The sequence below is a fragment of the Aplysia californica genome, unplaced genomic scaffold (genome assembly GCF_000002075.1).
Source record: "Aplysia californica isolate F4 #8 unplaced genomic scaffold, AplCal3.0 scaffold00063, whole genome shotgun sequence".
Lineage (NCBI taxonomy): Eukaryota > Metazoa > Mollusca > Gastropoda > Aplysiida > Aplysiidae > Aplysia > Aplysia californica.
This window is the reverse complement of record NW_004797333.1, coordinates 1642717-1705345: the sequence shown is the minus strand read 5'-3', so window position 1 is coordinate 1705345 and position 62629 is coordinate 1642717. Positions and strand designations below refer to the sequence as shown.

Below are 62629 nucleotides of genomic sequence, written 5' to 3'. Positions count from 1 at the left end.
GCACGCGCGCACACACACACACACACACACACACACACATTGTGTATGTGCACACCCATACACACATACTCTTACACCTCTTCTCTTCCACACACATGTATACGCAACATTCAATATCCGTAAACAGCTCACACGTCTATTATTGCTCTTTTTCTCCAGGTTCTAGGCATTGACAGATCGTACATTGGTGGGCTCGGGTTTGGACTGACAGCTTGCAACCCTGCAACAGTGACAGAAGCCAGTCTGCCCGATGACTCGGACCTGTTGCTAGACAGGCTGGAGTACTGGGTTGTCAACAAAGACGTCTGCCGCAACCCGGAAGAAGGCGATGAATTAAGCTTTTTTATATCAGAGGAAGGTCAGTCCTGCTCACTCTGTCATTTTTGTTATGATGTTTGGATGGGGTGGATCAATAAAGGTTTGAGATGGGAGTTTTATAGAAGTGAAAGGATGTATTTCGGCATTTTTGTTTTAGTATAGAAGAGGTACACAGAGGGGCAGAGTGCAAAAGGAAAAAGCTGGGTTTTTATATTTTGATAATTCAGAAACCAAGTTCGTACGTTAAGTGCTGATTTCATATAAAAGGAAGTATTTATTTGCACTGATGCGATTTCACCACACAAAGGGCTGTGTACTGGCTGGTAAAAATATAACATTGTTTGCTGTCAGAGTGCAGTGCCCACTCTTTTTGTCTGGACCTTGCAGGTTCACCTGAAGGATCTTTACAGAAACCCAAAGCTCACATGGGAAATTTGGTGGTAGAATGGAGAAGAATCGGTTACCTCTGCCTGACACACTACCATATCATTTAACTCTGCTTGAATGGAAAAGGTTGGCCTATCTGGACACCATTATAAGTTACTTAATGCTCGAGATTGTATGAAACACTAAAGATGTGTCAATGTTCAAAGGGAATTCCTTTCTAAGAACAGGCTTTCATGCTGGCGAAAGAAAGAGATTTTTAGGCATACATCGGCCCTTCTGTACATACAGCGTTGCAGTCTGAAGAGTCACTTACACTAATTGTTGACAACTTGCTCCCCAGGTGAAGTTCGCTATGCCAGGAACAACCACAGTCCAGTTACGCTGATGCATGTCGACAGAACCCTGCCCCTGTGGGCATTTTTTGATGTCTATGGCAACATACAGAAGATCAAGGTCGTGGGTACGTACAGCTTGTCTTTACTAGATTTTCATTCAAAATATGTTTTCTCTCTGAAATGTTACATTCCTTTGGCTTTAATGTGCTTTAGAGTATGGAGTGGGGTAAGACATTGAAGGAAGTAATAGTTCATATTTCCTATGTTATTTGCACTATGTTGTCCACATAAAGTGAAATGTTTCGAGACAGAGTTCGCAATGATTTCTGTATAGAGATTCATTATGTTTATGCTGTCTTTTTAGTTTCACTTTTCGCCTTTCCCCAGCCTTTTCCTTAAATTTGAGACTAGTTGGGTTTTTTTTTCACTTACCTTTTCACCTGACCTTTGAAATAGCAACTTCAGAAAATTTTAGTCCATCTTCAGATACACATATTTTATATGAAGTCATATGTTCAAGTTATGGGACTGAACTGTAATATACTTTGAAAGTAATTTCATGATTTGCTAGCAACTTCATTCTTTAATGACTTCATTCTTATGAAATTGTGTTCTTATGTTGTCATGCTCTGACTTTGATCTCATCTTTTCCACCCCGTGCAGGCACAACAAGGGCTGCAGTCCAAGGTCGTCTGGCCAGATCTCAGTCCCTGACGGGGTACAACAACCTGCCTCCAGGCACAAGTGGCTCGGCCCCGACGTGCTCCTCTGCCGGACTGTCTGTGGCGATGCCCCCACACGGCACAGGTGCACCCCCCAGCTCTCTCCCTGCCCACATCCTCAGAAGCAATAGCGTTCCCGTCTCATGTCATCCCTCCCCGCAGGACTCGGGTGATGGCCGTCGATTCCCTTCGCAGCCCACTTCATTACCCAGCACCCCGCTGTCTCCCTCGACTCAGGCTGAGGAGGGGGCGGCCGACTGTAAAGTGTGCTGGGAGCGCTCTATCAACTGTGTGCTCTACACTTGTGGCCACATGTGTTTGTGTTTTGACTGCGCTGTTCACATCCGCAGCGAGAAGGGACTATGCCCTATCTGCCGACAAGAAATTGTGGATGTCATCAAGATCTACCGCTCATAGCACCAGGGCTTGCTTCGTCTTTTGTGGTTAACAGTTGTTTTTTTTTCGGCTTTTCTTTTTTTGGGAATTTTCAACATTGCTTTCGCCAACTGCATTTTTGGAAATTATGGGATTCAAATTTTCTTTGCAAAGTAAAGGACAGCTGCTATGTGACAACTGGTTTTTAAAAATTCAGCTTTGAAATTTTTAGTTTTTGATTAATGATTTATGTTCAGAGGAAATGGTTGCTGTTGCTGATACTGTGCAGATGTGTTACAATGCATGTGAACTGCTTTGTAAATTAATCTGAAGAGTTCTAATTTGAGGGAAGTGCTTTTTTGTCTAATTGCATCTTGGTTTGCATGTAAATGAAAGCAATATTAACTGCATTATGCTTGATTGAAGTCTGTGAGAATTTTTATGAAGACAATTGAAAGCCCTTTATGTACCTTCCTCTTCTTTTGCTCCTTCTTCTACTTCTCCTTCTCTTTCTCCTTCTCCTTCTTCTTCTTTTTCTTCTTTTTCTTCTTCTCCCTCTTTTTCTTCTTCTTCTTCTTCTTTTTTTTTTTAAATTTGCCCAGATGACGGCTGGAAGGACTTAAATCTTTTCTATTTTTAAACTGTCAAGGGATCTTTAACATATGAAACTTTTACACGAGACCTTTGAAGTTGTTTGTACTTATCACAGAGGACTAGCTAGGTGATCTAGGATCAGGGGGTGTAGAAAACTTGAGGAAAAAACCCTATGCTGATGGGGATGGAACTCATGACCTCTGGGATGACACGCAAACACTATACCTGCTGAGCAACTGAACCCCCTCTCTTCTCCTTCAATCTTATTCTGCCTTTTTAGATCTTTTTTTTCCTTCTGTTCTGGATGAAGGGTTAGCGTAGGTGGCCTTGTGGTTAGGCTACCGGACTCGAGGTTATGGGTTCGGGAGGTCGAGCTGCGGGCCGTCGTTGTGTCCTAGGGAAAGTCACTTAACGTGAATTTTTCTCACTTTACCCAGGTGGGAATGGGTACCCGGCCATAGACAGCTAAAGATCTTGTCAGTTTGTTAGTGTTTTAGCGCCTATAAATATGAAATGGCTGCGTGCACTGTATGCTTCCAAGGAAGTTGAGGTTGTTTCAGAATGCTCTCAGGTCTGCTGGGATAATAGTATAGATTGTGAAGTGCATAGAGCTTGTTGTTGAGCAGGGGTTTGCGCTATACAAATGCTATCTATTATCATTATTCTTTGACCTGCAATGCAACAGATTGCTGCATATGTGGCTGTGTCTCCTGTCTGAGCTGATAGTCCCTTGCCTTTCTGTTGATGATGGTCACAAGCTGTTTTCGACAGTACTTTACTTTTTTTTCCCCTCTTTTTTTGTTTCTGACCTGACCACTTTAGATTTTGGTGCCGATTGATTTTGAATTTTGCCCAGGTCTGGCTTTTTCATCTTCAACTGTCTCCTGTGGATATTCTCATTTGACCTTTGAGTTTTTAGGTTTTGTTTTGCCTGTGTTCAGGACGGCTCTGTGTTTGCTCCTGCCTGCCTTAGGGTCAGAATTGTGAAAGGATTTCAAAAATATTAGTTTCATTATGTCCTCACTAACTTGGACTTGATCCTGATACTTTATATGAATGGGAAACACCTTTTCTTCTAGTGAACTGAAAATTGGGTAAATGGTTTAGGGATATTCTGGTCTCCCTTACTTTTACTTTTATATAAAGTTGAAGCCAGTAGCACTGATGTTTGGATTCACTCTTTTGGCCTGCTGTTGTATCTGTGACAAACTTTGGCAGTCACAGCCCCTCAGTCCTCTCAGTCAACTGAAGTTCCAGTGATGTCATTGTTCTTGAGACTGTTGTTTGTTGCCCAGCTGAGTATTTAGATGAATGATATGTGTTGTCTTCCTCAGATTCTGTTACCATTGTTCTTTACTACTAAGAGTCAGTATTTTTGTCATTTTGAATTACAGAAGAAAATAGTTCATTCTCAGACAGTATGCCAGCCTTTTTCTTTTTAAGCATCTCATGAATGTTATGGAATAGATGACTTAATGATAACATGCAGCAGCATCCTAGCTTAAAAGAGACCACTGATCAGCATTTCTCAGTCAACATCAGCGTCTGTTTGTCACATTCATGCATGTATTTTTTTAATGTGTTGTTTTTGACATTCTTTGTTTTCAGACTAAATATTTTCCATGTCATTTTTACTTTTCAGTTGAAAATGTTCAGTGTCTTATGCCAGCTACCTTTAGTTGCTGCATAAAGAAAATGAAAGATGAGGGGAGAGCTTGTCGGGGCCAGGTTCAGAGTCATGACGTGACCATGGCTGTTAAGCAAGACATCTATCCCTGTTTTGTTTTGAACCTGTCGTGTGTTAAGACTTTTCTAGTTCCAGTTTCTATGTGCCAACAGGGGTAGCACAGTTATTTTGTGCACTTGATCAACATTCGAAATTTCGAGGTTCGAGGTTAGCTGAGGTCCAAGTTTTATCTTTCCTCCTGGAATATGTCTCTTCATTTCTTTGATATATCAGAGGAATCAAGCTTTCTGCCAGCAAAACACAGTAATGCTTTGTTTTTTTTAGCAGAGTGTTCTACTTCCTCACGTAAAACAGAGAAAGAACAGGTTCCTCTGTCCCCTATACAGTCAAAAAAGTTGTGCTTTTCTAGAGATTCCTGAAGGTCTGGAAATGGAGAATGTTTCAGACTTTTGTCTCTTGTATGACAGCTTATGTGCATATTTTTAAATGGTATATATCAACATCTCTTTTAACTAACAATTCTATTCAGGCAGTCTGACTACATCAAAATTGAGTCCAAAGTCATTGTTACCATATGTGACCAGTTATTCTTTACTCAAGAGTCCATGTGTTTTCCTGATTTAACAAGCACAAATGCCCAGTGATTTGATAATCTAAGCTCGCAGCACTGTTGTATTGATTCTGACTGATATTTCCTTGTACATAGCGTGTGGTTCGTTATTGATTTCAATAGTGGCAAATGTGCAAAGTAAAGCAATGAGTGTACTGTGAGTGTGAAGTATGGAAGGCCTTTGTCACAAACCACCGGACTCTTATTCTACTGGACAGGATACCTTGTGCTCAAACTCCGTTCAAATCTTGAAGACACAGGCTTTGTGTTGATGACTGAGAGAATTCCCAGGTGGTTTTGTTTTCTTTTGGGCTCAATGCTAGGATACTTCTGAGGAAATGGAGATATGTTGACATTCGTTTTGCCGGTGTTTTGGCTAAGACAGAAATCAGATGAAGGTGGGTTGTGACACAGGGTCTTTTATATGAGATGTATTTGTGTCAAGTCAGGGTTTTGTGGGCACTCCTATAAAATGACCAAAGCATGTAGAATTATGTGATCAACTTAGACTGTTCAGTGCTTGCTAATTTCATGACGCCATCATCCCTATTCCTTGTTTCTGGAAAATTCACAAGTGTATGTATGTATCTACTATTCTTGTGTGTGATGTGAACACTTAGCGTATCGTCACAAGTGAGTTGTTTTGGTTGAGATAATGTGCTGTACAAAGACTGTGTGTTCCCAGCTTTCCTTGTAATTGATTCTCTGCCGTGTAGAAAGAGTCCACAATCCTTGTTCTTGCCTTGCACTGTGGTTCTGAACACTGGGTTTGTTTTTTTTTGGTCAGGGTCAGAGTGCAAGCTTTGAGCATTCAATTGATAATGTGCACCAGTGTATTTATTTTTTGTTTTGTGGAGAAAGACAGTGTTTCTCATGTTGATATTACAAAATAAATGAATGAAGAAGTTTTTCTTTTTGTTTTCCATGTTACTCAAAGTTGCTTTTTTTACTTAATGAACTTTATCTCTGTGATGCACTTCATCAAATGGACATGGATGACTGGTATGTCTGAAGCATATTATGGTGTCACATTTACGTATTGGGAGGGGGAGGGGGGCTTGGAGAGTTCTGATTTGTCACAATGAAGTTGTCTGTAATGCTGTATATTGTACAAGGGGAATATGTATATATAACGCATCATTGCTTTTTCAAAATTAAACCATTAATGAGTTGTTTGCATCATGTCACATTGCAGTGAAACTGGAAATAACAGGGTGTTGCAAAACAAACAGTTCTTCATCCCACGACTCTTTAACATTGAGTGTGGAGTTCAATTACTTGTGAACTTTGCTCCTCCGCTGTTTCTTCTAACTGAAAATAGCATTGATATTCTATGATGGAAGACTCTGTTTTCAGGGGCGATGAAATTATTGTCGGCTAGTTCTGTTTGATTTGAAACACCCTATGACTGAATTGCTATGAAGAGTACATTTGCAATGTACGTAATAGTTTAATTTATAGAGACTTTTACCAAGTGTAACATCCTGTAGTTTGCTGTAGTCAAACTGGTAATGTCATTCCCAGCTGTTGTCTTGTATGGTCTACATTATCATCAGAGGACAGGTGGCCGACTCTGGCATATATGGATGTGGCTAAATCTTGCTCTCTCTGCAACTGCATGTGTACTTGACAGTTCCTTTAGTCATCTCTCACTTTTGTTCTCCTTTCAGCACCTTTTGGTATTAGTGTGCGTGCGTATGTGTGTGTGTTGTGTATGCGTGTGTGTGTGCTTGTATTGTGCGTGTGTATTTGTGTCTTTGTGGTTGTATGTCTGTGTATGTTTGTCGGTGTCCACAAGGCAGAGCTTTTTTCCTCTGTGGACACTATGTGTGCCTGCCTGTGTGTATGTTCATGTATGCTTGTGTGTGTGTGGTTCATGTTAAAAGAAGGTGCATTAGGTCTTAAAGTTAATGTGGATGATAAGGATATTTCCATCACTATATTTTCTGGCACATGTCAGCCTTTGGTAGCTACATATGATGTGTGTACTATGTTTCCTTTTGTTAAAGCTTGCATGTATTTAGTCTGAGAAATGACTTTTTCTGTCTCGTTCTCTGTCTGTCTGTTTGTATGTGTCTCTATCTCTCTCTTTCTCTCTCATTCACTGTCCGTCTCTCTGTGTTATATACATACATATGTGTGGTATCATGGTGAATTTATGCGCTCGTCAAAATGATAAAATCGAAGGAACTGACTTTTGGATAATTTTTATCAATGAAAATTTTTTTTATGGCCCCACACTTTTAGTCCATATTTAAAAAGACTATTCAGTGTGGATTTTGCTGAAAATCATTGGTTAAAGGCACAAAAGATGTGAATGTGCTGTTTCCAAAGACTCTCAAGCTTTTGACATCTCCAAACATTGGCAGCCATCATCTTGCTAATTTTATCTCTGACACCTGGTGACCTCCTTTTCCTTCAATTGCAAATATCTCGACTTCCTTTCGAGATGGATCTATTTTTGTTTTCACCGAAAGCAGGACAAGTAAACAAGCTTGAAGGTTATTTCATTTAAACCTTCTGCTCAAAAATTGACGAGTGCCTGATCACACCTTGTCGTCACACGCGCTCACACACACACACACACACAATACATGTACACACCCACACACACACAATATGCACTCACACAATACACATACACACACACAATACATGTACACACACACACAATACATGTACACACACACACACACAATATACATGTACACACACACACACACACAATACATGTACACACACAATATGTATACACACACACACAATATACATACACACTCACACAATACATGTACACACACACACACTATACATATACACACACACACGCAATACATGTACACACACACACTATACATGTACACACACACACACAATACATGTACACACACACACAATACATGTACAAACACACAATATACATGTACACACACACACACAATACATGTACACACACACAATATACATACACACACAATACATGTTCACACCCACACACACACTCACAATATCTGTACATGTACACACACAATACATGTACTCACCCACGCACACACACACACACACACACTCACAATACATGTACACACACAATACATGTACTCACACACGCACACACAATACATGTACACACACACACAATACACGCACACACACACACCCACGCGTGTGCGCACGTTAGACAATATGAACATCCCTTTGTCTATTTCTTTCTGTCTGTCTATGGTTCTACACCACCCTCCCCTCTCTCTTTTTTCCTCTCTCAGTTCACAGACTTTAGATATGTACATATTTTGATATGGATGGTGTCGACGAATCGAACAATAAAGTAATAATGATTATGTCTTGTGTTAAGGTTATTCATACAATAGCACGTACATACTCACATGCAGATGCACAAACACATAAGTTCATATACACACACACACATGCTCATTCTTTCCCCCCCCCCCCCCCCCTTCTTCTCTCTGTCTCTTCATCTTTCACTCTCTCTCTCTCTCTCTCTCTTACTCCATCTTCTCTCTCTAGCCCTCTCTCTCACCCCCTCCCTTCCCCCACCCTCTCTCTCTTTCTGTCTCTTTCTCAGGAAGACTTTCACGAATGGGCGTGAACACACACACATACACTCACTTTCTCTCTCTCACTCACACACACACACACACATACACTCTCTGTGAACTACGAACGCTAGGAATGACCACTTAAACACCTGCTCGCCTTTTTCATTCCTTCCTCTCTGTTGTTCTTTCTCTCATTCTCTCTCCCTCTCCCCTTTCTCTTTCTTTCTGTCTCTCTCTTTCTGTCTCTCTCTTTTGCACCCCTCATTTCCCCCCCCCCCCCCCCACACACACACACGTACACACACACACACACTAAATTCGCCTCTTTCTATGCTCCCTCCTCTACATGTACTTTATACATGTACCATTACTCGCATGCTTTGGCAAAGTGGAAACGTGGATGGTTGGTGGGTGCTCTGGAGTGATTTGATCCTTTCCAGTTAAACATCTATCATCTTTATCTTTATATAGTATATTATTTTCTAGTAACACATCTAATCTTTGGCACTTATATTGCCTATTTGGTACGCAGTATTGCTGCAAGTGCCGTAAAACTTATTGTATTAAAAAAAAGCGCATGTCTTTTATCTGAAGTCATTTCTGTTTTTAAATTAATAAGATGAATATTTGGACGGAGGGATTTTCTTTTATTCAGAACACAACATTTTATGTTCCTGTGGTACATTATATTGTAAAGCGCTCAGAGCCTGTGTACTTTAATCTGGGTTGAGCGCTATATAAACGTCATTTATTATTACTATCTTGCTGATGCTTTGAAGTTACCGTGCAACAAGACAATCGTCTATTTGAGTCAAAATAAGTGGAAAACTTCAAACCTACCTGTATGTCTATTCAAAAGACACATGACCTGTCGGGTCAATACTGGATGGTTTGTGGGTGCTGGAGCAGTTTGCTCCTTCTTTTCTATCAAACCCCAATCGTACCTATCTCTTCTCCTTTTTATATGTTGTGTTATTCTCTTGTAACACCAGTATTCTTCAATACTTTATAAGTGGGTGGTTGGGGGTGTGCCACAGGTAGGTCCTACTTCTTTACTTTCCCTGTGTTGTTTCTGTCGGTCTTACTGTTTTCCAGCTTACCATTATTGTGTCGATGTCTTTCTCTTTATTCAAACCACACGCAAACTTGACACTTTTTGGCCCATTTCAACTAATTGTATTGCAATGCCTAAAAAACCCGAAACTTCTTACTAAAACAAAACAACAAAAAAACCAAAACATTTCGACCTACCGCGACCAGTATTACCACAGCACAGTATTGGCAAGATAAATGGCCTGTCTGATCAAGGCTCAAGTCGACGATATTTCAGTCTGAGAGGGAAGATTCTGCTTGAAATCTTTTTCACTTGAACTCACTACTATCTTTCTCTCCACACCCACTCTCACCCCGGTCTCTCTCTCTCTCCCTCTCTGGTAATTATCTTAGTTTTACAGCGCTGGCAACTGCATAAGGTCATATGGGCGTGCCGCTTACATTAAGTTTTCAGTTTGGTAAGAATTAATTTTGAATTTTGCCCCTGTGGCGGCCGAAGCCTACTCTTATCTATTTTAGGACCACTAGGTGATCTTTAACTTGCGCATCTTACACACACATGACCTCCGAGATTTTTTTGCCTTTATTTGATAAGGCTAGGTGTTAGATCTTACCTACCCTAAAATCAGGGATGTGGCTGAAAGACAGTACAGTTCTAACCACAGACAACTGTGAGGGATCGATAGAGTCAATTGCATTCACTTTTGTTTGTTTTTGTTTTAGTAGAGGTTTTATGGCGCTCGCAACTGCATAAGGTCATATGAGCGCCAGAAGATTAGAGGTTTTACAAGGGAGTAACAAACACAAAAAAGAAGGAGGGGACATAAAGACAATAGATGTTTGATAGGAAAGAAGGAGCAAACCACACCAGAGCACCCGCCAACCACCAACGCATTCACTTTGTTAAAAGTGATACGTAAGACTTTTAAGAACTGAACTCTTTTAAATAATATTCTTTTAAAACTACATACTGTATATCATGTATGGATACATGAAGTAATTTTTACCACAAGAACAACACTTCGTTTTAGTAAGTGTGTTTTACGGCTCTTGCAACACAATAAGGTCATATATAAGTGCCGACGATTAGAGGTGTTACAAAAGAGTAACAAACACAAAAAAGAAAAAGGGGAGATAAAGACGATAGATGTTTGATAGGAAAGAAGAAGCAAAACCCACAAACAACACTTATACAGCTTGCAACCATGAGACAATAATTTTTTGGTCCAGTTTTAGAAGAGATTTATGGCACGTGGAACACAAATAGGTCCTATATAAATAAGTGCTGAAGATTAGAGGTGTTTCTACTGGAGAAAAGAAGTAAGAGAGACAAGTACGATAGATGTTGACTGGATAATACTGGATAGTAGGAACACCACACCACAGCACCAGTCAACCACCCACAGACACAACAATAATTTGTACGTTAATATCAGAAAGGCAAGAAAAGGTAAAATTGATGTCTGATAAGAAATTTAATTCCACTTACACTGTGTCGGGAGAAGGGGCAGATGGCACAAAGAGAAATGTGAAGCAGTGTGGTGAAATCAGGCGCTCTTCAAAATAATGAAATTGAAGAAACTGGCATTATTCTGCCAATTTGGCAATTTTTTATCGAAAATTTCATTTTTGGCTCAACACTATTAGGTCTATATCCATTTAAGAACCCATGTTTAGCTGAAAAATTAAAGCACAAAAAATGTAAATTGTCAGATTCCACGGATTCTCAGGTTACGTAAATACAATTTTGGCAGCCCTTTTCTCGTTAATTTTGCCTCTGAAACCAAGTAACTCCCACCTCCTTCAATCGCAGATTCGTCGACTTGTATTCAAGATAAATGGATATTTTTTAAAATCAAAAGCAAGGCAAATGTTCAAGCTTTAAGGTGATACCAATAACTATACATGCCCAAAAATTGATGAGCGCCTGATTTCACTGCGTTGTGACACAAATAGATTCAGGTAAAAAGAGGGTATCCAAACTGGAAGCCAGAGAAAAAAATCAGCACTTGACCTACATACCACATGGATTTTCAATTAATTTCATTTATTCAAATCCTTTTATGGTATTTAAAAAACACAGAGAATATAAAGCAAATTATATAGGGAATATTTATGCTATTGTGATCAGAGAAAAAAAAAAGAAGCATAAAGAAAAAAATAGAAAGTGCAAATAATCATGAAAAATAGCATTGAAAAATCTCATACAATCAGCTTTCACCGACTTGCAGTATAAGCAAACAAGAGGAAGAAATGAGGAAACAAAAAAAATTATACATCACTAGTGTAATTATTGTTATAAAACTGTCAATAGCCTTTTGTCAACTACAGCTCACTACTTAATACTTAAGCAGTAAAAGAACGTTGCAATACAAAAAAGCAAACACACGTTAAAGAGGATGAAAAATCACATCTAAACCTGTAAAGGAAAAGGGCAAGAAAGGAATCAACATTTTTATCTACAACAAAAAGAAGGAATTTAAGTCTCTTTAATTGTAGAGAATTTCTGCTTCAAATTATAACATACAGACCTTAAACTCAAAGGAGTATGGTCTAGATCTATACATATTCTAAAAATATCAATCAGTGAACTTCATGTAAACAACTACTGTTCTTCAGCAGATTTAAAGTTTGCATTGTACTGTGCTGGCAATGTTTAATCCTGTTAAGACAAAATTCTCTGAATAAGTAAAATAAATTCATTCATTTTTCCTATGTGCTTTGAGCAATTCAGTGAGTAGTGGTGCACTTATCTGAATCACATATTCAAAATAATGGCGTAATGGAAGTATGACAGGTTCCAAAGGATATAAGAGCCAGGTCAAATTTTAATCAACATCGAATAATACAGTTTTCAGGAAAAAGTCGTAAAGGCAGTGTACAACATACAAAGTGGTCATCATCAAATAGCTAAATAAGTTCCGAGTTTGGAATCTCTAGAAATAGAATACTTGTGTTTATTAAGATATATGATTTCTAGGAAAAAGCAAACAATTCAGAGCTGAGAGCAAAATGCGATGACATCATGAAAACAGATTCTCTCACCGCCAAGATTTTCTACAGCTTTCAATTTTCCTTTGTATCAGACAATAAGCTTAAAGCAGGACCCACTTATGATCTCAAACACTGTTTCTTTTAATAGTAGTTATTCAAGTGAAAATGATTTACAATTTGATCTTCTACTTGCAATAATTTGACTCCAATTTAAACACGAGGCACTGAACATTGTAACAGCCTCACTTGGGCAAGACAAGCACATTTCCTTTTTCATGAGTTCTTTTGTGGTTTTGAATAATTAAATTATTGGAGGTAGACATACAAATTTGCTAAGATCAGCTTTGAACAAAACTGAAGAACCCTCAAGGCTAGAGTTCCCCCAACCCTAAAAAAACCCAACCCAACCCACTAACCCCAACTTATTAGACAAAAGACAAAAGTCTCGTTGATAATAGAGGAGAGATTCCAAATCACATTTCATAAATAAAGAAGAGGATAAAAAGAATAAACCTGGTGGACGGAAGAGAATCGGAGTAAGATGAAATAAGAAGGTGCAGTAAATAGTTTTTGCCCCCTATTATACAAGTTGAATAATCAAGGATAAGAATTGGATAAGACAACATTCCCATATGTGAATCGTCACATACTCTTTCAATGTAGAGGGCCTCAGAATTATACCAGTTCAAAATGAGACAAGATCTATATCCAGAGGGGGAAAAAAGTTACATTAAATATATAAATGAAGAATTCAGTCAAAGGATTTATATGATCTCATTTGGTTTGACCTAAAAATTTCATCAAAATCAAAATTGACTCATCAGTTTTCATAGAGGCAAAGTATTACGTATCAACCACCACACTAGGACTTCAGTCCCAAAAATCCTTAAACAGGGGATGAAATACATCATTAGAAAGAGTACAGCAAATGTTTTTTTTGTGTGTGAGAGAGTCTCCAAGTTCTAATAAAAAGTGTTTGTGTGAGTAAGAATCTCTTTGACTCGAGTTCAGCAACTTTTATCAAATGCAAAGTTTACTTTACTTTGCAATGCTACTGGTAATTTTGTACCAAGAAAAGACAACAAAACATTACCACTATTGTAGTTTCTTTAACTACAGAAAATAGAATGAAGACTCACACAACTTGGAAACTGCAGCATGTAGACTTGTTGAAATCTGATATTATGTAAATATAGACGCTTGCGCTTTTAAGCGACAATAATAAATTTTGTCTGATCGAACCCTCAAAACTGCAGTCTGTGTCTTGAGGGGGGGAAAAGCAAAGGGAAATGATCATGCTAGTAATTGAAATTATATATGTGTATACAGTACTGTATATAAAGTTTGCAAAAGAGAATCATGTACATGTGTGTTCTTGAAGAGATATATATATATATATACGATCGAGACATTATTTCTTCTGTCCTAAACATACATTGAAAAGACTGTTCCCTTTGCCCACAATATCCTGAGAACCTATAATTTGATAAAAAAAAATTATACACACATAAATGTATATAATATATACCAATATGTAAATTTTCTTGGAAATTCACTTTTAAACAGTTGCAAAATAAAAACTTTGTTTTATATATATATATATATATACAAGACACTTTAAGAATGTGTGCATAATATAAAGCAGAGAAAGAGAGAGAGAGATAGAGAGTGACAGAGAGAGACAGACTGACTTTCATACTTGAAAGTTATACACAAAATGATTCCAAAGAACATGTATATATAAAAAATATATCACATATGACAAGATGATGATGTCGAAACTTGTTAAGTTCATTCAGATCATTCAAACTAAAAGTAAAAGGGAAATATATACCAACAAGATTATTTACACAACATTTACTTATAATTGAAAAGCAAAAAAAAACAAACAAAAACAAACCTCACACTGAGCCAAATAATATAATACAGTCAGACCTGTCCAAGACGAAATCACAAATGAGCCAGGAAAAAATTTTGTTAGGTCTCAAAATATTTTCTCTGTTGTGGACTAGGGAACGAAGGGGTGGGAGCATCCAGAGGGTCAGCCTGTACACGATGGGAACAAGGGTCACCTGTCCACTTGGCAGGCAGTGGTGACAAAATCAAATTCTCCAAAGTGATATTCTCTGTTTTTCAAAATAAAATGCCACCAGTGCTTGCATCTCATAGGACCACTGATCAATAAAAAAAACAAATAAAAAAAAAAAGAAACCATTGCACGCCTCCTTTCTTTTCACCCGTAACCCCACTCATCGATGCAAGTAATAAGCACAATCAACCAATGCTACTCTGACCTTGGATTTAACAACTATTCAAGGAACTTTTTTCTCTACAAACGATCAGGGTGGCAAACAGCTGTTTAAAATTTATTTCATACCTCTCGCTACAGAGAAGAGTTTCCGTGCTGGAGCGCCACTTGGGCACTTTCACAAGCAGTGGTGAGATTCACACACACCACCCTGACCATTCGCACCACTTACATGGATGGGGTAACAGCTATCCCTAAACTCACTTCCATGCCAGTTGGTGTGGCATAAAGCAAATAGAACAAAACTTGGGGAAGTTTTGTCTCAAATCCTGGCTGAGCTGATAAAGCAATTTCCGTCTTGGACAAGTCAAAACCCTTCGAGGGGAAGGAATATCTGTTTCTATTTCTGGGTTGAGCAAGTTTCTGTCTTAGGCAGGTGTATTATGGTATAGAGGAATCGACTGAAGGGGGAGTGGGGAGATTCCGTTATGACATGTTTCGTTAAGGCAGGTTCGACTGTACTTCATCAGGAGAGCACTTTTCTGTTCTGGATACTCAGAAATTAAAAGATCTTGAAAACACCAGGAAGGGCCAAGGCTGGGGGCATGAAAAGAAGTATAGTTCTTTATCAATTACAGCTGTTCATGTCCAGCATGAATTTTTCGAGATCAATAGAACGGTTTGTCATTGAAGAGAGTAAAAGAGATTGTATGTACTATAAAGTATCAGTTATAGCAGTCCATGACCAGAACCAATTTCTTGAGATCAATAAAGTATGGTACTGTTGAGGAATCTTTATCCTTTCCCTGTGCCTTACCAAACATTTTTCTTCTGTTCTTGGCGGCTCTCCTTAAAAGGTTCTTCTCTTTTTTTTTTAAATTTGGACGTGAATAGGTATGAAGAAAGACTGGACACTCAATAGTAAAGGCCCTTCCCAAGATATGTTCACCAAAAACCCCCCCCCCAATCCTAAATAGTCCTGCAATGTTCATGAATACATTTTATACACACAAGATAAAAAGTAAACAAAAAGAAACCAGCTACACATCAACCCAGAGGCCAAAAGTACCTTTCCTATAAGAGTGTTGACGTATCTAGAAAGATCTTAGTACCAGTGCCATTAGATCAGACGAATTTTCTGTAAGAAGAGGTGTCATAACATTAAAAGAAAAGACATGGAAATCTCCATCCCAGCCAAAACAAACAATAATAACAATAAAAGAAACTCAAGGCTACATGAAGAGAAACAGTAAGACTATTTCTCAGGGTTCAAATTCAATCTTTCATCATAGTAGAGCAAAACAAAAATCTTGGTGCAGTTGCCCCGAATATCAATATTCTCTATCTGCCTCAACGAAGATTAAGTTTTTGCTTGCACTAATTAATAACTATCCTAAAAAGTCCACCAAATAAAACTACAGCTCTGAAAGCAACAAATATATTGTTCATCTTCACTTTTATGACGCAAATTCCTGAAATGAGAATTGCACTAAACTTAATCTAGTTCTGAAGTAGTAAGCAGAAATACAAAATATATGTGAGGCAGCATGGTGAAATCAGGCACTCGGCAAAATAATGAAAGAAAAGGAAATGGCATTTTTCCGTAGATCTGTGAATTTTTATCGAATTTATGTTTTTTGGCTCAACACCTTTTATGCCCTTTAAAGAGCACATTTCTGTGTGGATTGTACTGAAAAATGTTGATTAAAGGCGTAAAAGATGTACATTTTTGTTTCCACAGACTCTCAAGCTAAGGAAATAAACTCAACTTTGGCGGCCATATTGTCACTAATTTGACCTCTGAAACCAGGTGGCCCCCACCTCCTCAATCGCCAATTCCTTGACTTGTATCCAAGATAAATGGATATTTTGTTCATTAAAAGCAAGGCAAATGGACAGACTTTAAGAGGATACCAATAACTCCATATGCCCCAAAATTGACGAGCGCCTGATTCTACCGCATTGGGATACATATGAAACAGCAATTGAGCAACAAAATAATTTCAGCTACTGAAACCTCTATTGGAATGTCATGTAGAAAATTAAAAAACGATTTTACTGTAAAAGACATCTCATGTTTTTACGACTATCAGATCAGGTCACCCGTAGATAGGTCGATTTTTTAAATAATACTGTGCTTCAGGACCAGACCCAAGAAATCAAAATATTTAATACCGGTATTACTTAAAAACCATAAAAGAAAAACGAATAGAGCTATGCAATATATGCAGACAGCATTTCTGGAGCTAACTGAATCAAACTAAACAAAAAGAGGAAACAACAAACTAACTTATTACAGATTTCTTTTAAAAAGCAAAATGTTGCTTACATCTCCATTAACACACAAGATTCAGCTGATGAACATAGCCGCAGCTTCAAGTACATTTTTCTCACTATTCTGATTCTTAAAATCTACTTTAAAAAGTGGTAAAAGTGTGTGTGGCAGGCGGTTTACTCTTTAACTTAACCCTTACATAAAAGACAGTTTCAGTAAAATGGTGAAAAAAGGCTGTCTCTAGAAACAGGCCAAAAAATTCAGAAACAATTAGAACCTTACTAAACAGCATTTTTGTTTGGCCTACACTATAAAATCTTTAAAAGTCATAAGTGAATTGAGGGTAAAAAAAAACAACCCCCCCCCCCCCTCCAAATAATAAAAACAACCAACCTTGTGACCAGCTTCAAAGACAACTGATGAACTTTCCTATAAAACTAAATGGCGTAGTTTTCATATAATACCGTGAACAAACAGACAAAAAAATCTCATCTTAAAACAAAAAATCCCACCCAATAAATTCAACAGCTGAAACTAGCAAATGCAACATTTGGAAAATTGTGGAACATCAACAACTCTGACTTGTCAGAAACACCTCGCGACTCATCGCTAGCGAATGCCAAGCACGACATGACGTCACGTCACGCATAAGGAGACATAGGCTAAGAGCTCATTCCGTCTTTTGCCTGGGACTTCACACTCGGCTTGGGATTACAAAACAGGACATCTAAGCTAAATCTCCAGCATCAAGTTTACTTCTTTCAACCCCCTCTTCACGAGAAATTTTTTTTAAGTCATCAATATTTCAGTGCTGTGGGAAACAAATTAAACAAACAAACAAAAAAAAAGGGGGGGGGGGGGGGGGAAGATGTCAGCTCACATAATTTGTATTCTCCAATGACATGTGCACAAGTTAATATTGATCCACTGTAAATTCTGAACAGCCATGGACAAGTACAGGGAATACTAGAATAATATACAAGCAACATTCTGCCTTTCATCCTACATTTCTTTAAACGCATTATATCTGAGAAGTAACAAATGATAGAAGCATCACTCTACAGAGTTTAATTACATTCAACACAACATTTAAACATTACTTCTTCAAGAATTTCAATTGACAACCATACAGAAATGACACACGGAGTACATAACAAAGCTGCATAGTTTAAGAAGGAAGAGAAACTTCAGAAACAATCATTTTTCCTCTCCATAACATTTGAGAGGTATCATTTCCTTGCCTCTCGCTGTGATACAGGATACAAAAGCTGCATATTCCAACAGAACATATAATGAAAATATTCATGTGAAATGCACAAGTAATTTCTGTTCATGGTCTTTCTACAGAGCATGATAGTTTTAACAAGTTCAAAATGTGCAAGTAAACAAATAACAATCAATAAGGCATTGCAATAAGGGCTTACCTATAAAGTTCAAATAAATTATACTTCTGCAGCAGCTGCAATTTTCTTCCTTCATAGTACAGGGGAAGCCAACTCTTTATTCCCAGAGCACAGCTGATGTTACACACATAATTTATGCTGGTAAGATTTTCTTCTGTTTTGGGGAACATTGAGTTCAGATATTTCCAGGATAGGGCTGCTCTTCTTTGACTTTCAACAGTCAATCAGCCTAAACAATTGCAATGTTTATGGAAGAGCTTTAGTTTTCCATCCTTATCTGAGCAAATTAAGGTCCTGATCAAAAGCTGCCCAAGGACTAGGCGTGCGACCCCTCTCCTCCCCATCTTAATTTATTCATCAACGTAAACCAGAATGTCGTTCATTTTGAAATTTGAAAACATATTGTCACTGCATGGCTAAACCAACTTCAAATTATCCAGTCACTGAGGGTGAGGAAGCAAAAAATATCCTCAAAGCACAACTTGTTCTCAGCAGAATTATGTTACAAATAATGTAAGTGTTTTGTGAACCCCAACTGACACAGTTCAGATAATTTACAGAGCAGTCTGCTTCAATCTGGACTGTCAGGACCTACTCAAACAGAGCCAGACACAGCATCCAGTCAAACAGATTGAGAACTGATTTCCCAACGGAGGAATTGAGCTCCGTCTTCTCCATGCAACGGCGAAGAGATTAACCATTACACAACATATGCCTGTCGTTCCTTTGGGTTGATAATATGACATCCAGAAAGAACGTATCCAGAGCATGCTCTTTCCATTTCAGATTGGGTATTGAAAGTACCCTCTTTTTGTCTCCCATGATAAGTTTCCAGCAGTCATTGAATACTGATTCAGCAGTTGCAACAAAGAAGACTTCACTGGCAATGACCATCAAATCAATCTTTCAGATATTTTAACAACAAAATGTATGTTTTAGTGCTTACAGAACATAAAGCTTTGAAATATAAACAAGAGTAATAGAATATAACATCTCATGTCATAGAGCTCTCATCACATCTAACCGGCCACAACAAACACGTTACAAAATGCCTTATTGGATATGGTGTAACACCAAATACCATTCTACCAATCAGGCTGTTTTCCTCTATCAACACAAGACAAAAGAACTGCATGAATATTTGCAAAGTACTAATTTGCTCATACCAGAAAGATAACCTGCATGATGTGATTCAGTCTCTTCCCTTGAGACTTATATCGTGGTTCTTCATCCCTGCAATCTAGATCAAGAATAGAGTGATGCCACTCCAAAGATAACTAGAGAAAAAGACGGAACCTTATGTATCTGAAAAGGTATTACAATAAGATAACTATCATCTAACATCAGAAAACTATCTATGCCGTATTATAACATTATTTTGATCCACATTTTGGGAGTACATTTTCTTCTTAAAGACCAGACTCCAATGTAATAGGAACTCATTAAACTTTTCAAACTTCCCCCAATCTGACAGTAATTTGCGTGGCTGAGCTTGAAAGAAACCGCCCTCATCCAAATTTCAGCCACTTAAAGTCTGATGCATGACAGACTACTGCCATCATCAGCATATCAATTATTTCAACAGAAAATCTCTTGATCATAAACGATTCGTATGCTGAGGAGAGTTCTGCCTCTGCTCTATTTCTGCATCCAAATTTTTCTGTAGTATCTCGTTAAAGTGTGAGAAGATTTCCAGCAAAGTCTCCTTGTTACTGACAACACAGCCACGAATCAGCCACTGTCGACCACTAAATGTTGTATCTGCTTCTAGAAACTGTGACACCTGTGTAGAATATAGGTAAAATATGAAAAACACATTCTCAGTGAAAAACTAAAGAAAATCAGTATAACATTGTTAAATTCTACAATAAAATAAAAAAAATTGAAGAGCAACGGAGTAATGAAGCCGTCAACAAATGAATACCTTAGATTCTGACACCCAGGTAAGCCCGGCTTATGGTTCCCACTATGGGTAATTAGCCTGGATCTTGTGCATTTGGCATAGGGGGACATAGTTTAGTCAGGACACCCAAGTAAGCAACTTCCAGGAGGCTTAGACCCCCCCCCCCAAAAAAAAAAATTTTTTTTAAAGAAAAAAAGAATCTGTACAGGTTTGCAAGCTTCAAAGCCAATTAAAACTGATAGAATATTACTCACTAACAAGATAAAAGATTCCACATCATAAACAAAATCAGAACTCAAATTCTAGGCATGACATAAACCAACACTGCCTTGATCTCCCAAATCAAAGATAGATCAGAACAATCAGGAAAAAGTACTCACCTCCTCAACACTGCGGGCATTTTCTTTATCTTGTCCAGTGAGAATAACAAGCAATGGAAGAGACTTGAGTTGTTGATGCTTGACTGCGTTGTGCAATTCAGTCTTGGCAGTCTGCAGTTTTCCTTCCTCTGAGCTGCTGTCTATTACGAAGATAATACCTTGAAAAGTCTGGAAGTATCTTTCCCAATATGGTCGAACTTTGTCGCCCCCTATAAAAAAAAGATAAACATTACATAATTTCTTTCTTTTCTGTTGTAATAATTCATATACACAAACATTCAACATTTGTGAGGCATCGTAGTAAAATCAAGTGCTTGTCAAAATGAGGAAATCCAAGAAACGGGCACTCTTTCGCCACTTTGGCAATTTTTATCAAATTTTCGTTTAGTGGCTCAACGCCTTTTTTGTCCGTTAAACAAACATTCCACGTGAATTTTTACTGAAAAACATTGATCAAAGGCACATAAAATATATGTAAATTTTCAGTTTTTCAAGGCCTCTCAAGCTACTGAAGTTACTAAACTTTGGCAGCTATTTTCTCATTCACTTTACCTCTGAAACCAGGTGACCCCCACCTTCTTCAATAAATATCTCGACTTCTATTTAGATAATCTAGATGGGTATTTTTTTTCCCATCAAAAGCAAGGCAAATGAACAAGCTTTCAGATTAAACCAATAGCTCCACATGCCCAAAAATGAATGAGCGCCTGATTCCACCATGTCGTTACACATTTGTTTCATTCTCTTTCTGTTGAAATAATTCTAATACACAAATGTTAAAAAAATTTTTATAAAAAGAAAAGTGCCACAAAAAAAATAAGTAAATAAAAAACATGCGAAATGAAAAAGGAACATCAACATACCACCAAGTTCTTTCACATCCAAGATGCAGTCCTCAAACAAAATGGCCTTAATGCTGAATCCTGTAAGAGACAAAGAAAATAATACAGGAGCCACTGTTTTATGCAAACTTCCCAAAACAGAAAAAGAAAATTGAACTTGTTCTTCTAAATACCCATACACTCATTCGAAATAATTGACAAAAATCTGCATTTCCTGCCAACACGACTGTTGCTTAAAAGGACTTCAGTGGCTCTGTCATTTGGGATATTTCGATAATTTTCATATATATCTATTCCAAATGCTATTATTAGTATACCAAATATATACATGTATGTACATTCACAGGATACATCGAGTGATAGAAGAAAGTGCTTTGTGAAAAATATGATTCTACTTCAAAACTTTCTGGAAAACACAAAGCCCTTTCTGGTGTATGACTTGCAAGAAACTTATCCAGGGTGTTTGCTTTCTGCTCACTCATGAACGTATTTGAGGTAGCCAAAAGCGCCCCAAAAAAATGTTGATGTTTGAAATAAAAATATTGAGAAAAACAATCTAAAAATGTTTTTTAGTAACTTCGAAATGTTGACACTGCTTTGAAAATTATTTTTTTTTAATTAACATATTTATCAAAAAGAATTGAAAATTAACCCCCCCCCCCCCCCCCCCTAAAAAAAAAAGCAATTAAAGAAGTAGAAAAAACACCTTTCCAATAGAGTTGATAAACTTTAACTTCTCAAAACTGTAAACAATGCAACAATCCTGTCTATATTTCTAGGGATTCTGCTATTTCCATTTGGTAAAATCTTTTTATTATTGCATTATATTTATAAAACTATTCATAATCATGTATCTGCCAGTGAAGTAAGTTGTCCATAGGAAACAAATTGTTAAGCTAAAATTCATGATAGAGGCAATTTTTCTTACTAAGTAACACGCTGGACCCTATTTAAATCCATCAGGCTTAGTATTCCTATTAACCTAAAACAGTCGGTCTGTAAATTAAGAAAGTGGCTTTCACAAGCTATTTTCACTTTAAAATATCTTTCGCCAGCATGCTCTAAATTTAAAAGCACACAGACTTCCCTTTGCTTCCATTGTTTATTCTGAAATGAAAGCAGATGGGACATTGGGACCACTGAAAAAGATATGTATGGAGCATGCAGGAGTGGCCTGCACCCATAGTGAGGACACCATGAGCTGTTTGTTGCTCTCTTACACTTGTATGCTGCCCACAGATGTAGCCTCTACATACAAAAAACCCCATTCCCACCTTCATGTAAACCATAACCTGTCACAACATTTGGATGGAGAAATTCTCTGTTTGATCAACTTACTGCCATTTAGATCTAATCCAAATCATTTTCTACAATAGCACTATACAAAGAGGAGAACATTCACAACATTCTCAGACTTTGGTTTTGTATACAGTAGGCCTACATGATCTTTCTTTCTTGTCAATTCTCTCTATTTCTCTTTTTTCTAATCATAACGACAATCCCTGCCTCAGAACAAACATCCACACAGCCACTTGAAACACTTAAGGACAACATATTAAGGCGACACACAACTGATTAAAAAATATGCGCTATTCTGAATGTAAACCATTTGATGATTTGAAATCTTAAGGATATTTCCTGAATAAATGTTTGTCTCTGGTGAATTTACGTACCTCTATATCTCTTGATTTGAAATGATTTGACTTAGCTTGATTCGACTTAGCTTGATTCAGCTGTTTCTGAGTAATTGGCATACTGCAATTTGGTGACAATTTTCCCCTACCTCTTTGGATATTCTGAAACCTCTAAATATTGGTAGTTACTGAGAGAGCCACACTTGAAGTACACTTTGGCGTTTACCAAGGTAAAAATTATGGTATTCTCTACACGACAAATGAGGTATAATGCAAAATAAAGTAAACATTTTAGATGCGAGTGACCTGAAAAGCTGCTTTCAAGTGTTTTATCTATTTGGCTCAGCCACAGCTGTAGGAAAATGGATAATCATGACATCAAGAGGCTTGTTACAAAAGCAAATTCACGTTAGAGTGTTTATTTTTGTAATGTCACACTGAAGAGCTTACATGCTTACAGCAGCTATATTTAATGAGTACACTCTTTGTGCTGCTACAGAGGCAGAGATTTTGCTGTACTGAGCGATCAGATACAGAGAGAATATTGTAACTGTCACAACTTACAGATTGGTGTTAGTTTTAGTAAGAGTTTTATGACACCTGCAGCACAAATAGGTATAAAAAAGTGCTGAAAATTAGAGAGTAGCACACAAAGAAAAGAATATGGAGAGATAAAGGCATTAGATATTTGATACGAAAGAAGGAACAAACCACACTAGAGCACCCTCCAAACACAAACAACGTACATATATATTCGTTTTTAGTTTTAGTAGAGGTTTTACAGCGCTCGCAACTGCATAAGGTCATATGAGTGCCAAGGGGTGGATGTCAACAGCAAAGTCCTTACAGGGAATCAGACTTACTCTGCTCACCTCTCTAGCTTCAACAGCACAAGGTCTGCTTCGACTATCAAGGCACCCCGGAAATAGCGGGTCACATGAGTGTGACAAACATACAAAAAAGTAGAGGAAAATCCCGATAGTAAGGATTAGGAAAGAAAAAGCAGCAGTTCCCTATTGTCGTTCAGGCACAGTTATGAGAATGACATTGTTGGATCAGTCCATTTACAATTCTACTGTGCATTAGAATGAGAAAAGTCCCCCCCCCCCCTTTGGGAATGGCCTAAAGACACTTCAGTCAGTGACACCGCCCTGGGGGGTTTACATATATTAAATAGAGTTTTATCTTAGTAAAAACTCAAGTAGAGAAACACATTCAAACAGCTACGGTCACATACGTTAAGTGATGGGGGAAACGATACAAAACAGCAGCAGGTAAAAGTAAAATGGGGAACCATTGACTCGGGGACCGGAAACCACAGACAGCAGTACTGACTCAGCTTTATTCAGTGTATCCATGGATCAGCCTTTTCAGCGGAGTACCTTCATGATCTCACCATAATCCCCCCGTACAGAGGTATATAAGGCATTTTGCATGCTAATAGCATGCCATGTCAAACAATAAAACAAGAATTCATAAAACCATAGATCTTCCATTCAATCACAATCATGAGTTTATGCTAAAAACACAAAGTTTCTGTAAAATAATTTTTAAAAAAAATAATACCCAGATCAAAACCTTTGCATGTTCATACACACCCTTGTAGATATTATGGTAAAATGTCATTTATGCACAAACTTATTCATTGAAACTTACCTATAGTAGGCTCAATTTTGTGGAGGTCATCTCCACTAAGGGTAGCTAGTATTGAACTTTTCCCAGCACCTTCCAGTCCAATACATAAAATGGCAAAATTTGGCCTCACTGGTGATGGTCCCTTACAACATAGCCTGCGATAAAGCTGAGGAATTAAAAAAAAAAACACATCCCAAATTAACAAAAAAGACGGGAAACATCCACAAAAGAAAACATTTTTTAAAAAAAACTACACATCAAATTAGGAAATGTCAAATTCTTTTTTCATCAGGTCGAAACTTGAGTTGAACAACCTTGAAAAGCAGGCAATATCATAAAATATTCTACATTAACTCCTTAACTTTAAAATAAAATGAAGAAAACACGGTGCTGGTTTGGTTGATGGTCTACTCAACTTTCTACTGCCAGAACAGTCCAACAGCTTGTGACAAGCATCAATTTGCATAAATATCCAGGCTTGGGATTGTCATTAGCCGCATTAAAGTGTTTGTCATCAGAAGGACTGTTAACATGTATTGGCGGTTGTAATTTTCATCTCCCCTCTGCTATATACAGGCTTGGGGGACCTGTTCTTGGCCTCATTTTAAAGAATGTTGGCCCTCAAAAAGACTATTCATGATATTTTGATGGTTTGTAATTTGTCCCCTCTTAATTGCATTAGACAGTCTTGTTATGATGTATTTAGAATGGTGATATATATATATATATATATATATATATATATTATATTGGGTCCATCCTTCCTCCTAAATACAAAAAATCTTCATCCAGCTTCTCAGAGCACTGTTTTAAATAAGGGACTGCGTCAAAAAGGATAAGTTAAGAGAGTGGAAAGGGAAAGGGAGCCCGAGGGGGGGGGGGGGGGTGTGGAAATTATTAATAATTATGAGTGTATGAGAGGAATAGATCTCTTGTCCACTGTCCAGTCGACAAAAAGTGGCTGGCTCTGACAGTCTTGCCCTGATAACGAACTGTCCCTGCTTCTGATCTGGCTTGAAAACCTGCATCCATTATAATGGGGGTGGGGATGGGGGGGGGGGGAGGGGGGAGGGGGACTTGTCAGATGCTACCAGGTCACTCTGAATCAGCCGACTCAACTCGGCTTATTTCATTGTGTTTGTTTTCCAGGGTAAAGTTGAGTCTTCAGACAAGGGGATAAATATATCATTGATCAAAATGAAAGGACTTTAATTTTAAAGTACCTTTTTACCTTGCCCTTTTTCTCTTGCACTTTGAATAGAAGGTTTCTTTTCAACAAAACGTTGTCAAAGGGGCACCTGCATTATTAAAAAGTGACCTTCAACCAAGTCTGCTGTACATTGAGGCAAAACTAATGTGGGTAAACTGCTTGGAACACCATGTCACTGACAGACCAATAAAAGGCAATTCAATTTACTACACAACATATCACATGTCAGGCCAGATAGGCTAAATTATTATTATAAATTAACATATCACATGTCATGCCAGATAGGCTAAATTATTACAGTAATCTCCGCCTAAGATCCCACCGCTTACGATCCCGGTTCGCTTAAGATCCTGCTGTAAGAAAACATAAATTTTACTATACAAAAGTTAACCCTAAGATCCCGCTCTGATTCACTCTGAAGGTCTACATTCGGCTAAGATCCCGCATTTCAGATAATAATTTGCGGAACAAAAACCCGGGCGGGACAGCCGATCAACCAAGAGTGAAAAGTTGAGATCAATAAACTGTCTGTAGCGTCAAAGATTAGCTACTATCGGGAATGTGATCACATACACACGTAAAACTCGATGAAGTGATACAATGTTTGCCCCAGATGGGATCACACCGGGGTGTGAACTGACCGACACGTTTGTTTTCCCCGAACATCGCACTCACACCTGAGCTCTCCCCCTAAACTTGCATCACTCGCTGAGTGGGTAGGGCCTACATGTTCGCTCCAGGCGGGAATCACATCGAACTGTGAACTCTTCCCTGACCGTTGCAGAAGTTGTCTCTACTCCCGAATTTGCAAGACACACTGAATTTTAATTGGTGTGTTACGACAAAGGTAGTGGGGGGAGATTCGGTCAGAGATGGAAGGCTATAATTTTCGACTCAAGTAACGGGAAGGGGCAACTGGATAAGCATAGATCTTGAGACATGATAGGATAATAAGTGAAAATGGCACGCCTCATCCCATTATGTACTGTGATAGGTCATCAAGGTTAACCACTCTTTGCTCGCCATACGTCAAAAACCAACTAAGCGGTCACGTCAATTCATTTTAGAGTGGAGGGAGACCATTTTTACAGATTATGAGCCTTAGCATGGGTCACCATAGATTCTTCCCTAGGTTCGTCGGTTAAGATCCCGGTTCGCCTAAGATCCCGCATTTCCTTGCTCCCGAGCACCGGGATCTTAGGCGGAGACTACTGTATTATAAATTCATATAATATAAAAGTCAACTGACAACGCTCTGACCACACTCATGTAACCTGGTCCTGCAAACCAGACCTGACGTACTCTTGTCTAATAGAAATAGAAAAGTATTGGTAGATGAAATTTCATGAAAATAAGACAGTGATTTAGGCAGCTTTGACTTCAAATGATGACAATATTTCCTAAAGATGAAAAAAAAAAAAATTTAAAAATGCCAAATCGTTACATGATGGCTCTCAGCTCAAGATTCTAGTTTTAAAAAATCAAGCTGAAATCAGTGATTATTTTATAATTTATAATAGCATTAGCTAGGCCTATAGTGCCGTTAAAAATCTGAGGCGCAATTTATTGCCAAATATTTCCTAAACTATCGAACATAGACTCTCCAGCTTTACATCATGATGTATCAATTTGTCTTAGTTTTGTAAACACCTGTTCAAAGTATTCTAGAAAATTCCTAAATATAACAAAGTCCAAGTGGTGGTTTCTACACATATTTAAAAAGTTTTACATAGTAAATTACAGCTGGGGCATTATCAGCACTATAAAAAGCAAAGCTGCCATTCTTTTTATCCAATCGTGGCATTATCATTATTGAATACATTTTTGAGAACCTTTACTTTAGTGCAAAAAATGTGTTCACAATAAAATCAATTTCTTGTACCAAATTTTTTCACTAAAGTTAAAAAAAAAGTAAAGGTGTTATTGGTGAGCTATGACATAGGCCATGTCATGTGTATACAAAAAATGAGTGTGAGAAGTGTTGTGAACAATTCCATTTTCCATGTGATGGAGATCATTTTAGTCTATAGTATTTTATAAATTTAGCTTGTTGGCTATGCATACGGCCCTCCCGTATGCAGAGCCTCGTGGCTATGCATATATATGGTCCTACCTCTAAAGTATAGATATAAATTAGATCTAATTTTAAAGTATGTTCATGGCCTTGATCATAATCACTCTCTAAGGCCTACTTGGAAGTGCGGTTATAATATATGGATCTACTGTCCTTCAGCAATTTTATAGAATCACCTTCGTCTCACAAATAAAGGCTAAAGGCAAATTAGGGTGTCATTTCGTAGCTTTATAGGTTTTTTCTGGGTCCCAGAACATGATGCATTAAAAAAAGTCTAAAATGGTTAGTTTTGATGTTACGGCACATCCAGGGGGGCACTCCCTCCCCTCCCCCAACTACAAAGACGTAATTGCTCGTCAGGGGGTCCCCCTGAAACCCCCTTAAGTACCCTAACGACTACAAAATTAAAAAGCATGCACAAACAAACAATATATTTTCAAAAGAATGCCTAAAATACGATTTTTATTGGCCCATAATACGTCGGAAAAAAAAAATGGCATGGATAGCAGCCACAAGACGGAAGTGATTCTATAAAAATAAAAATACCGTTTATAATATTTTCTTCCGGAAAAGTTTCAAGCGGGGACGATTAAATTTATAAAATGACGAAAAGTTTTTAAATATAGCCTCAATTGTTGAGGACAAATATGATTTAAAACTTAAAAGACAAACAAATTCATAAACTGCTGTGCACGTATTTTTTTCATGGGAGAGGAGTTCCGCAGAGACCCGCACTTACAGTGACACAGACTCACAAGGTCCAAGTGAGCAAACGAAACAAGAGTTAGGGTTAGAGTAAGGGCGAAAACAAAGAGAACGCCGAAACTTTTATTAAGCGGCGGAAAATCGACTCTGACAGGCGGTGTCTGCTTGACTCGACATAGAGGGCGCTTAACGCCTAGATCTAGATCTAGGAAAAAAATTACACCACAACACAGCTGGTATTTATAAAACATTTTATTTGGGGAAAAAAAAAACGAATTTCCTAAAATGCTTTTTTGTAAAAAATGTTATTCTGCTCTGTGACCACTCTAATTTGACGACGCTGATTTAAAAAAGTTTTTGTCTGCGTGAAGCAGCAGCTCTGAAATGACCATTTAAAATTGTCACCAGTCCAGTTGGGTGACATCACGCAAACCGCCGAACCCGAGATGGCGACGGCGAGACGGCATTGAGAGTTCGGGACCTCAGCGCTTTCTTATTTTTGTATTCTCCATTATAATCAGTGAAAACAGTATACAAAGAGTGAGCTTAAGAAGAAGCCACATTTTTACTGTTAAAAAATGGAGATAAGACAAGAAAGCACTGGGGTCGTGAGTTGACAGCCAGGCGCCCTTCCCAGTTTTTCGGCGCAATAAGAATGTAGTTTGGATTCCGATAAAGCCGACAACGCCGAGTGCTTTTAAGCCATCTCAGTCTGCCAGCTCTATGTGGGGCAAGTTGGAAATCATTATAAGGGAATTTTTTTAGAAGCGGCTACCCCGGGTGAGAATAAAAATACGATCAACCTCTCACCCTGGGTGAGACTTGCCAGCTTTGGCTATTCTCACCTGGTGTGAAACATGACCTGTTTTTCTTAATTTCGGAATACACTGTCTATCAGTGTGGAAGATCAGATAATAGACAAAAAACGTTAAATGAAATAGCACAAAAGTAAGCTAATTTGGTCTCCCACAAAGATGCTATACTATGGCTATTTCACTTTTCAAATCAAGCCGAAATACGCGATAATTTTTTTATATCCGGAAGTTCTTGCAAGATCTACTCTTGTCTTCTCTCTCTCTCTTGCACTCTCTTTCTGAATACAGTTTATCAGTGGGGATGATCAAATTGACAAAGAAAGTGGCTATTCTCACCCGCCCGGAAGTTCTCGCAAGATCTACTCCTCCCCTCTTCTCTCTCTCTCTGTCTCTTTCTGAATACTGTCTATCGGTGTGGACGATCAAATTGACCAAAACAAAGTTAAAAAATGATGTTAAAACACAAAAGTAAATTAATTTGGTTGTCTACAAAGATGCTACGGCTGTTTAACTTTTCGAATCGAGCCGAACTACACGGGTCGCCATTTTGTTTTGTTCTCTCTCTCTCTCTCTCCACTGCCCACAGACAAAATTGTACGCTTTTAGTAGGCTACAAGTACAGTTGTAATGGAACGTTTGTTCACAGCACAAAATTCTACAATTTTTCTCTTATCACAGTGTAGAATTCTGTGGTTTAGGGTGAACGCAAAATTTGTTGACACGCGCACCGGGTGAGAATAGCCACAAGACCCGCCTGCACTTAGAGGTGGCCATTGACAAAACAAATATATATAAAAAATGATGTTAAAACACAAAAAAGTAAATTAATTTGGTCGCCTACAAAGATGCTACGGCTATAAAATTTAACTTTTGGAATCGAGCCGAACTACGCGGGTCGCCGTTTTGTTTTGCCCGGAAGTTCTTGCGCTACTTCTCTTCTCTCCCTAGCCCTAACCCCCTAACCCTAACCTAGGCCTTTTTTTAACCCTAACCCTAGCTCTAACCCTAACCCCCTAACCCTAACCTAGGGTTAGGGACCAAAGCGAAATATGCCTGAGGGTATGAAAAACGCACATCGGAATTAAACGCGGGAATCTTAACAATCGCCGTCTCCGAAATTGGTGTTCTCTATGTTTTCACCCTTAGGCAATTATGGGTTAGATCTCTAGATTAGAAGTAGATATCTACATCTAGATGTAGATCTAGATCTAGATCTATCTAATCTAGATATCTAGAATCTAGAAGTCTATAATTCTCTGAATTTGACAACTTCAACGATGTCTACTTAACGGTTAATCGTACGAGTATGGAGATCTACCCTCGTATGTCATTGTACTTACAGCATAAAGCCCAACTCGACACAGGGCACATAAAATCCGAAAACTCTCACACATCTTGAAAAGCTTGAATCTTGCAGTCAACTCTTCGTCGACTTCGAAAGTATTTTTATTTTTGGACTGTCTCCGTTATTTCTCACTTGATCATTTTAATCTCAATCTTGATCTGTGAATACTTTTACCCAGCTCAGCCCTGTCTTCCGCGGTTAGAAGTAATTTATAAGTCACTTTACATATCTAGCAAAAGCCAACGGCACCTTTCACTTCCTACTAGCCTAGCCTAGATTCTTGATCAAGATCTGGCTCACTTGTACAAGAAGCCTTGTTCAACACACATTATAAACACAACAACAGCGTCAACAGCCCCCGAGTCTTTGAGTCCAGAGAAGGCAAGATCATCAGCCAACAGGGAAAATATTCACCAAATTCTAGCCTCTAGCCCAGGCCTATTCTCAAGAAAATCTTTTTGGGTTTTCAGTATGCCAGGTTTTAAACGTTGCGGCTGTTTTGAAATGTTTAGTGATGAATCCGGGTTATTTTCAGGTGTGTATTCTAAGTTTGTTAGTCTATTCTCAGAGTATCATAGCCTGATATGAAATTGACCAAAAGCTTAATCAAACTTATAATAAATTCTGCTCAAGAGAATAATGTACCTACTTCTCTCCCATAACAACACCAATAAAATAGCATTCTATTCTGGCAAAGTTTAGTGTTTTGCCTGGCATGTATATATTAATTTGTCATTTGTGGCTGGTTTTTGTTCTTCTTGCACGCACAGTGCAACTGTATGCCATAAGGCTAGGCTACAAGAGCAATTCTGCCTATAACTTCTCATTTAAGAGAAACTGATTTGTTAGCCATTTATAATTCTATAAGACCATCTCTTTTTGATAATTAGCAGGCCTATAGATCTAGATCTGCATCTACTTTTATTTCTTGAGAAGTATTATAAACTCATTCACACAAGTTGAGACTTGTAAAAACTTTTATCAAAGATCTCCAAAAATCTGGACTATTGTGTGTTCATTTGCCAGCAGTAGGCCTATTAGCCAGCACAACAATAACGACGAATGGTCTCGATCTCCTGTCCATGCAGAAGTCGTATCATGTCACTAATGACTAATGTGTGTAGCTAATGTCGTGTGACAGCAGCAGGTGTACTCTGTAAGTGGCTTTGGTGAATCTTGTTGGGTGAATGGGCGATAATATCAAAGTATGTTACAAAACCGTCCAGGAAAGATAGATCTCTAGAACGTACAAGTGTTCTGTAATTGAATCTGTACTGTACAGTACTGACAGTCAGTACTGTGTGGACCGTGTCACTACTGTAGTGTAGAGTGTAGAGTAGAGAATCTGCCACCAATTAGATCTCTAGATTCTAGATCTAGATTCTAGATCTAGGCTATGTTCTTTATGGATTAGAATCTAGATCTAGATTTTCTAATTCTTTGTCATTTATGTTGGAGGTTTCCCTGGTAAATTTTTACTTTCACTCCTGCACACGTCACACAGATGCTCTGCTTGGGGGGTCAAACGGCGCTTTTTCGGTAGTTCCCACCCCGCAATTGTTATTCATGGGTTTTAGCCCCAAGAGTAGGGGGTTTCAGGGGGGCTTGCCCCCCTGACCTAAAAAAAAATAGGAAGGGGAGTTTCAGGGGGGGCATGCCCCCCTGAATTTTACCACAATTTAATGTTTTGCTGTTGTTAGGTTTGATCTTAGCTCACCGCGAATCAAACGTATAGATCTAGATCTAGATCTAGAAGTAGGTCAGGCTCAAATAAGGGGGGTGGGAACTACCGAAAAAGCACCAGTCAAACTGCAGACACTGCAGTACTGTTTGCTGCACATATAACACATAAAGGCAGACGTGCTTTTTCGGTAGTTCCCACCCCCCTCATTTGAGCCTGACCTAGAATCTACATCGAGATCTATACATTTGATGCGCGGTGAGCTGAGATATCAAACCTAACAACTGCAAAACCCCTGAAACCCCCCTCCATGTTTTTATTAGGAGGTCAGGGGGGGCAAGCCACACTGAAACCCCCCTACTCTTGAGGCCAAAACCGGCGAATAACAATTGCGGGTGGGAACTACCGAAAAAGCGCCTTCTAAAGAAGGCTTGGAAATTGTCGCAAACCAATTATTTTCAAGAAAATTTCAAATATTTCTGTAAAATATCAAATTATGGGTTAAAACAGGGGGGACATGCCCAGTGGAACCCCCCAGATTTTCTTTTACTCAGGGGGCCTGCCCTCTGGAAACCTCCCATTGGTCCAAAGCATGTCTATCTCGATTAAGAAAAATCAGATATTTCAAAAACTATTAACTTGCAACAGAAATAAACTTGATTTGTGTTCAGCGCATCAATGTTTAGTAAAAAATGTACTACTGGTAGCTAAGTGTGAGACAGGGGAGGGAAAGTAAAAAACAACCGTTTCCCAGAGTTTCTGAAGAAAATGAAACTTAGAGGATCTAGATTTAGATCTATTCTAGAATAGAATAGATCTAGATCTATATCTAATAATCTAGATCTACCATATTACCATTATATTAGGCCGGCTCTATTTCTCTGAATGCTCGGGAAAATAAACTTGAACTCTATTTCTCCGAACGGTTTCCGTTCTCCAGATTTGTTGATAATAATGCGAATGGAGTGGCCCCAGCGTGTGCGCTTTTGTGTGTGTGTGTGTGTGTGTGTATACGTGGGGAACGAGGGGGGGGGGGGTATTTTTGTTTTGTTTACATGCACATGAGACATGAGAAGGACTCCTCGATTCTGAAAAGCCTCCCGTGGCTATTCGGACTCAAACCACAATACTGTAGAAACAGTAGAAGGATTGTTGCTGGTCTAACACTATCAGAATAATGTGTACTGTTTATCCTGCTGTAGAAAAGCTTTTCCTTTAGACCACTATTACTTTGAATAACTGACTTTTGTTCCCTTTGGAAGGGTTTTAACTTTTTTCTCTTCTTAATTTCAAACTTTACTTCTAAATGATCAATGATTTTGTCTTTCGAGTTAAATAAAGCGGGTTTAGACCACCAAGTGATAGTTATTATATATTGACAGTTATAATCCTTTGTTGTTCTGAAACTTTGATTTTCAATTTTTTCCTACTAAACTGCTTTGAGCTCAGATTTCCCTTCCCCTGTTTGCCTTTGTCGTGTAGCATTTCAGATTTTGCAACTGTTGTTCACTTTTGACGTCATTAATACTTTTCTTAATTTGTGTCGAAAAATTTGGTCAGATCGTAGAAACCGAGGAAGGCCAAGGTCGAATTGCCTCACACCCAGTACACCTGGTGATTGTGCACATGCATTGGAGTTTGAGTCCGAATAGCCATGGGAGGCTGTTCAGACTCGAGTCCGAAGAGCTGCAACCTTTTGCTTTAGGGTTGAATAAATGCAAAATAGGTTACGGCCAAGGTCAAGCAGTCTTGTTTTCTCGCAGTACCTTTTGAAGGCATTTTCAAATGAAGTATAGTCCGGGAACATTGCCCCAACCACAGCTGAAGTATAAATCTTTAGGTCTATAAATTGAATTTGATGCTAAAAACAAATGCTTCTTCCCAGTCGTCGCAGAATGGCACAATGAAAGGTGATGCTTAAATCTCACAATTAATCAAAAAATCTCGAGAACGGAAACGGTTCAGAGCAATAGAGATCAGTTTATTTTCCTGAATGTTCTGAGAAATAGTCACTCTGTATTATATTCTCGTATCTGAGCTGCAGTAAAACTACAAAGAACTCGATGGACACCGTTCAAAACCCAGCTCCTCGTCTTATCTCTGGCGGAATGAGATCCTCACCGACTGCGGCCTGAGAAGTCCACACAAATATTGAGCTTTTAGAAACTCAAAGAAAACAGGCAGCTTAAGAAGTTTATGAAAGATCTAAAAGGCTAAAAAATAACCACCCAAATAAAATTCTTGTTGACAAGTGGAAACCTAATCAAAGACTAAAAAATACAAAATCTGTACTTGACACTGTCCTCAATCTCCAAGAAAATCATTACCTCCCTGAAAGACGAGAGCCTCTGGAAAGAGTTTCCTCAACTCTCCCACCACATCTCACCATAGCAAAGCCAGAAATTAGGAAAACACTTTTGGACAAGAGCAATAAAAACACATTTCCTGTGTCACTAAAATATTCTGCCCTTGAAACAATTCGTCTTCCATCTCACAAAAGGGCGTAAGTGCATTTTTGGCATTTTTCAGGAGAGCGTTTTAAAGTTTTGGACACTTTTTAAGTTCTTGCTGTGGCGTAACCGTTTGTTTTTTCGCTTAAATTTTGGCGAGATATTAGTACAACCACAGATTTATCATTCCCTATAATGGTTATAGGTATTGCATCATCAGTTTTTTAAGAAATGGTCTACAATAGCATATACGCCTGTTTGTGAGAACATAATTATGTCCGTAAAGACACAAGATTGACAATACGCCACATCGTTTGGTAATAGAGGAAAGGGATTTTTTTCTTGATTATTGAACAGGTTTATCAACTCAATATGCCAAAGTGATCTATTTTGGGGAGTGAAAAACGACAAGAAAAAGAAAATGAAACAGATTTGGGGTCTCCACTATATGAAATGTAAATAACTTAAAGAGTTAAGCTTTCTTACTTGTCTTCAAGGTATTATAAGAATTTGCACAATACAATGAGTATAAAATTTCATTCAGAACTGCGCACCATCCTTAGACAACAACAATATTAGTAGAAAGATAAATTCTGAGCATGTGTAATGAATTTGTGTAATACTTTATAAACGTTTTAGCCCATAATACTTTGTTTATCAATGAAATATAATGAAATAAAGTTTGTTAAGAAAGATTAAAATGATCTGGAAAGGCACTTCAACGCGAAAACACAGTGCAAGTGGTAACCTGTCATAAGATAAATGTGGGGGAGTTAGAAGAACAATGTGTGTTCCTCCAGTCTGATGAAAAGTATACTTGGCTATAGGGAGTTTTTAGGCTGTTCAATGGAACGTCTTTGACTTGATTTTTCTGGGGCTTAAAGATCACTGGTACTGTGGGTTTATAGGAAATAAATAGTTATTGAATAGTCTCTGTTGAGTCTGTTCCATAATATCACTTCAGTTTGTGATTATATTGCAGCTGAAAGCATCTATCTTCTTTAAGTTTTCTCACTTTGGCTTTTCCGTGGATGCGATTGTTCAGCCTTTGTTTTGTCTCCTCTTCAGTTCAGGTTTGAGAGCTAGTCCTTTTAACTCGAAACTGACCTACAGCAGTGATGTGAGTCAACAGCGGGGAACCTCGCAATATGAGCATTAATAAGGGTGGGAAGTTTTTCATCTCTTTCTTTGACAGTTGCTGGGCATCATCATCCTCTTTTTTTCTACTTCAATAGTTTCAGCTGATATTGTGTTACAGATGGCGGTACTCATCGACAGTCAAGTAATATGTATTGGTCTTCTGTCCGAGAGAACAGCTCGTCCCTTTCATAGATTCAGAGCAGTCAATGTGACCAACAACAAACTCACGTTATAGATAAATGGTCTTCAAGTCTGTAATATTGCTGGAACATTTCCTCGTGTGTTTCATTCGCAATAGTATGATAGCTTCGACCATATTTCTCATAGCTTTCAAATTCATACCTGTCTCAAATCCTGTGGGCGCCGAAATGTGTTGCCGTTATAGGGCTAAGGAACTCCTCTCCAAGATGTCCTTTATGGTAAGCTTCTTTATACTTATTGGACTGTGGACCTTTCTGAGCAGTCACTTCTTTGACAGCACCTTCTGTCATGAAATTTTCAGGTTGAGTACAATATCCAACGACGACCGAGTTTCTCTTCTGGTTTTATCCGTATTCTACTCATGATGCTATGTGGCTTTTTTTAAAGACTACCATGAGCCCGTTTCTTCCACAAAGTGACTGTATGTATAGCACAGGAGCAATACACACCTTCAACAAGCTGCAAATATGTCCTTCTTACATGACACAGAAACCACCAGGTTGGAAAGACGGGTCTGCATCTTAATCGTCAATATAATCAGAACTTTCTGCAATACCACGTCTTTGGGGACTCATGGACCTAATTAAAACTTTTACTTGTAGAAAATATTTTTAAAAGTGAATGTTTATAAGCTTATAAATGAGCTAAGATACTATCACTTTATGGGTACATGAACATCAAACGCTGAAAGCAAAGATGAAATTTGAAGCACAGGTACCAAAAACAACACTGTCAACTTGAACTAATGATACGGAAGCGCCTAAAAGTCCCTCAATGATGCAGTGAGAAAGAATCGCAAGACTACTAAACATGAAATGAGATGCATCCCCCTCATTTACAAGTAAGAAAACAAAAGGAAACATCTTATACCATGGCGTATGCGGTCACATGCCTCCGTATATATTCTCACAGAGGGGCGTAAGAAGGCATATACGCCTCTATGTGAGATGCAGTGTCCTGCCCGAGAGCTATAGGGCTAAATGCTTTTTGCTCATAACTCCGCCATTTTTAAAGCTATCGATACGCCGTTTTGAGAGTAGATAGATCTCACTACCAGACACACCATGGTGGTGTTAACTCAAAACCGGTAATTTTGACGATACGCCCTTTTGTGAGATGGGCGACGAATTGATTCCTGTCCACCGACATGGATCCACTCATACACTGATGGATCTGCCTTTAAGGCAACAATCAACGCTGGATATGGGTCAGTGATCAACTTGCCTAGTGGGATTAAAAAAGAAGTCTTTAATTCCAGCAGGTCCTTCTGCTCCAATTTCATTGCTGAACAACAGGCTATCACCAACACAGCAAACTACATCAACTACTTGTTTGACATTAACCCACTTGCTACCACAGACATTGTTATCTTTACAGACAGCCTTTCAACACGAGAGACCCTTGAGAGTGGGACTGATGTGAACAAAGATATATTGCACTTGATTTGGAGTCTACATAATTTGATAAGTAGGCACCAAGTCAGAGTAGTCCTTCAATGGATTCCTGCCCTCACTGGGATACCAGGAAATGAAAGAGCTGATGCTCTAGCAAAGAAAGGAGCTAGCCTCCCTCAGCCTGAAATTCCTACTGATTACACCACCTGCTGCCAAATGATCAAGTCAAACCTCAAGGAAAACTGGATGAATGATTGGGCCACAGGTACGACAGGAAGGATGATGTATGGCCACATGAATAAACCACTGGTCAATATCCAATCAATGAGTTGAAGATGGGAGATCAATCCATAATCTTCCAACTTCGAACACAACATGTACCCCTCAACCAACATCTCTACCGAATTGGAGTGAAGCAGTCTGCTGCCTGCCCACTATGTGACTACCCCTCAGAGACAGTAGAAACATCATCTGTTCTTCTGTAGAAAACTAACTGATTTAAGGGGATGTTTTCTTTCTAAGCTACCCCACACATCTAATTGCCTCTACTCCTCAAGACAACAATTAGAACAGACATGCAGCTATTACTGAATGGCATCATGCAGAAGACTTAACGCTCAGATGCTACTGGATCGCTAACAACAAACACAACAGTTGAGCTTCCAGACTTACTACTAGTAGTACTAGTACTAGAATCTAGAGCTATATCTAGAAATCTAGATTCTAGATCTAGTCAGGTCGGGTAACTTTGTGCCCCAGACTAGATTTACCCCTATTGTCCCGAAGAGTGATTTACTTTCGACGTATATTTTCTGTTAGTGGAATGCCCTGAAAAGTAATGTTTATTATCAACGTCTATTTTCTGTGAATAGTATTGTTTTGGTTTTTTGTTTATTTTTCTCTTGAGTAAAGAGAAGCACATCGACACAATAATGGTCATTGAGTGCAGAGAAAAAGTAACAAGTAAAAAGAAACAACAGAGGGAAAATAAAAACTTGCTTGGCGTACTGTTGACTGTGAGTGTATTTTCACCTGTTCCTGCTCTGCGCGCAGGCCGCATCAGCATCCGCAATGGCTGCCAGTGTGTTCCACTGCTCTGGCGACATGAGCATGTGACAGTGCCAGGACATGTTCTCCGATCCCCAGAAGCACACGCTGTGATCAGCATTCTGTGTGAGAACAAGATTGCGCAGGACATCAACCAGCTGTGGAAGTTGTTTAGGAGTCCATCACACGAGATGTTTAAGGACTGCATTCAAGCTTTCTGCGTTGTTATTTGTCCAGGTTGAAGTTGGTATGCACCCTTCCCAGAAAAGCCTGAGAACGTTTTCCTTCAACTGATCAGCGAGTTTAAGGAAATATGCCATGTCCTCTGCTGGCCACTGGGTTGCTGCTCTTGCTACTCTCATGTCATGTTTGCTCTGTTAGCCGACTTGATAACTCCTTGTTCTCCGAAAATCAGACCAATGAGAATGTTCCTTCTCCTAGTTTCCACTCCCACTTTATCACGAAGATGCTGAATAGTGTTCTTCTTCATGTGGAGAGTACATAGAGCATGCCTGCAGTTTTGGAAGGCCACTCTCACTGCCCGCGTTAGCACCTTCTCTACGTCGGTGCCTATGATGGGGTTCCTCCAGGTTCCATAAGTGCCGCTGCCACGGTGGACAAAAAGTAGAAGAAATCGTCAAACATACCTGTTGAATAAAGAAAGACCAGCCGGGCGAAGATTGGCGGCTGGTCATTGTGTTCCTTTCTAAGGGAGAGATTCTTGAAGTTTAAGGCTGTTACCAAGAGATCGCCAAGATTATACGTTTTGTCAATTCCCAGTACTGTCCGTCCGTTGCAGCAGAAGGCCTTCAGATTCTGAATTTGGTCTTCGTGGAAGAGAATCACAGAGGGCGCCACTGCTGCGCCACTCATCTTGTACTGAATGCATTGGAGGAAGTCGCGGAGGCTGATGAGGCTTGTTAAATTCAGCATTTGGTCTGTCGGGTTGCCCTCGGATGTACCCTGTACTCCGTCTCATTTTTGGCGCTCAGCTCGTTGTTTCTTCTTGATCAGCTGCTTGTTCCGCGGTTGTAGCTTGATCGGTTGCCCCTGGCTTTGACTGACCGTCTTTGTGTAGAGTACATTGGGCGGCATGTGTCGGTTGGCGGCAGTCTGATCTATGATAGTTCCTGCCGTGCGGGCGTAACATCCTTTGTGCATCTTTGAATTGCCACGCGGTGGCCGAACACCCTTCCACGTTCCCTTGTACTCCACAAGAGCTACCCTATCCTCAAACTGTGTTCACTGACAAGATGTGCTGGTCCCTTCTCCACCCAAGTGATGCGGCGGCTGCATGCATGCATGGGCAGCTGTATTGTGAGTCTGCAGCAAGCGTTGAATAATACCTGACAAGCACAACATCTTCGGGGCCTGGTTGTGGATCAGTACTTTTGTCCGAAAACCGCATATCCTCACCTCCCTACATAGCTTGCCTTCTTGCTGGAACTCTTTCCACCGTAGGCCGTTTGGCAGTACTTTTGTCCGAAAACCACATATCCTCACCTCCCTACATAGCTTGCCTTCTTGCTGGAACTCTTTCCACCGTAGGCCGTTTGGCAGTTCTAAGAAGTGATGCTTGTTGTTTCTTGTATTTGCCCACACAACACAGTCATAGTCATCGGTTGCGGCTGTCCTTCTTGCGTAGCTCCACTTTCGCCTAGTTGCATAGAATCACTTTTGTGTAAGCCGCACCCTTGTGGTAAACAATCACTCTGTATGCTCTGAGAGAGGGAGAGATTTTAGTTTTTTAGTAAGGTTTTTCATCGCTCGCAACTGCAGAAGTTTATATGAGCGCCAATGGGTGGATATCAACAGGCAGGTCGCGGCCATGATTTTTGGCATTTTTTGGTCTGTGAATCGCGGCCGCGATTTTTGCAGTTTTCAAAAAAAGACAAAACACAAAGCCACTTCATAACATATAAGACATGTATTTTGATATTTTTTAAAGATATCCATGTGTTTGTATTTTCATGCGGAGGGTATAAGTACATTACATTACATACTATTTATATTGCTGTCTGTCTTTATATATTTTTCCCTCTTTGTTGTGTTTTAATTTGTTGGTATGTTAATTTTTCAAAAAAATTGTTGTGATGATTTGTTTTTCTTTTTTTGTGTTTATACAGCGTAATGTCATTTAATTTGATGCTGTTCCTACCTTTTTAAAAATATAAATGTGTTATGTTAGAGCATGTCTCCACCAAAACCGAATACTGACACTGGCACGCCCTAATAGTGTGATTCCTTAATTTACATGTAATATCCTGTACTTTTTCTTGAATTACACACGTTTAGGGTTAAAACAACCAATCTTCGGATTTTGTTAATTTTTGTGGTTATTTATCCGTGCTGTTCTAAATTTGATTTCATTCTGTTGTGAAACCTTTATTTTTCACGTTTTTACACTCTGGGGGACTACAAATAATTTGGATGCTTAAAACGAAGAGCAAAAGAAATTCTGGTGCTTTAGATTGTTACCTCTCTCAACATATTGCTATATACGTTGTCACAGAGAGTTGAAAGCTTGAAAATTAATGGCAACTTTTGAGCAAAAAAATGGCAACAAATGCAGATTCTAGAAATGGGGAATCAGGCTTACTCTGCTCATCTCTCTAGCCTCAACAGCGCGAAGTCTGCATCGACTATTGAGGCACACTGCAAATAGCAGATCAATGAGTGAGAAACATGCAAAGGAGGGAGGGAAAGAGAGAGAGATTAAAGAGATAGAGGGAGAGAGCATACGAACGGGCTGATAATTTCATCCAGTCCGTTAAAAAATCCAAAAAACATGCCCTTATGTTGCTTCCCGGGGACTCACATCGTACGTGGGTGCGAGTGGTTATAATATTGTAGTACCAACTCGGTCTGTCCAGATAGCACAGTCAAAGGGTCACGGCAGGGTCACTAGGGACTAGAGACGGTAACAAGCAATTCCCTAGTATACCAGATAAAAAAAGGTGCGGCTTATATGAAAATTAAATCACTCTTCTGGGTAGTCCGGGGCACAAAGTTACCCGCCCGATTCTAGTCCTAGTCTCTTGTCCTTGTCTCTTGCTATTTACTTATTGAAGTGACTCTTCAGATTCGAGTCCGAATAGACAAAAATTATATTCGGACTCTATATTGAGTCCAGCATGACGTCCGTTCCGACTTCCGATCCTTGTTCCTAAATATTTTCAGCATTTATGAAAAAATTTTTGATTATAATTATACCAATCGAGACGTGAGCTTTAATATCCAGTTACTAGATCTATACTATCTAAACTGGCCCTCCCTACGTCATTAGTATTATGAACAGAACAACCAAGTTCAGTTGACCTTGCTGGGGGGCAAAGTTAATTATGTCGACCTATGAGATTGCGCTTAGCGATCATGTACTCTCGGCTTGCTGTGGTAAGAGGTGCTGGGAAGAGCCCTCGGCTGTCGGTTTTTTGCAATGTGATTTTTAAGACAATTAATTACAGAAAAACTATAACACTCAACAAAATGAAATAAAGCGTGTACAAATGGTGGTGGAAGTAATAATGATGCTGTAGTGGTTGTGGAAAGACCCTGAGTTGTCGGTTACCGTGTATTTAGACACTGCCATTGGGCAATAAGAGTGTAGTCTTTTGACTTTTGACACAATTACACAATCCTAGTAGGTAATTCTAGTTCTAATTCTGGCTTTACGTAAAATCCTCCGACGACAGTTATATTATGTAACCTCTTTACACTCACATAACTCACTTTGAAGCTGAGTCCGAATAAATAAAACATTTTTTCGGACCCGAGTCCAAATAGATAAAATCCATATTCGGACTCGAGTCGGAATAGAGTTGGCCCCTAAGGCCTTTACTTACTAGATCTATGCAGGCTGTTACTCAACTTTTCGTAAGCTACAACAGGTACACTACTAGATTTTCTAGAGTTTAATTTATGTGGGCAGAGTCAGCGTTGTAATGACAGAGTGACAGTCTTCCATCCAGCTTGGAACATTTTATTTTCATTTGTCTTGTTGGCTAGTGTTTGATTCAGTCCACAAATGTTAGGGCTGACCTGAACCCTGATGAATTCAGACTTTAAAAAAAGGAAGTGGCTATTCTCACCAGGGGTGAGACACCCCTCAGGTGTGCTATAGTAGGCCTATAGCACAGACACACACAGGACAGCACAGAGAATAACTTATTTATAAGTTGTAGAAGTTTCAGTTTAGTTTATAAAGTTTAATGGGCTGGGTGAAGGCCATTTCACACCATGAACAGCAAACAATAGTGAAAAAAAAAAAAGACTTGCCATTCCAGTATGGTTATGCAAGAACTAAATGTCAAGAGCAAAACGCATCTGATACCTACTGGTCCTCTCAATTATTAAATATAGCCTAATTTTAAGAAGGCTATTTGATTTTAAAAAATTTAATAGAGACCGGTTAGCCACCTAGGGCCTAGGTGATTTTATCGGCCGGGGGGGGGGGCGGCTTCGCTTCATGCCCACACCAGGGTGGGGGTGAGAATAACGGGTCATGAGCTATTCTCACCTGGGGTGGCCTAAAACAGTAATACGTCAAGGGGTTAGGAGTGTGTGTATGGTTGTCGTAACTCAATAACTGAAACTACTAGACTACTAGATCTACCAATACAAATTTGGTATTACACGAACTTACATTCTCACGATTTAACTTTTAAAAGTCCCAGAGTCTAGAACAAAAGATTTGCTCCAACTCAAGAGCTGAAAGACTAAATATAAATAAATAATGTGTCTGGTCTAGATTCTAGTCACTGGTCTGATCTGATCTAGATTGTTTTTTAACTTTTGATGTGCATGTTGCATCATAGAGTTTGTCCTGGTGGAATGGATTGCAATCCAAACAGTTTCTTGAGACAGGCTTTCAGCTTTCTCTGCTCTTCCTCTGGTCCAGAACTTCTCTAAAATAATTTGTTAATGTTTCTTTTCTGTTCTGTATCTATATTCTTTTCATGGGAAGGGATGGTTTGTGGTAGCTCTGGTGTTATTTGCTCCTTCTTTCCGGGTACCAGTCATTTCGTCACACCGGTGCAGTCAAGACGTTGCAGTCATCTCATCACACTCCAAGTCCACAAAGTTAAATGGAGACGGTCTTTTCGTCACTCACTTGCAAACATGAAATGCGCATTGTCATGGCTATCGCAAATCACAATCTTTGGGGGAGGGTTAGGTGGTGTGTGGAGGGGGGGGGGGGGATGCGAGTCGTCGTGCCTACCTGATCAGCTGCACCATTCATAATTGGGTGTTTTGTTGAGTTCTTTTTATTGGGGGGGGGAGGGGGGGGGGTTAAATGATACTAAAACAGAACAAAGGAGGAGTTGTCATTTTATTAGTACACTGGCTTCATCATGAAGCGCAATTCCACCAAAATTTATATTTTAAATTAAGTTTCATACACTGTTGCTTTGGTCAATTTGCAGTTAAGCATGCTTTATGCTAAAAACCATGTACTGTGGGTTAACTTTGGTGTCGACTCTTGCCATTCATTAATTTAATCAGAAGGCCTGTTTTGCCTTTGACACATTAGATTAAAGAATTTTCAAGTTGAAGACACCAGTTTCACAGAGCATTATAATCGAATATGTGGTTGAAATATATACTGTCAAACCTGACATGACGGCCACCGCTATAAAATGTAGACAAACGGACGTTTTCCATTTCCCCCCTTGAGTTTTTTTCTATTTATGTACAGCGGTCACCTGTCCAACGTGGCCGCGGCCACCATATTTTAACTCACAACCCCTGTCACACCGAACAATAACATGTCTTAAGGACTGACTGTAAGTCAAAGCTGTGTAAAACGGCCGCCCATTGTCATGGAGAAAAGTGGCCGTATAACACAGGTGGCCGTCTTAAGCAGGACTGATCAAAATGAAGAAAGCAAACCATTCTCTTCCGAGGTCCAAACCGGGGCTGATCTCAGGATTAGGACTGCCGTAAGGCTAAGTCTAAAGGGTTTTTGTTTTCTTTTGAAAAGGGAGGTGGGTGGTGTAAGAAGGGTTTTTTTGTGTTGTTTTTTGGTAAGCTCTCTTTTTGTTGCTGATTTTGTGCAAGGGTAAAATAAACGAAATATAATGTAAGAAAGACTATGAAGACAGAGTGCCTTGGTAAAACAAACACACAGGTCACCACCACTTGTAGAAAGAGTGGCGCTTCTGTCGCAAGTTCACATCAGCGTCCATTTTTTGTTACAGATTAGATAAACAAAACAGTGACCAGTCACCTCACACACAATTTGTGCATGAGTTGTGGGCAGTGCTTATAGGTTATGCAGATCACACTGCCCTCACCAGCAGTTGAAAATTTATTGTTAGGCTTACCCATTGGTCAACTTGGGTAAACAATACATCCACTGGAGGGATTACGAATGACAAGTGAATGATTTTATAACAGCCCATCCACAGGATGAGGGGCCGATTCAAAATTTATGACAAAGCATCAGGCAGTGAGTGACCATGCTAGGTAAATTTGACACTGGGTTGATAAAATAAGGTGGCCGCGACCATGTTGGACAGGTGACCGTTTTACACAGTGAAGAGAAAAAACACAAGGAGGAGAATGGAAAGTGGCCATTTGTACAGGTGGCCATCATGTCAGGTTCGACTGCATATATTTCTGATTTCGCATCCCCAAGTTGAACAGTACTGTTATTAGTTTTGACCATAGCATTCTTTGGCAAGCAAGCTCTTTTGTAACATGTGTCTTTGGCCTGGTTTCTTCATATTCGTTTTGGTGGTTGGCGGGTGCTTTGGTGCAGTTTGTTCCTTCTTTCCTGTCAAACATCTATTGTTCTATCTTGCCTCTTCCTTTTCTTTAAATATGTTGTGCTCTTGTAACACCTTTAATCTTTATGGCACGTGATATATATGTATATATGACCCCCCCAAACTGCAGTCTGACTTTTTAAGTCTCATTCTCATTTAAATATCTCTGCTGTCTTTATCATGTAAACTTTTGTTGGTCTGAGATAATTTGAACTCTCATTTGAAGATCGTTTTCTTTCAATTTGTCCCCAGGTGCACAGAAACAGTTCCTCTCCAGTACTGCTTGCCAAAGTATTCTTTATTCATAAGTATCTGAACAGTTCCTTTTGAAAAAGGTTTGAGGAATGAGCATTTAACTCATGCCACTTAGGACCTTAGTTTTGTAAACTCGTTGAAAGTGCAAAGGTTTGCAGTTTTGCTTCAAAATGAACTGGATCAGAGTGTTGCCCCATTGTAAAGTACTTTATTTGTTCATTGGGCTATTTGCCGTTTTGCTACCGGTTTCCATTGACTTGGGAATCGGAGGAACATTTTGTAGTGCAGCTAAAATTGAAAATGCAAAGAATAAGTTTGATTCCGGGGTAGTGCTGAGAGCTGTGGCTGCCTCGAGCAGTGGCACAAATTCTCCGAGAGAAGACACCGGGCCAGCCAAGTCTAGTACGAAAGCTCCAGCAATGAAACCCTCAGAAATGGGCAGTGCCAAGGTGAATGATACTGATGGCAGTGGCAAAATCAAGTGTCACAATGGCACTGCAACTTGCAATGAGGGGTCCAGTACTGACAATGATGGAGGATTTGGCACATTCAAAGCAATTACAGATAACAGTGGCATGCTGTTTCGAGCCATGTATGTTTTGTTGGGAGTCACAGGGATAGTGGTGGTGTATTTTGTCGTAAGAGCTTTGAGGTAAGTAGTGAAGAAATTTTTGTTTTTTATATATATATATATATTCAATGATTCAATGTTAATTTTTACTATATAATTTTAATTTTAGTTTGGAGACGATTGCAAATTATTTTAATTCATGATTGACCTGTGCCTGTACTTTCAATGATGAAAAATTATTTTGATCTAAAGTGTATTTTGACTTACAGTTTTGGAACACAAGGAACTTCAGGGACAAATCTAGAGTTTCATAGTTCATGGAAGTCTGTGAGGGAGTCTTTTTAATTACTTTAATTTGCTTAGTCGGAATGTTGCTTTAAGATCTCTGTCCTATCTCTGTGACCTAATTGATTGTGTCCCTCTGAGCTGGTTTTGGAAGCCTTGGATTACGAACAATTATTATGCAGTGGTTTATGCTGTGTTATCGTTACTGGACACTGTTGTATTTTAGTGCTGTTGAAAATTATAATCTTGTGAATCTCTATTAGTACAATGAGTTTAATTGTGTCAAAATCAAATCAAATTTTATTTTACATTTTATAGTGATGTTATAATGTTAAAATGTTTAGTCACAGACTTATTTGTACAATTATTGATCACACACTTGCCATTTTCTGAAAATGTTTGGTTTTTGAGCTAATTTCTCCTCTTTAAAAAAAAATTAAAATGAAATGTCTTTACATGATGTATAATAATTCATTATATTGGAGTAGTTGTCCTTTTTGTGTCTGCTGTGCTGAACAAATTGCACAGAGATAACTTTCACTTCACCAGTACTTGTGAGGGATTAGAATTGTCTTTAGCCTGATTTGATACAGTTCATACACTCACTTTAAAAGTATGAATTGATTTAGCTGATGTTCTATTTCTTGTTGCAGTCTGGCTTTTAGTGTAGGTAAGAACATTTTTTTTGGGGTGCGTCACAGGGAATTATTTCATGGTGTCAAGACTTATATGTCATTCATAACTTAATTTTTGTTTGTACTCATTTACAGACTGAGGAGAAAAAGATCCAAATCTCGGAAATATGGAATCATAACCCAGCACGATGATGGAGGTGGGATGGAGATGGAACCTTTAGGTGATGGAGATGAGGACGATGATGACTACACAGTTTTTGAAATGAATGGAAGAAAGAAGTAGGTACCAGATGTGTATATTACTTGCGTGTATGTGTGACATTATATAGATATTATATGTGTGTGTGTCTGGTGAAAGGTACCAAATGACACATCTTGAAGAATCCTGGGTTTTTTCTCATTTACATGTATGAAGATAATTTTTGAACAATATCCTTTTTTAATTTTTACGATATTTTTTGTAGTTTTTGGGATATGGGTGATTTTGTAAGACAGGGTACGGAAGCAAAATTTTGAGAAAAGTGGCATTAAAGTTTTCCCATTGTTTCTGCTTCAAATAGATATGCTTTGAGATGACCTGACAACAACACATTCACTACTCACAAACCAACTTTAAAAAGCAGCTACGATAAAAGAACAGCTTCAAAGTGTTTATGTATTACGTCTTCAAAACAAGGTTACCACCACCTAGAACAAGAATTTTCAAGAAATAGGTTTGCGCATGGCAGAAATGGATCTAGGCGATACAAGTTTGCTCTCCAAAGAAACAAAAGGGTGTGGATGCACAAAGCTTCACTTTCTTTACATGTTCTAGATATTCATGCGCTCTGCCAGCCATTAGAAAGGGGAGAGAATATCCTAAATTTTGGTATGCATTGTGATTGGGTCGACAAGAGAAACCATCTGCAGTGATTGCTCTGAAATACCAATTTTCTCACTACTGATTATGCAATATACAGACCTGCCACTCATCCCGATTTAGTCGGGATATCCCGATTTTTTGCCCCAAATCTCAATCCTCCCGATTTTGATCGCGTGTATCCCGATTTTTTGTCCCAGTCTGCTGTTGTGCCGGATCTTTCTAAAAACTTGCTCTGCCTTCTCCTTTATCGCGGGAAGCACCCGTCGAACTTTTTGTCAGTAGGAACTCGGAGCACTATTTCCAGAAATATCGATGCCGCATTTAGTACTATTTTAAGTAGTTGACTCGCCCCAAGTTCTGTGTGATCTTTGCCCGCACCCAGAATTCTCCGATGATAGCCTGGTAACTGTTACAATTTGGGACATTTAATAATCGATAATATTCGTAGTCCCGCTGTTACTTTCAAAACAAGCCTTGTCCGAGGTCTGGTAACTGCGCGTTCACATCAAACACTCGGACGAGCGACAGTCTTTCTAACCCTTACACAACTACATGTAACTGCGCTGACAAGACTAACATACGGCCGTTGTCGTTGCTTTAGTCTGAACACATGGGGGATAAGAGATATGTTGGAATATTTGGTCGGTCGGCCGGCGTCGTTATCCTAGAAGTAGAACGACTGTCGCTCATCCGAGTGTTTTGTGTGAACGTGCAGTTAGTCGCACCCGTTAGTAAATAAATTGTTTCAATCGCGCATTCGCGTCACGTGACATATCATCGCCGTGTGAGTTCTGCGTGTCGGGGACCGTCCGTTGACGGGGTCAACTTAAGTTCATGTATTTCGGGACTTATTGGTAGGGGGGGGGGGTATAGACCCTTGGACTAGGAGTGCTTGACGCAATGCTTCAGGATTTTAAAAAAATAATGATAACTCGCACGTACGCATGCACGCGCGCGCGCACGCACACTCACGCACACACACACACACACACACACACACACACACACACACACACACAAACACGCACGCAAACAAACAAAGACACACAGAGGGCATAAAGGCCAAGGAATTTATGGACACCCCTGGAAAAATTTTAAGTCGGCTTTGGAGTCACCTTGGTGATTTGCTGTTGATCCCGATTTTTTTCACCAAATCCCGATTTTTTCTCCCTGGGATCCCGATTTTGAGGTTTCATAGAGTGGCAGGTCTGAATATACCTTGTGTTCAAAAACATCTTTAAAAATGTATTTTAAAATAAAAGAAACTCCAATCTTTTTTATTAATGCCTAAACAATCCATTTTTAACGGAACTTAGTTTTTGTCAAGACCTTTGAAGCCTGATATCTCGGTTCGAACAAATGCGTCTTTTGGTACCTTTCACCAGGCACGCTCACAAATGTGTGTGGGGAAAAGGGGTGGTATTGTGGAAAAGAATTATAGTTGATTAACAAAGAAAGTGAGGAAGTGATATACCGGTAGTGAGAAAAAAGTGAGGAAGTGGTATAGTGGGAAATAAAAAATTAGGAGTGGGGTCTGCAGTATTATATTATTGATTAGGTAAAGGTTGGCATGAGTTTATAAGACAGTGGGTTTCATTTATGCAATTGGTTGTTTATGACATGGTGTCAACAGGGTGCTCACCAGACTCAACTTTACCTCTGTCTGTCAAGGATGAGGTGAGAGTTGGGTGTGGGCATGTGCTTGGAGATTTTTTTAACCTGCTACAGGCTAGCTAACATCCTGCCTAAGAGGATATCTAGTATCATCTGCTTTGCTTCAATAATGAAAAGGAGAGTGTAAGCCTTTTAAATTCCATAAAGGCCCCCTGGGAATAGAGCTAGAAGTACATGATAAAAGTTATGTTCATAAAAATTAATTTGAAAGTCAGATTTGTTTGAACCCACTGCACCATTCTGTAGTTTTTTGCTCTCCTATTAGTGCTTCTCCAGGTTTTGCTAGCTTGTTTTGAGGAGCAGTTTGTTATGGACAGAGACATGTTAAAGGTTAAGGTTTATGTAAAATAAGAATCTAAATAGTTGTCCTCCTTCCTAGAATGTCCTCGGTGAAGACTGAAAGGCTTTACCTTTAAAGTGTTGTATGTGTAAGTCTATTAAGATTTTAAACTTCAATATAAAGAAAATGAACGGTTTAACAATGAGTATTTATGAGCGCAAGGGTTACATGGAGCAAACAAACTCAACAACAATGACAACATGGGGTCTAGGAATGCCATACATGACAGTGACAGACCCAGAAGAGCCACATGACCAGACCCCTGTGGAGACAAGATCTTTCTGGCAATGGCTACTTGCGAGGCGCTTCAACAGACTACTTTAATATTTGTGAACTTGTCTGGCATCTTCATATGAAGAACAAGGAAGAAGTTGATGATTGGATTGCCTATCGAATAGGTCTGGTAGTTGTCAAGTCTTCAGTGGTGAATGGTTTGAAATCCTTGCCTTTTGTTCTATTGCTTTTCAAACATCTCTCCCCTCCCCACCTTTCCACTCCCTTCTAATGCTTGATTAATTGAACTAGCACGTTGTGAAGTTTGATTGTCATTTCAGCAAGATGGTTGGATAACATAATATGATACTGAGATTTCTCTTTAAATTTCTTTTTCGTACAGGTAATCTACACAACATGCTGGATTTGAGTGCCATAAGTGCGTGTTTGAAAGGTCATAAAGATTTGCACCTCCACATTTCTTGGTTTATTTTTGATCAAAGGTTTGAAGTTTTTGATGGAGAATTGTAAGTTGGTGCAGAAGGCAATAACAGATTACTGGTGTATTCAAATTAGATTTCACTTATGCGATAAGATTTGAGTTGCTATGTTGTCGTGATTCCTGTAAGCAAAGAAATGCATGATGTGGATGCTAAGCATAAAGGTTGTGAACATTTTCCAAAGTAAAAGATAAGCTATTGGATTCCATATGAGCTTTTGCCAATAAGTGGGTACCTAGAATGTAGCACAAATGGTTGATGATAAAGTTTTTAATATTTCGTTTTTACATGAATTTTTCTATTCATGTATATCTCCTCCTACAAAAACATGTATTTACAGACCTACAGACGACATGCTAAGCTGTGTAACTGGCTTTACATAACATCAAGTCAAATTCATTTGGACATAACTATGATAACATATTTTTTAGAATTTGAACATACAAAATTATTTTAACTGTTTTCTTATTGCTTTAATTTTTAAAAATATGCATGAAGAGCATATAGAATGGTGAGGATCCCAGAAAAAAGAAAGAAACTCTGAATGCCATTGTGATGCATTTGTGTCATCATAGTTATGTCCGAAAGAAATGAAAAACTTTCGGTTTTCATATCTTAATTTCTTTTATGAAAATTTGGGCAAACAACGATTCAGAAGATTCAATTTCACTCACAATGCATGTTAATGATGAAAAAATGCCACTTTATTCACATTTTACTCTGAATCTGTGCCATATATCAAATGAAAGTGGCTATTCTCACCTGCCCGGAAGTTCTCGCAAGATCAACTCCTCCCCTCTTCTCTCTCTCTCTGTCTCTTTCTGAATACTGTCTATCGGTGTGGACGATCAAATTGACCAAAACAAAGTTAAAAAATGATGTTAAAACACAAAAGTAAATTAATTTGGTTGTCTACAAAGACAAAGATACTACGGCTATTTAACTTTTCGAATCGAGCCGAACTACGCGGGTCGCCATTTTGTTTTGCCCGGAAATGCTCGCGCTACTCCTCTCTCTCTTTCTCTCTCTCTCTCCACTGCCCACAGACAAAATTGTACGCTTTTAGTAGGCTACAGTTGTAATGGAACGTTTGTTCACGGCACAGAATTCTACAATTTTTCTGTTATCACAGTGTAGAATTCTGTGGTTTAGGGTGAACGCAAAATTTGGTGAACGCACACCGGGTGAGAATAGCCACAAGACTCGCCTGCACTATTCTCACTCCGGGTGAGAATAGAGGTGGCCATATCAAATATCTTTCGAACATAACTATGATAACACAAAATGAAGAATACCCTGAAAAGTAACTTATGGAACATAAAATTATTGTAATAGTTTGCTCATTGCTTTAATTTTCAAGCATAAGCATGAAGAGCATATAAAATCACAGAAAAAAGAAATTCTGAAAGTCTGTGTGTTCGCATTTGTGTCATCATAGTTATGTCCGAAAGAAAGAAAAAACTTTCCCTTTTTCAAATTTCAATTCATTTGTTGAAAATTTTGGCAAACAAAGATTCAGAAGATTCAGTTTGACTCATAATGCATGCTAATGATGAAAAAGTGCCACTTAATTCACATTTTACTATGACTCTATGCAAAATAGCAAATATCTTTCTAACATAACAACGATGACACATAATGGATAAACGTTTGTCGTCATTTTGGAACTGACATCAAACTTTCCCCTCTCGTTGACATCTAGCCAAGCACGCGTGGTCTCATCTAGTTCAACCACTATTTGACCATTGTAACGCAGTGCAGTGTTAAAATCATTACTTGGTTTAAATTTAATTAAATGGGTGGAAACCGTTTTCGGTCGTAGCAGCTTTTTTTTAAGATAACATGTTAAGATTTGATGATGACATAAGAAAACGTATATGAATTCGTCTCATTAATAGTTATTCTTCTCGTCGTCTTGCATCGCACAACAACACGCTTTGAATAGGTCGACAGTAACAAGGCACGTTCATCCACCACTATTATTTCTCGTTTTCTGATTGGTTCTTTCGAGCATAACAAATGATAACAGCACGAGGCGTCGCGGGATTTCCGTTTACTGCAAAATTACGTACGGTCACAGCCTCGGAATCAGTTGGGGCTGAGAGTAAACATGGAATGATATTATGCTCGTTCCAGGGACCCAAAATGGAGGATAGAAACAAAGTCACAGGGAAATGAAGTTGCTTTGCGAAGTGTCTGCACTAGTTATGCTCGAAAATGAAAATCTAGAAGGCTCACAAACAAAAAACAGCTACAGATATCATTATTCCTGATATAGCACCACAATTAAAGTAGTTATCGTAGTAAAAGTTTAGAAGGACGAGTTTCTCAGCAATTATTTCATTGTTGAGCTTGACAACAGAAAAGGTTCGAACTCGGGGCGTCACGTTTTGAATTCTAAAAATTAATCGATTTCAGAACTAAAAATATTTGTAAGATTTGTTCTGAAGGCCCGACTGCCATTTCTCTACTCCCATAGCTGAAACATCATATTAAGCACAACGCTAACAAATTTCAAAGCTGTAGCACCATTTTTATTGTAATAGGAAAGAATTTTGTAAGGTATATGATGAAACCCCCACCTATTGGCAAAGGCTCATATATTACTCAGCGAGGCATGCTGTATGGGAACAAGATCACTCAATAATGATACATTTCTCACACTTTGTGTGGTTGTAGGGGTACGGACCAGTATCCTGTGATCTTTCCTTTCATGTTAATTTTTTGTTGTTGTTGATATTTGATATTTTCTTTTTTTTGTGTGTTTAACTTTGAATTAAAAGCATTCCTTTTCTTATGCCTGCACATGACCCCTGAACTTTTTAAGTATGATGAATAATCTGAATGTTGGCCTTTTTTGCTGTGGCTGTATGTTGCGCGAATATCCAGTCATGTCGTTTGTGTACTAGGATTCGATTGACTGTGTGTACACATGTCTGTTTTGATTTTGTCTTTAAAGAGCATGGTAAAAGCTCTATGTAATTTTGATTTTGTATTCTTTAACTCACTTGAGCCTGAACTATTTTCACCCAACATCAACAACCATTGCAGCCTGACAGTCTTGGGGTATATAAAATTGAACAGTTAACTACAAAAAGACTGAAAGCTGCCATAAGAAAGAAAATGCAACAAAAGAAAGAAAGAAATGCTCTCACGGGGAAAGAACTGCATTGAATTTGTCTTCATGGTCTATATTATTATCAACATTTTGAAATGGCAATGTTTGGGGGTTAAGCAAATTTTTTTTTGGTACCCAATTTGTTATAAAATTATCTATCGCAATGCGGGGGCTGACTGATTGAAGTCCGTTACAGCTAAAAAATATCGCGCATAACCTCACCAAATTTTTTTACGAAACGAAACAAGTAGGTCAACTGTTGGCTCTGCTCTTCCCGTAGCTTGTTACTGAAAAACCACCAAAATATCGATCGATAAAGGGTATCCCTTAAATACTCGGGATTCGGTCACCAGGCGTCCTGTAAATAAAATACACCGGAATATAAATGTTGGCTTAATGTGAGTTAAAGAGCGTGGAATAGGCTACATCTATTTTCACCATTGTCACACCAAATAGACCTATGTTTGATCAATTTTTCAAAAAGAAACTATTTGATTGAATTGTTTGTTCAGGACAAAGAATTGCAAGGTATATATTTATGAGTGACTGTGTCAGTGGGCTACTCATGGTTTGGAAAGTGATCAGCAGAGCATTACATGATTGTCATTTTATCAAGTGCATAATAAAACCAGAGTTAAAACCACTTTTGATAATATTTGAAAAGGATTTTCTTTCATGTATTAGTGATTTTGTGGTGCATACTATTTTTTCTTTTGCAACATTTGTCATGTGAAGGAGTTGAGACGATGTGATTGTTATTTGAAAGTTTGTCATTAAGTGTCATTCTTTATGTAAAAGGTTTTAGTTACTTACTTCAGGCTTTTTTTTTTTTAAACGAAATCGTTTTGGATTTGGATTGCCTCGACATTTGTTGTTTTCTTTAAAATCTCTACATGATTCTTTCTTGAACTAAAGATAATTTTGTGTGTGTGTGTGTGGCGGGGGGGAAATCATATGAAAGTAGAACATAGTCTTAATTATTTGAAAATGGCATGTCTGGGGATACAACTTTTCCTGTACCTTGTGCCCTTTCAGGAAATGTCTTCTCCACCAAAATGTCTGTGTGGCTTGGTATTGGTTTCATTGCCTTTTTGGACTGGAAAAGTTTGTTGGCCTACTTTGAGATGTCAAAATGAAAGTGCTTTAGTTTCTTTTACTTGCATTGAATGCATTTATGTAGGATTCCACTGTAAAGTATATTGGGACCCAAGCTTCTGTTTAACATTTTTAGTTGCTATTCATCCTAAATGAGACACTTGAATTTGTCATGCTCAATTTATGGTGAAGTTTTTTGGTAATGTATTCTGGCCACAAATTGTACAATATTTTTTGCATCCACCTGTGATTTCCATTAATTTTTTCTTCTTAACGCCTTTCTGTAACTCTAAGGCCTAACAAAATTAACATGTGTTCTTTGTTTTGCCAAGTGAGAATGTCATCATATAAACTGTATGAGTACGGTAATGCTGAGTGATATGTTGTTGTGCTATTTTCAGTCTTTAGAGAAAAAAAATTCTACTTATATTCATTTTAAGTAGTAGAACATGCATTTAAGTTATTCATTCCCTTCTTGACTTTCAGAAAAATAATACTTTGTTTCCACATATTGTCAGCACAACAAAATATGCTGTAACAATAAGCTTTGCTATTGGTTGGTCAAAGTTTTCCATTGACTTGTATAATATAAGTAACGTTGTCTTTTTTTTTTTTTTTTATAGTAGAGGGTTTTACGGCGCTCGCAACTGCATAAGGTCATATGAGCGCCATAACATTGTCTGACAAAGAAACTGCAAATTAGATGCACTTGTAAAATGCTCTTTTTGCAAGGTATTTCTAATCAGATTGAAGTGATTAAAGCAATTTTTTTGCTCAGAAATCCGTAATAAATGTAGTAAGTTTTTATGGAATGGAAGTGCAGGTATGTGGCCATTGCTCATTGACCAAAGTAGTCACCATTTTTGTGTCTTAAAAAGAATTTGAGAGGGTCATTAGACAGAAAAAGTCCCAAATATGTGGGGGGGGAAAAAATCACAGATGCAATGATGGAGCTTTAGCTAGAGTGTTCTGAAGTAAGAGTTACAAAAGTAGATTGAAGATGCTCTGATACTTTATACTTCGTAGTATAAAGTAGAGTGCATTGATCACATCATGTGGCTCTCTATAGAGTTTTATAACTATTGTATGAGGTAGATTTTGTCAGAGCGTTTTTTAGGAACTAAAATGGCTCTATTTTGTAAGATTATAAATAATAAACTTTACTCAAAGTATGCCGTTTAGGGGAAGTATGGTTATATGATAATTCTTTAACTTAACAGAAATTTTCTTTTTTGTCTTATTTTTATGCCTGCTTTCTACTTTGAAAAAGAAGAATGAAGATTGTCAAATTTTCTGATGCCCCGAAAGCAAATGACCAGTGCAATATATTATAGTATTAAAGCTGTTTCATCGTTAATCTTATATAATCTTTTTTTATTCATGCTTAATTTGAGTTGCCAACCTTCCATATAGTATCAAATTTTGCATGTACATTTTCCTGATGATTAAACTCTCTCTGTTGCACAAGTTATAAGTTCTGTTTGATCTATTGATTACCCACTGTGTGTGTACCTATTATCAGCTTTGTGAATACTTATTTTTCTTATTATTGCTCACAGGATAAAGTTTCTTGTATTATATTTGACATCTCAGCAAGAAGACTGAGATTCAGTTACCAGTTTTTCGATTTTTGTGTGCCTTGTTTTGTTTGACATTGTGAGTTATAATCTTTGTGGAAAGTACATAATGTCTTCAGCAGCATATGAGAATGTCCAAGTACAATTTCACTTGGTTTTCTTGCAAAATCTGAGTGCCTAAATCGAAAAATAATTGGCTCCTCGAGTGTTCTCAGGAAACTCATTTGCATTCTCTTGCTGGATAGAATGTGTGTCTGATGCTTTATCCAGATTGTTGAACTGCCAGTGGCTTACTGTTTAAAACATGTGAAGCAGTGGGGGGGCAATTGTTTAGATAAGAATATAACCAGAGTTAGTGTGCATAGTGATGTGTATTCAGTGGACTGTGCTTAAAGTGAAATCCAATGATGTTAATTGTGACCTTTACTTTTACATTTTCTGACCATATTATTAGAAAGTATGTGTGAATCTGTTTTGTGCTATCTTGTTGTGATATTGATATTTTTTCTGTGTCCCCTTGATATTAGTTTAAGCACAGTTCTCTGTATATTGAAGTCTGTTTTTTTTGTTTTTACATAAGGATTTGACTGTTTTTGTTTGACCTTGATGTTTTGGTTGTTGTAGGATCGGTGAGTTGTACTGTTTTCTTTCTTCTATCACGCTTGATATTGTGTTGTGCTTGTGTAAAAGTAATGGATATATTGTATGTGATTTTTGTTTTTTGTTGTGAAATCTAGGTAAAAGGAACTAATCTTGTTGTTTCTCATTGAACAGCATTTTCATTGAAAATTGTTATGTCCACTCAAAATTTGTCCCCCCCCCCTCCTCAAATTTGAACACAGTAATTGCAAAAATTGTTTTATCAGCAGCCTAATTGACTGTTAATTGGACATTAGATTTTGGTTAAAAGAAAATGAAAGTTATTATTTGAATTAGTGTAATGCAAACATCTCAGTATTATTATTCCTGTCAAATCAAATTGACTTGAGTCTGAGGACATTGAAAAGGGCATCAGGTTGTTATCTTTGAAAGGCTATTCTTTTTCACCCTGTTGCCTTCTCACTAGATCTTTTGAAGGGATCCAGTCTTGTTGGCTTCCTTTCTGTATAGATGAATTTAATAGAAAAAGATGTCATAAATGTCAAAGTCACCAGAAGATCTATGAAAGAGATCACATTTTTGTTGTCGAGCTCTGTTGACATTATTGATCTGATAATGCTTTGGAGAGAAAAAGAAAGAAGCTTATTTAAAATCCACATTTTCCTCCTTCGAAGACGATCTGGAATGTAAAATTGAATTGTTAACTTTTAAAACCACTCCATATGGTTTGCACACATTTTAGGTTTGACTCTGCCCAACCTTGTTTTCCTAAGAAGAAGAAAAAGAGTTAAAAATGTTCCAAGAGAAATTTGTACATTACAAAAAGATTACTGCATCTCATCTATTTTGCTGCCGCCTATGTGTGTGCGAGACTGTATACTTTGCAAGTGGGACAAAGTGAGAATATGGTGACCTAGATTATTCTAGTGCTTGTTTCAGTTATTTTATTTTTTCTTTGCAAAAGCAGAACCTGGTTTACTGGGAAATTTTGCTTGTTCAGTTTCTTCATACCTTCCATTATGTGGTACCGTAGCTCTTCTGTGTGTGTCATTGTGTTCTGTTTTTAAATTGTTTACTTTCTTCGCAAAATCACAGACAAGTCTCAACCACTAGAGTTTTTTTTTTCTACCTTTTAAATGTGGTCTTTGTTTACGAACATTGTATTGATTATATTAATATTACTCTTTGGCAGATGCACATAGCCTCCTGAAAAATAGAAGTGAAAATATTTGTATTCTGGATAGACTGATAGTGGACTGACAAGAATGTTATTCTCACATTTATTGTTTGCCTCTGTATGGTGGATATTATTTAATATTTCATGTATACATTTCACCTCTTTTGATTTCTCTTTGCTTCTGTTTTTGACAGTCCTGTTGCACTGTTGTTTCGTTTCCTAACCCCTAATGCATACATGTTTATAATTTTGCTTTGACTTACAAATTGTGGGAACATTGATTTCTTGGCTACAAAAATAAAACTTTGCTCTATTTTGATATTTTGGTTTTGTTAATTTTGTATTTCTGTAGTAGCGTACAATGTGTTCCTGTTGCATTTCATTCTTTGAAGGCTGGTGTGTTTCTCTTTCACCAATGGTATTTGGTTCAACATTTTGGCAGTAAGATTTGTATCCAAGGACAGTTCATTATATTATATCCACACCTCAGGGTTTCTCTGATAATTTATGGAGACAAGTACAAGGGAATAGTGAAAGGGTCAAAAACAGAAAAGGGATTATATCAGCTTTTGGGATATATATCCTCCATTTTATTGTCTGTGAATTTTGGTTTTAATTGCAAAGGATTAAAAAGATCCCATTTGCTAAATTTAATCCATTCAAATTCTCAAACATGAAATTCTGAACAGAGACCTATTTATTTTATCGTTGGTGTCTGTTAGAGAGCTTTAGTCTTAGTCTGGTGTGGTTTTCCCCTTTAATTTTGTTTTAATTACCCATTTAGGGTTCTCTAGATACTGTTCAAACTCTGTATTATGCATTTTATTAAATGGGTTACTTAGAATATATACTAAAAACTTCACACCATCGTGTCGGAGAGGTACCGTATGCAGTTTCTCTTTTTTTATTCTCAGCTACTTGCACAGTGTTTGCTAAAAATGCACAAATCCAAGGTGAACAACACAGTTTGCCAGAAAAAAGCAAACAAAACAAAAAGAACGTGTGTAATTATAATTTTGAAAACAAAAACAACTAGCGTGATAGTGATGAATATTGTCTTTTGACACCATTGACTTGTATATTTGCATAACCTGTAGTTCTAGTCTGTTTTACGCTTGCACACATGCACCCACACCCACACACACACACACTCTCTCTCTCACGCACACGCACACACACACACACTCACACACACACACAGACCCACACATACTCACATACTCTCACACTCACTCAATCACACACATGCACTCACAATAAATACACAGTCTCACACACACTTTACAAAGAATAGTTATGTACCTGCGTATTCAATTGACATTTTAAAGTAGCATAACTTCCAACTTACCAATACCACATTTCTCTAACTTACTAAGTAAAGACTGTTCATATCTTTTTGTCCACATTTGTTTCCAAGAAGTGAAAATATTTTGACTTGTGTCCTCGGTTTATTTGGAAGTACGAATGATTAAAGAAAAATGTTGAATAGTGGTTCTGAAATAGTGCTAGGGTAATTAAAGTAATAGCTGACTGATCAAATCGGTGACATTTTGCATACTTCCTGAGCCCCCCATCACAGTGCAACATGCCGAGCGACCCTCTAGGGCACATACATAGAGGGTCGAGAGCACACGAAGCCCAACTGGAAACGAGCACATGTTCAATAAATGGTTCATTATGAAACGCCATGAAACTTGCTTCCATTTCCTGGAAGTTTGCTACAGAGCAAGGGTCCATTCCGAAATAGCGGAACGTGTCCGAGGCTGTGTTGTGGGCCACAGGACGACCATATCTGTCTGACAGAGTAATGAGGAATCCTGTGTCCAGGACTGGGGCGAACAGTTGGTCTGTGGCTGAGTCGTTGAAGCGGACGGAGGAGTCGGCCCACACCAGGACGTCTGTCTGTGGGAGGTGGGCCTGTTGAGTTAAGAAAACGTAGCGCAACATGAGGTAGATCTACAGACACAGATTCTACTTGTTAAGAGAATGCAAATTATTGCTTTTATTTAACTCTTTCTGTACCAAGCACCGACACATCAGAGCGTTTCTTCACACTGTTTGATTATGTACTGATAACTTGTGACACACAATAAAGAGTTATTTAAGTTTAAGACTGGAAATATTATCGTATAATGTTGAACCTAAACCTTTGAACAAAATTAAACCCTGAGCTGTGAATACTTGTGAATTCTATCAATTTGTGTTTCACGCGCTCATGTGACTTTATGCAGTTGCAAGCGTCGTAAAACTCTTTCTTAACTAAACTAGACATTCTAGCTTGAGTGAGATTATCTCCAAACGTATTTCTTTACTCCCGTGCAGATGGCTCCAGTCCGATACCTATCGCCAGCATCGGTGCTATTTTGAACAAACTGGGCACAAACCTTCTGACTGTATATATTTTCGGTTTATCAATAACCCAAGACTTTCGTCTTTTATTCTGGTGCAAATGGCCTTGAATCGAATTCTTGCCGTGCGATCTTATACTTGGGTCGTTTGATGCATTTTCAAGCCCGTCCATCCATCTATTTTAATATTGACGTTAAAATCATCATCATCATCACCATCATCATCATCATCATCATCATCATCATCATCATCATCATCATCATCATCATCATCATCATCATCATCACCACCCCTCTCATCCTGGGTCAGGATACCATACCATCCAAACGAGTTAACCTAGTACTGGTGGAGATGGGCTTCAGCTCGGAGGGTGCGCCTCTGACACAGCCTCGCACCTTAAAGAGGTTCTATGCATGATATTATTTTTGATATATTACTATTTTTCTTTAACTACTTCAATCCACACCCATTCGTGTTCTTTTTACTTGAAAGAATTACATGACCATCGCCATGCATCAATGGTGGTCTAAAACCGGTGTCTGTTGTGTGGCAGTAGGGCGCACACAAGAGACCCGAGTGGGGAGAATTATCGAGTTTCTGGACCTTTCTTTTTTTTGGCGGTAAGTTTAACAGCCCTCGCAACTACATAAGGTAATATGAGCGCGCGGGACACACCAAACTTTTTCAATTGGTAGGAAATTTAAATTTTGCCCGGGTGGCGGCCGAAGCCTACTCTTTTAGATTTTGGACCACCAAGGGGTCTTTAATGTGCTCAACTTGCATACGGGACCTCCGAGATTTTTCGCCTTTGTCCGAGAAGGCTAGGTGTAGATCTTTCCTACCAGAAGATCAGGGGTGTGGCTGACAGACAGCTGTAAGAAAGGACCAAGGAGTAGCTGTTGAAAGGCTGCAGAAAGAGTCAGGAGCCCAGTGGATGGGGCAAAGAGGGTGACGGGGAGGGGGAAGAAAGTGGAGACGAAAGCAGACGACAGAATATTGCAAGAGAAAAGGAAAGAAGCTGAACGGATACAATTTTAGAGAAGAAAAATTGTCCGTTGCCACTCGGATTCGAACCCAGGACCTTTGCTGACATGACTCAGATTTCGGGTGTAATAATGAGAGTGGCGTCGGTAGTGGTTAGGTTACTGGACCAGTAATCGTGAGATTGCAGGTTCTGGGGTTCGGGCCTCAGCTCGGTTCGACATTGTGTCCATGGGGAAAGACACTTTGCCCACATTTCCTATTTGAATTTGCCTCGGTCCTTTCGAAGATGGGCGTTAAACTCGGAGATTCCGCCTCTTGAATAAACTAGTAGTGTTGATAGGGACGTTAAACCTATACCATTTCAGCATTTTTTTCTCCGAATATGTGGAATAGGAGACCTCAAACCTGAACGATAAGGGGTTTCCACGTGTAGCAGTGAATGTCGCTTCTATTTGTCTCCATCGCAGAGAAGGGAAATTCGATGACTGTGCATCTGCAATGTTTCTGCATCTGAAACCATGTTTTAAAATACATAAATTATGCACTCAAACGCGCGCGCGCTCACACACACAGACACACACAGACAGACAGACAGACACACACACACACA

General features: G+C 38.6%; 4 protein-coding genes across 4 annotated transcripts in view; 2 read left to right on the top strand and 2 right to left on the bottom strand.

The window, feature by feature from the left end:
• The window catches only part of LOC101861344 (protein neuralized), a gene marked incomplete at its 5' end in the record, with an annotated part of 3515 nt that extends 822 nt beyond the window's left edge, over nt 1-2693 (top strand). The window contains 3 exon segments of the mRNA XM_013079795.2: nt 160-358; nt 1046-1165; nt 1704-2693. Of these exon segments, the coding sequence (XP_012935249.1) occupies nt 160-358; nt 1046-1165; nt 1704-2179 (795 nt within the window).
• A 15483-nt stretch (nt 2694-18176) lies between these two features.
• On the bottom strand, nt 18177-31591 carry LOC101857174 (ADP-ribosylation factor-like protein 15). Its single transcript, XM_005093428.3, has 5 exons — nt 31100-31591; nt 24977-25121; nt 21708-21767; nt 20845-21053; nt 18177-20344 (listed from the first exon to the last, which is right to left on the bottom strand). Exons 1-5 carry the CDS (start codon nt 31151-31153, stop codon nt 20159-20161), a joined length of 654 nt encoding a protein of 217 aa, XP_005093485.1. The 5' UTR covers nt 31154-31591; the 3' UTR covers nt 18177-20158.
• Nucleotides 31592-32115: 524 nt separating this feature from the next.
• LOC101856954 (membrane protein FAM174A) lies at nt 32116-51653 on the top strand. The gene is made up of 4 exons (XM_005093427.3): nt 32116-32260; nt 46037-46691; nt 47666-47809; nt 51023-51653. The coding sequence occupies exons 2-4, from the start codon at nt 46210-46212 to the stop codon at nt 51024-51026; spliced, it is 630 nt and encodes a 209-aa protein (XP_005093484.1). The 5' UTR covers nt 32116-32260; nt 46037-46209; the 3' UTR covers nt 51027-51653.
• A 5988-nt stretch (nt 51654-57641) lies between these two features.
• The window catches only part of LOC101856720, a gene marked incomplete in the record, with an annotated part of 16929 nt that continues 11941 nt past the window's right edge, over nt 57642-62629 (bottom strand). The window contains 2 exon segments of the mRNA XM_005093426.3: nt 57642-60603; nt 62425-62521. Of these exon segments, the coding sequence (XP_005093483.2) occupies nt 60073-60603; nt 62425-62521 (628 nt within the window).

Coding starts and splice junctions, on each gene's coding strand:
- LOC101857174 (XM_005093428.3), bottom strand. CDS start 31,153: ATGTGTGAGAGTTTTCGGATTTTATGTGCCCTGTGTCGAGTTGGGCTT. Junction 21,054..21,707: donor GGATGTGAAAGAACTTGGTG/GTATGTTGATGT, acceptor TTTTTTTTATAG/GGGGCGACAAAGTTCGACCA. Junction 20,345..20,844: donor ATGCCCGCAGTGTTGAGGAG/GTGAGTACTTTT, acceptor TATTCTACACAG/GTGTCACAGTTTCTAGAAGC.
- LOC101856954 (XM_005093427.3), top strand. CDS start 46,210: ATGAACTGGATCAGAGTGTTGCCCCATTGTAAAGTACTTTATTTGTTC. Junction 46,692..47,665: donor TTTGTCGTAAGAGCTTTGAG/GTAAGTAGTGAA, acceptor ACTCATTTACAG/ACTGAGGAGAAAAAGATCCA.